Raw genomic sequence first — 72,089 nt, forward strand, 5'->3', positions numbered from 1 at the left:
GAATATGGGACCCTGGATGATCTAACTTGTCAAGAGCCAAACAAGTATCAGTGGTTGCACCCAGCACGTACAAATGTCATATGCTGCAGCTGTCGTGACCTTGTCTGCTTTGGCAACAGTACTCTCACCAGCTACATCTGACAGTGGGGCTTCAGGGCTGCTTGACCAAGCCTCCCCCCCCCCCCCCCCTCCTTCCCCATAGTTGGCAACTCTCCTCCTGCTACTTCCACCTCACCTACTTGAAAATCATGGACATCCCACACATCTGGGACATTGGTCCCCCACCTCCCAGCCAGACAAGTCATGTTCCTCTGGCTTGCCTAGCCATAAAGAGGTCCTTTGGGACACTTGCTTCCAGGGTTTCCACTGGTCTGCAAACACTAAGAAGAAGAAATATCAAAAGTCCTCAAACAAGGAATTTCTGGTAGCCCCCACACCACCAAATCCCACCTGCTCCATTCCTGTGACCAAGAAAGAGATTCTGGTGGCCCATGAAGCCCAGTTTGTACCATATAGTGGAACCCAGAACCTGTGTATATTGATGCTATAACCCCTCAAGCTATGGCAGCACGTGACCCTAAGGCATAAGCCACCTCCTTGGTCGCTTTACGGCCCCACAGTACTTCAACATTATTATTCTCCAGTGGATCTATAGCAGTTTTTTCCACCTCCAGGCTGAGCTATGACATCTTTCAAACACTTCCCCTGCCTTCCATATTGCCCTTCAGGAGACTGTCTCCACCAACGCAGACCATGGCCCTTCATTGATAGCAGGGGTATTATAAGACTCGTGCTACCTATGATAGGGTGTCAGGCAGAGTTTGCACATATATTCAGGACACTCTTTGTAGTGAACTTGCGCCTCTTAATACGCCTTTAGAGGTTGTGGCTGTTTGAGTAAGGGCATTTCAGAATATCACCTACTGCAGTGTTAACCTCCCCACCCCCAACGGTAAAGTGTGTCAGAATATACTGTAATCATTGGTTTCTCAGCTTCCCCCATCCTTTTGGGGATTTCAATGTCCGTAACTTCTCGGGGTGGAACTACAATCATTGGCCATGGCAAAGACCATGAAAGTGTACAGCCACAACCTGACCTTTGCCTACTCATTTCTGGTACCCCACAAACTTCAGCTTGGTGCATGCAACTTTCTTAGTTATTTACCTTCGTATCTATCTCCATCGATCCATCCATCCATCCATCCATCCATCCATCCATCCATCCATCCATCCATCCATCCATCCAGAGTCCACGATGACGTATGGTGACCACTTCCTGATGTCTTCCTCTGCCGAGATGGGCTCTCAACAGTGTTGACCAGGGTACTTTCACATCTCCTGTCACCCTTGGCTCTCTACTGCATGGAGATATTGATGAGGCAGCTGAGAATATGACTGCACTCAATCTTTTGACAGCTGAATTGGTGATCCCTGTCCTCTGACCTGCCCCAAAAGAAGACAGTACCTTGGCGCTCATTAAAAGCCAGAGGCTCTTAGAGTTTGTATGTTGGTTCTCCAATCCTCTAAGCAGCATTCATTAACAAAGCACCTTATCACCTGTAAGCAGCTTCATGTTCGGGCTTGCCACCTAATAAAACAATGGGAATAAGTATGCTGGAAATGGTATCTTTGAACCATCAGACCATGTACCTCTCCTTTCAGGTTTGGGCTAAGATCAGAGATCTCAATGGATACCAGACACCTACAGATGTGCCTTGTATTACCTTGAATGGCACAGTCTACACTGATCCAGATGACATTACTGAACATTCTGCTCTTCTTTATGCCCAGACATCTGCATCTGACAATTATCTACCTGCCATTTGTGTCCTAAAAGAGTGGATGGAGAAAAGCAATTATCTTTTACTACTCACCACTGGAGCCATGTAATGCTCCATTGAGCAAGTGGGAATTTGTCAGTGTCATAGTCCATTGCCCTCATACAGCCCTAACAAGAGGCCACATCCACATCCAAGTGATTAGACATCTATCAGTGTACTGTTGGCGTCATAGCTTTACAGTCTTCAACAGCATCAGGAGTGAGGGCAAGTTTGTATCACAATGGCAAGGAAGTATAATTGTCCCAGTACTGAAACTGGATAAGCACCTTCTAGAGATGGGCCATTATAGCCCAATTAGTATCACCAATGCTCTCTGTAATTTTCATGAATGCAGGGTGAGCCAGCAGCTGTGTTGGCTCTTTGGGATTCTGGATTTTCTTGCTCCATCCCAGTGTGGAAGCAAATTTTGTGTGGAGGTTGATGAATTCTTATGCCAGATAGGTACCACTGCAGCAAAATGAGGGAGATCAAGCAATGAAGTGGATCAAAAATCCAAGCAAAGACCAGTTGAGTATGAACAGCTCATGCGCCACCAAAGGATATAAGACAGGACCACGTATGACACGTGGAAGTAAGGAGGAGATGCAAATTTCCTGAGTACAATGAATTTATGTGGGTTTATTGTGAGAAGTATGTAGTCCCATTGTGCAGTAACAAAAATAAAGTGCTTTAAGGTATTCCATATGCAATAGGACGAAATTGTTAGTCCCAAAATGAGGTGAAAAATTTAGGATTAATTCTGTCTTGTATTTAAATACTTTATTATTCTAATAACCTCCTGAGACTTAAGTACCTTCTTTTATTTTTCCTCTTTTCGTATCAGTTAAGAAGAGTGAGTGAGTGAGTGAGTGAGTGAGTGAATAGACAATGTTCACTTTAGCTTTTGAGCTTAATTACCTAGAACCAACTGAGGCGAGATTGTCACTGTAGTGTGTCAGTTAAATGTGTTACGTAGCTCGTCAGCTACAGACCATTATCATTTAACTTTTAACTCACTGACTCAAATTTTGAAGAACTCGTTTATTATTTTCTTGCTTTTAAGACGACCATGGTAATTTTCAACAAAAATTTAAAAATCATACATTAATGGTTGAAATACAGAAACTGTCTTATTGTAGTTGGTACTTAACTTATATCGAGTACCGCGGCTTTATTCTTGTGAATGAAATGCAGTTAAGTATTGAGAATTGATGACGTATGAATCTACGTTATAAATATTCCTGAAACTACTCTGAAGTGTATTTCAGAGGGTATTTTGGAAGGCACCATGTGTTAGAATTTCTCCTCATTGCAATTGCGTGTGGACTAAGAGAATAACGAATGATTAACTGTCTTTATGTGTACAGTAAATAGCCGAATTTGGTCCTGAGAGTTTCTAAGGGAGCTACACATATGAGGCTGAAGAATATTTCTAGATTCTTCACTAAATACTGGCCCTGGTAATCTCATAAGGTGACTTCTGTGGAATAATATGTATGTTTTCTCAGGGTTATTGCTCCCATCAGCCAAGCAGACCTGTGACAATCTGAATGTATACAAAGAAGGATATCACAGTCAGTTTAACAAATGGTCTGATCCCTCACACTTTTAGCAATTATCTAAGTTTGGCCACACAGATGAACTGGAGTCATCCACCTGTTATCGACCCTGTAAAACTGTTCCATTTTGAATTCCTGAAATTATTGTTTTACTTTACTGTTCACAATTTTGAATCATTGATAACGTAGTAACAGTATGACTTTTTTTCATTTTGTGAAATCCAGAGTTTTACCTTTCTATACATCAAATCAAATACCAATCTTTGCCCCACTTTGAATTTTTTTTTCATATCTGATTGATTATTTCTGGAAATATTTTGTGTCAATAATTCATTATTGGTAAGTATCATTTGTGAAAAGTCTGAGATTGCTATTAGTACTGTTGGTCAGCTCATTAACATAAAATAAAAAAGACTAGAATTCCAGCACTGTCCTCTGGTCCAAGTCAGAAGCTATTCTTACTTGGGTTGATGAGTCTCCATCCAAAATTTCATACTTCATTTATCTAGTGCATCACTTTATCAAACGATTGAATGTTTATACAGTTTTTTCTTTTTTTAAACCCATGGTCCTGAGTTCAGCAGACATTATTGTGGAAGTGCCTCCCTTCCAACAGGCAGGTAATAAATTTCTTGATTCCCTTTTAGTGCTTGACCCAGGTTTGCTTGAACCAACAGTGCTGACCTATGGAATGCGGTGACCCACACTTCCTATTTCCACATCTGTCGAAGGGTGTTAACCATCTCTCCCAACCAGTGTGAATGGTGTTGACAAAATGGAAATGGGGTGAGAGGATAGAGGCAAGTGAAAGAAGAGACTTTGTATACTGTCCAAACACACTTTGGTTGCTCCAGCACTAGTAAAGGATGTACTTTTTACACATATGCCTATTGTTTGACACTTTATCTCCATTGTAAAACTTCTTTTCCCATAACCCTAACAAATAGTATAGTGAGAGGAGCCCTCTTCTATTCTTATTACAGTGGTTTGGAGAGTATATAAGGAGACATATTGCAGTCTTTGTGATAGTGATTTACACTCAAATTTTGTTGATTTACATTTATTTAAGTGCTGAACTTTCTTTTCTTTCAGGAAAGAAAATTTCAGAGTCACGTAGAAAGCGAAGACGAAGTGATAATGCAGGTAACCCGTTTACATGCTACTGCAATGTCTCTTATGAGAATTCTGTGAAATGTGATCTTCCATACTCATGTAATGGAGAATAAATTCCCATTTGCTAAGTGGCACTTGTCACCCACTTGGTAATTCATATTTCTGTCTCAGTAAAAGCAAACAAAAATGTTGTTCAAGGTTCACGTTGGGAATTTCTTTTAGAGCTGTCTGCATTCCTGACATCAGAGGTCACTAGAAGTGAAAATAAATTTCTGAATTTTCTAGAATGTAAGAATGCACTTTCATGTTTGGCATTTATTCATTACTTCATTCACCTCAAGCCACCTGTGTTAGACTATATATTTGCTGGTGGTTACTTGACACAATGCTGTTTGTGGATCTGCCCATCTAATAACATTATCTACGCTACATCTGCACTCTGCGAACAACTATACAGTTCATAACAGGGGGGTACACCTCACTGCCGGTTATTAGGGTTTCTTTCCCTGTTCCATTTATGTATGGGATAATCGTTTTAATGTCTCCACACAAGCTGTAATTAATCTAACTACCTCCTCAGAATTCCTGTGGAATTGGTATATACGGGGTTGTAATATGTTCCAAGTGGCGTAACTTGAATCCAGTTCCTAATACATTGTAAGCAGGCTTTCTTGGAATAATTCATGTCCATCTTCAAGAGTGTGCTCGTTCGGTGTTTTAGCGTCTCTGTGCTACTCTGCCATGCATAAAAAACCTGTGACCATTTGCGCTACCCTTCTCTGTATGTGTTCAGGATCACCTGTGGGGTCCTATTTGATATGGGTCCCATACACTTCAGCAGTATTTTAGAATGAGTGATTTACAAGCAATCTCCTTTGTAGACTGACTGAATTTCCCTAGTATACTACCAATAAATTGGAGTCTGCTGCGAGCTTTACCCATGACAGAATTTCAACAACTTTATGTGATAATATTGTATTACTAAGTTTTTCATTTTTTGAAGTGCACAGTTTCTAATTCCTCAACATCTAAAACAAGGTGCCATTCTTTGCCCAAGTTTTAAATCTTACCAGGCTGTAACTGAACATTGATGTCACTTGTGTCACACTGTACTTCTTTACTCTGAGGTGACGAAAGTTGTGTGGGAGCGATGAGCACACACAAAAATGGCAGTAGTATTGCATATGCAAGGCATAAAAGGCCAGTACATTGGTGGAGCTGTCATTTGTACTAAGGTCATTCGTGTGAAGTGGTATCAAGCATGATTCTGGCAACATGATGGGAATTGAAAGACTTTGAACACGGGAGGGTAGTTAGATGTATGGAGCACCCATTTCTGAAATTGTTAAGGAATTCGATATTAAAATACCAACAGTGTCCAGAGCATGCCAAAATAGCAAATTTCAGGCATCCTTTCTCACCACAGACAATGCAGTGGCCAGTGGGCTTCACTCACCAACAGAGCAGCAGTGTTTGTGTAGAGTCGTCAGTGCAAACAGACAAGCAACACTGCATGAAGTAACCACATAAATGTGTGGGATCTATGACAAATGCATCTGTTAGGACAGCGCATTGAAATTGAGCATTAATGGACTAAGCGAGCAGATGATTGAGAAGAGTGACTGTGCTAACACCAGGGCATTGCCTCCAGCACCTCTCCTGCACTTTTGACTATGTTACTTGGACAGAATATGACTGCAAAACCGTCCAGAATTCTTTTAGTAACCACGTGGTAGTATTAGTGTGTGGCATGGACCCGACAAAGCCATGAACCCAAGCTCTCAACAAGTCACTGTGTAACCTGTTGGTGGCTCCATGATAGTGTGGACGCTGTCAACATATAGCGGACTGGGTTCTGTGGTCCAACTGAACTGATCATAAACTGGAAATGGTTCTGTTTGGTTAGTTAGAGATTACTGGCAGCCATTCATGGACTTCATGTTTCCAAACAACGTAAGAATTTTTATGGATGACACTGTGCCATGTCAGATCATTCTGGGCAATTTCAATGAAGAATTTTTCCACCCACATTGCCTGATGTGAACACTAACATTTATGGGACATAATCGAGAGGTCAGTTTGTTCACAAAATCCTGCGGTGGCAACACTTCTGCAGTTATGGATGGCTGGAGAAGCAGCATGGTGCAGTGTTTCTGCAGGGGATTTCCGGTGACTTGTCGAATCCATGCCATGCTGAGTTGCTGTACTGTGCCACACAAAAGGTGGTCTGACGCAGCATTAGGAGGTATCCCGTGAGTTTTGTCACCTCTGTGTATAGCTAAATCAATCACCTGAAAAAAATGTTAGGTCAATAGTAGTAATGTTTGCAAGGTAATTCATACAAGATCTGAACAGCAACATCCGCAATTAACTTCCCTGTGGCACACCCAAAGTTACCTCGACATCTGTTGACGACTCTTACCATGTCCTTCCATCAAAAGCGTAGTCAATCCAATTTTTTTGCTTGATACTCCCTAACAATTGTACTTTTGATAACAAACGTAGATGTGGTATTAACTGATATTCATTTTGGAAATAAAAAATACTGCTGTTACTTCATTGCCTCCATAAAAAGCTTCCTGCGTGTCATGTGAAAAACGTGAGTTGTTGTTCAAATGAGGATTGCTATCAGAATACATGTGGCTGGCATGGAGATTATTCTGCTAGGGCTATCATTATGTCTGAGCTGAGAATATGTTTCAATGTTCTACAACAAGTCAGTGTCATCGATGTAGGATTGTAGTTCTGTGGATAATTCAATGCAGAATTTCATGCCCTGCAATTTCTAATTCGACTGTGTTTTCGATATGTGAGACATTTACAAGCTATAGTCACAAAACCGAAAAAATAGCCCTCTTTCTGGTACAGTTTTGCCCCCCCCCCCCCACCACCACCACCACCACCACCACCACCACCACCACCACCACCACCACCACTCCGCCTTAGGGTAAAATCTGGGATAGTCATATTGGGCCACAAATGAAGCTATTGTAACAATAAAACCTTTTGGAGGAGTTACTTTCTGTTTGTCTAATTTTTAGGTTTAACCCTACTGAACTAAATGTGGTTCTCTGTACTCTTCGCCAATCACAAACTTGAGGTATCAACTAACAAACATTTGCTGTGAGGCAACATTCTACTATATTTCTGTTGAGGTAATAGTGATACACTTGAGTTAACTATTGTCTTTTATGCTTTCCTAGACGCGAGAGAACCATCTGCCTCTAAACTTACTTGCATCTGCGTTGAACGATGACAAAGTGGATGGAGTTATCGGATAAAATGGGGGTTGTAACGAGGTTTGATCTAATGGCAAATAATTTAATGGTACATGTATTCTGGAGCGAGAGGAAGATGGTGAAATGATCTGCAGCAACATTTTTTTCCGTTGTTTCGTTGGGTTGCATCAGTTGTGGGGCATAACCTGTGTTCGACTCGTATACAACTGCGTGTTCTGTCTTTGGCTTAGACCACTATCTACTCGCGATTGTTAACAGCGGACCTCTGTCATCAACGGAGTTCCATCTCGTGTGTGGTGTTATGACGACGGCGAAACATGTCCATCTTGTTTCGGCACTTTCCTCTAGACGGATGAAGATATTTGTAAGGTACTTCACTAACCTGCCGTACCTTTGGCATAAAATCGAGTCTTCACTTTCATAACTACATTGATTCTATGTTAGTGACAGGTGTTTGTGAGGCACTGAATCCCCATGTATACATCTGCTTGACAGACGTTCTTTTTACAGATTTAGTGATGGCATGACTTGTAATTTCACATGTCAAAGGCCGCTGCTATGCGTTTGTCAGTTTCTTTGTGAGAGGTATTCTCCATTAATAACGATCATTTTGTATACGACTGATGAAGGCATAGTATAATTTCTAAACCGTGATCGGATATGAACAGTGGACGCCATACACCTCTGCAAAGCTATATTGTGCATGTATCAAAGGGAATCGTTTTTCATTTTACAGGTTTTCTTCTTACAGTTTTAGGGCGCAAAATTGCTACGGTCATTAGCGCCCGTTCTGTGGCTTAGGGAAAGGCAAAAAAACGAATGGGAAACCACCAGCAATGGGAGCTAAACCCAGAAAGAGGGGAAACTAAAAAACAGAAGGAAAGCTTAAAAAACCACTACAGAAGGGAGGGCTTTTTCCTCAAAATGAGCTTCAAATGAACGACGACATCTCTCTGACACTGATAAACTCGAGGACGCGATCGGCTGAGCGCGTGTCATCTGCTGAAATGGAAGATAAATCAGGCGACAGATGTAGACGGGTGCGTAGCGGAGTAAAATAGGGGCAATGAAGTAAAAGGTGTCTCACCGTCCACGTTGAGAGCAGTGAGGACAAAGCGGGGGACGATTGCCAGTTGAAAGATGTCAATAGCTAAAATGACAGTTCCAGAGTGTAGTTAAAATTAACTCCTCCCGAAGAGTTTGGGAGGGAGATGTCAGAGCACAGAAAAGAGGTTTCAGGTCCCATAATTTATTATCGGGACGTGTAGACCAATTTGTGTACAATAAAAGAGCAACACGACGACATGAAACACTCCATAGATGGGCGGAGGGAACCATGCGAACAGCGGGCTGAATAAGACAGACCGCAGCATTGGCTGCTATTTCGGCTGTCTCGTTTCCACAGATACCATTGTGTCCTGGGATCCAGCGGAATGCCACAGACGCCTCCAAGTGGTTCACCGGATTCAGGATTGCCTCCACTCGCTCCAGAGGGTGGGCAGGATAAAGAGCTTAGAGGCTTAGGAGAGAGCTGAGCGAATCTGAGCATTTAATATACTGCGACCGCTTATGGCAACGGATGTATTGGACACCCTGGAGAACAGCGTAAAGCTCTGCAGTAAAAACCAAACATTGGTCAGGAAGCCGAAACTGATTAGGGGTGTCGCCAACAATATAGGCAATCCCAACACCAAATGATCGTTTTTGAACCATCAGTGTAAATAAATATGGCATCCTCGATTTGTGCACATGTTGTTGCTGTTGGGGTCTTCAGTCCTGAGAGTGGTTTGATGCAGCTCTCCATGCTACTCTATCGAGTGCAAGCTTGATCTGCCAGTACCTACTGCAACCTACATCCTTCTGAATCCGATTAGTGTATTCATCTCTTTGTCTCCCTCTACGCTTTTTACCCTCCACGCTGCCTTCCAATGCTAAATTTGTGATCCCCTGATGCCTCAAAACATGTCCTACCAACCGAACCCCTTTTTCTGGTCGAGTTGTGCCACAGACTTCTCGTCTCCCCAATCCTAATCGATACGTCATTAGTTATGTGATCTACCCATCTAATCTTCAGCATTCTTCTGTCGCACCATATTTCGAAAGCTTCTATTCTCCTCTTGTCCAAACTATTTACCGTCCATGTTTCACTTCCATACATGGCTACACTCTATACAAATACTTTCAGAAATGACTTCCTGACACTTAAATCTATACTCTATGTTAACAAATTTCTCTTCAGAAACGCTTTCCTTGCCATTGCTAGTCTACATTTTATATCCTCTCTACTTCGACCATCATCAGTTATTTAGCTCCCCAAATAGCACAACTCTTACTACTTTAAGTGTCTCATTTCCTAATCTATTACCCTCAGCATCACCCGATTTAATTTAACTACAATCCATTATCCTCGTTTTGCTTTTGTTGATGTTCATCTTATACCCTCACTTCAAGACACCATCCATTCCGTTCCACTGCTCTTCCAAGTCCTTTGCCGTCTCTTACAGAATTACAATGTCATCGGCGAACCTCAAAGTTTTTATTTCTTCTCCATGGATTTTAATATCTACTCCGAATATTTCTTTTGTTTCCTTTACTGCTTGCTCAATATATAGATTGAAAAACAGCGGGGAGAGGCTACAACCCTGTCTTACGCCCTTCCCAACCACTGCTTCCCTTTCGTGCCGCTCGACTCATAACTGCCATCTGGTTTCTGTACAAATTGTAAATAGCTTTTCGCTCCCTGTATTTTGCCGCTGCCACTTTCAGAATTTGAAAGAGAGTATTCCAGTTAACATTGTCAAAAGCTTTCTCTAAGTCTACAAATGCTAGAAACGTAAGTTTGCCTTTTCTTAATCTTTCTTCTAAGATAAGTCGTAAGGTTAGTATTGCCTTACGCGTTCCGATATTTCTACGGAATCCAAACTTATCTTCCCCGAGGTCGGCTTCTACTAGCTTTTCCATTCGTCGGCAAAGAATTCGTGTTAGTATTTTGCATCTGTGGCTTATTAAACTGATTGTGCAGTAAGTTTCACATCTGTCAACACCTGCTTTCTTTGGGATTGGAATTATTATATTCTTCTTGAGGTCCGAGGGTATTTCGCCTGTTTCATACATCTTGGTCACCAGATGGTAGAGTTTAGTCAGGACTGGCTCTCCCAAGGCCGTCAGTAGTTCCAATGGAATGTTGTCTACTCCAGGGGCCTTGTTTCGACTCAGGTCTTTCAGTGCCCTGTCAAACTCTTCACGCAGTATCTTATCTCTCATTTCATCTTCATCTACATCCTCTTCCATTTCCATAATATTGTCCTCAAGTACATCGCCCTTGTATAGACCCTCTATATACTCCTTCCACCTATCTGCTTTGCTTAGAAATGGGTTTCCACATGAGCTCTTGATGTTCATACAAGTGGTTCTCTTTTCTCTAAAGGTCTGTTTAATTTTCCTGTAGGCAGTATCTATCTTAGCCCTAGTGAAATAAGCCTCTATATCCTTACATTTGTCCTCTAGCCATCCCTGCTTAGCCATTTTGCACTTCCTGTCGACCTCATTTTTGAGACGTTTGTATTCGTTTTTGCCCGCTTCATTTACTGCATTTTTATATTTTCTCCTTTCATCAATTAAATTCAATATTTCATCTGTTACCCAAGGATTTCTACTAGCCCTCGTCTTTTTACCTACTTGATCCTCTGCTGCCTTCAGTACTTCATCCCTCAAAGCTACCCATTCTTCTTCTACTGTATTTCTTTCCCCCATTCCTGTCAATTGTTCCCTTATGCTCTCCCTGAAACTCTCTACAATCTCTGGTTCTTTTAGTTTATCCAGGCCCCATCTCCTTAAATTCCCACCGTTATCCAGTGTCTTCAGTTTTAATCTACAGGTCATAACCAATAGATTGTGGTCAGAGTCCACATCTGCCCCTGGAAATGTCTTACAATTTAAAACCTGGTTCCTAAATCTCTGTCTTACCATTATATAATTTATCTGATACCTTTTAGTATACCCAGTATCTCCAAACCGATTTGTGCACATAGAGCAGCAAATGCCCGACGATAAACGAACAAAGGGGTTCCATCATTGGGAAGCTGGGAAAGGTCACATAGCAGGCAAGTCCAGGGGCGAAGACAATGTGGTACTGTACCCCCAGTTGTCAAAGTTTTGAGAAATTGGTTGGAAAGAGAAGACAGCAGTTGACAGAAGCAGACTCCCGTTGGTAGTAAGGAGGAAGGTAGGCCTGCATAGCCTGAATTCAAGGAGGCGACAAAAAAAAAAATAAATAAATAAATGTCATGGGCTGGACGAGCAGGCATGGAAGACATGGCTAGCGTAACGACTCAGAAGGACAGCTCGCCGATTGAACAGCAAAGGTTCAGCAGAGTCAGCATAAAGGCTTTCCACAGGGCTAGTGAAAGAAGCTCCAGACGCTAAACGCAATCCACGGTGGTGGACAGAGTCGAGACGTCGAAGAATAGACGGCCGAGCACAGGAGTAAACTATGCTTCCATAGTCCAATTTTGAGCGCACTAAGGCGCGATAGAGGCGGAGAAGGACCACTCGGTCCGCTCCCCAGGAGGTACCATTCAGGACACGGAGGGAGTTGAGGGATCGCAGAGAACGAGCCGAAAGATAGGAAACGTGGGAGGAGCAGCACAGTTTTGTGTCAGATGTAAGACCCAAGAATTTAGCGACGTCTGTGAACGGAAGGTTGACAATACGTAGATGTAAGGAAGGCGGAAGAAACTCCATACGACGCCAAAAATTGACGCAAACGGTCTTACTGGGAGAAAAGCGGAAGCTGGTTTCCATGCTGAAAGAGTGGAGGCGATCGAGACATCCTTGAAGACGTCATTTAAGAAGGCTGGTTCGTTGAGAGCTGTAGTAGATCGCAAAATCGTCCACAAACAGCGAGCCCGAGACATCGGGAAGGAGACGATCCATAATTGGATTAATGGCGATGGCAAACAGTCCAACACTTACCACGAAGCCCTGGGGTACCCTGTTTTCTTGGGAGAAAGTACGGGAGAGTGTAGTGTTCACCTGCACTTTAAATGTGCGCTCAGCCAACCTCGACAGCCCCAAGAGTAGTGTGTGCCTAGGATGCCTGCACTCCAACAGGTATCGTATGCTCTCTCCAGATCAAAAAATATTGCTACTGTTTGGCGTTTCCTGAGAAAATTGGTCATGATATAAGTGGAGAGAGCAACAAGATGGTCAACTGTAGAACGATGCTTTCGCAAACCGCACTGGGCAGGTGTTAAAAGACTTCGGGACTCCAGCCACCTGGCTAAACGTAAATTCGCCAAACGCTCCGAAACCTTACACTACTCGTGACAGGAAAGGGGCGATAGCTAGAGGGGAGATGTTTGTTCTTTCCAGGTTTAGGAACAGGAACGACGGTAGCTTCCCGCCATCTTCTGGGAAAGGTACTGTCGGTCCAAATTCGATTATAAAGGCGAAGGAGGTAACGCAGACCATGGTATGATAAATGCAGCAACATTTGGACGTGGACACCTTCCGGTCCTGGGGCGGAAGAGCGAGAAGGGAGTGCGTGTTGGAGTTCCCGCATCCGCTGCACGTTTCGTAGGGGGAAAGGCTGGTGTGTAATTTGAAGACCTCGAAATCTGTGCAAAGTGATGAGCCAATGAGTTAGAAATTGCGACGGGGTGCACTAATTTATCATGCGCAACAGTGACCCCAGAGATACGGGAGAAACTAGATGCGCCAGATAACCGTCGAATTCGAATCTAAACAACTGATAAGGGAATGAAGATTTTAAATGAGGTAGTAAATAAGTCCCAGCTTGACTTCTTGCTATATTGGATACAGTTGGCCTAAGTAGGATGGTGGCAGAAAACGCGAAAAGCCAGGGATCTTGGGGATGCCGGGGCATATCGGAGGTGTGAGGTATTGAACGTTCCGCGGCTGTAAGAATAACTTGTGTAATGTGACGTCATCGTCGACGCTAGGAAAGTGACTCATCGAATGTCGCCAGAGATTAAAGGTGTCCAATCGGCTTGGGCAAACTTCCAGCGTCTCGGGCGCATATATGGCTGTTCAGGCTGCAGTCTAAGGACACATGGAAAGTGGTCACTCGAGTGTGTATCATCAAGGGCGAACCATTCGAAGCGCCGAGCTAGCGGAACAGTACCGACCGAAAGGTCCAAATGAGAGAAATTTGTCGTGGAGGCAGACAAAAACGTAGGTTCCCAGTGTTGGGGCTAACAAGATCCGCAGGGTGGAAGACGTCCATCAATAGAGAGCCTCACGGACAAGGATGTGGAGATCCGCAAAGAGGGTGGTGGGCATTGAAGACCCCAACCAGCAAGTGGGGGGGGGGGGGGGGGTGAGGGAGGCGATAGCTGACCAGGGAGATTAAGATCAGCTCTTGCCATCGGTGTTGAATATGGAATGTATATGGTACATAGAGTGAAGATGTACCCAGTGAGTGAAAGACAGTCACCAACAGCTTGGAAGGAACTTTTAAGGGGAATGGGTGATGATAGAGAGCATCCTGGAGAAGAATATTAAGTGCCCCATGTGCTGGAGTGGCATCAACATAGGGGAGATCAAACCAGACTGACTGAAAATGGGGGAAAACAAAGCGGTCATGTGGACACAGCTTTGTTTCCTGAGGACAGAAGATCACCGGCGAGTAGGATCGTAGGAGGATCGACATTTCATCCCAATTGGCTCGAATGCCGCGTATATTCCAATTGATAATTGACGTAGCATGGACAGAAGAGGGAAGAATCTTACCACGGTTGCTGTCAACAACTGTTGAGAGCTGGCGGCTGACAGTGTGCAGTGGCATTCAGCCAAAGAAAGTAATCCTGATCCATAGCTTGTTTTGGGGGCAGCTCCTGCCACCAGTGATTGGCCAGTTGATCGGCCACTAGCAGTGCATCTTGGCGACACAGAAGACTGCCGAGGGTGGTTACTGCTGGATGGCGATGTAGATGAACCACGTCATGGCGGAGGAGGAGAGGCACTTTGTTTCTTATGAGCGATTTTGGAAATAGGACGGTAAGGTAAGTGAGGAATCTATTGTTGTGAAGTCAGGGTATGTAAAAATCTTCGTCAATAGGCTCTTTTTTGGAAGTCTCGGTGTCTGATATTGGGGCTCGTGATTTAGCAGGAGCCAATGAAAGGTGTGCCATAGAGTGAGCAGGTGATAGTGCTGGTCGATGCGACGACTGTGGCGCTGAAGGTGAGATTTGAAGTCTGCGTGTCTGCCTCCTTAGTACAACGAGCAGAGGCAAAGAAAGTGCTTCGTTTGCCTGCTGGAGGCACAGTGGGCTTTCGAGTGGGGAATAACTTACGAGCAGCATATGAAGACACCTTTTCCTTCACTCTGATTTCCTGAATAAGTCTTTGAGCTTTGGAAATGGGGCAATCTCTAGAGGAAGCAGCGTGGTCTGCTATACGGTTGATGCAACAAGGGGACGCAGGTGGACAAGCACCCTCTTGGGCATCTTTGCCACACGTAACGCATTACTCCAGATTGGAACAGGGCTGGCTGGTATGATTGAACCGCTGACACCAGTAGCAACGCGTAGGGTTTGGGATGTAAGGGCGAACTGAAATTATCTCATAACCCGCTTTAATGCTCAATGGAAGTTTAACTCTTCAAAATGTCAAGAAGATAATACAGGTTGGTCCCATGTCCTTGCCAACCCTTTTCATGACTATGTACAGCCATTATGCACTAGTCATACAGGTAGTTTTGAATGTTCTCGTTGGACAATACGTCGAGGGATCATGTATAAACCACCCTGCGTGATGAGTTTAAAGTGCTGTGTGCTTCTACCTGAACGGGGAAGGTGTGTAGCTGGGGAGTTCGCAGCAATGTTTGTGCCTGTAGGCCCCCACTGTTTCTAACAGCAAATTGCTATTTCGTAATAGGGAACAAGACTTTACAGGACCTGCAATAGCATCGACACTTTTCTGAATAATGAAAGGGTTAACTGGAGAACTCTTTACCTTCGTCTGACCGAGAAGTAACAATGAACTGTGCCACTTATGGAAGAATTGTCCATGGCTGAGTGTCATCTAACTTTCGCTTGTGAGCAGAAATTGTAGACAGAGGAAACCATTGCTAAAATATCCCCATGATTACCAACGTCTCCGATGGCGCGCTCCTTCCTTGTGGGGGGGGGGGGGGGGGCTCTCTGAAGGCACTCCTGCCTTAGGTGATTGTTCACACCTCAGGTCACACCTCCAGAGAAACTGATGGAGGAACCAATCGGCACGTTCAGAAGGTACCAGCTCAGGTGATCGTCCCTCCTTGGGCTTGGCCATTACCATGGGGTACGTACGTGTCCTACCTGTCTACCCATGGTAGGGAATTAAGCCTTACCCCGGCTATGCATGGGATTGCGTGGGTCGCACAGGGAGGAACGAAGAAAATGAAAGGAGAGGGGTCTCAAACGCAACAGTGGGAAAGAGAAAGAGAGACAATGAAAAGGGGACAGAGAGGACAAAGATGACAAAGATTTTCCAGCATAGACAGCAAAGAAAAGACTGTCTTACAGTTACAAGCAAATGTCTCCAGATGTATGCATGATACATACTCCCAAAGAGTTAGAAGGGGTAGGGATGTGTCTGGGGAGGGGGGGAGGGGGGGAGGGGGGGAGGGGGGGAGGATGGGGGATGGAGAAGGATGTGGAGAAGGAAGGTATGCAGCCTGGGAAGGAAAGAGCCTCACTAGCTCAGAGTCCCGTGCTCACCAACGCTAGAGTTGTGGACCCCCTGGGGGGATTTAACAGTTTGACACCATAGTTTGTGGTAGAGAAAACTGCAAGGTGAATATATGTCACGTGCTGGAAACACAGTATGTGATCAAAAGTATCCGGACAACCCCAAAAACCTACTTTTTCATATTAGATGCATTGTGCTGCCACCTACAGCCAGGTACACCGTATCAGCGACGTCAGTAGTCATTACACATCGTGAGAGAGCAGAATGGGTCGCTCCATGGAATACACAGACTTCGAACCTGGTCAGGTCATTGGTTGTCACTTGGGTCATACGTCTGTACATGAGAGTTTCACACTCCTAAACCTCCCTAGGTCCACTGGTTCCGACGTGATAGTTAAGTGGAAACGTGAAGGGACACGTACAGCACAAGAGGGTACAGGCTGGCCTCTTCTGTTTAACAGAGACCGCCGACACTTGAGGAGGGTCGTAACGTGTAATATGCTGACACTATCCACACCCTCACACAGGAACTCCAAACTGTATCAGGATACACTGCCATTACTGTGACAGGTGGGAGGTGAGAAAACTGATTTCATGGTCGAGCGGCTGCTCATAAACCACTCATCACGCCAGAAAACTCTAAACGACGCCTCGCTTGGTTAAAGAGTAAACATTGGACGATTGAAGAGAGGATAAACGTTGTGCTGAGTGACGAATCACGGTACACTATGTGGCGATCCGATGGAAGGGTGAGGGTATGGTGAATGCCCAGTGAACGTCATCTGCCAGCGTGTGCAGTGCCTGTAGTAAAATTCGGAGGTGGTAGTGGAATGGACTGGCCTGTAGAGTCCTGACCTGAATCCTATTGAACACCTTTGCGATGTTTTGGAATGCCGATTTCATGCCAGGCCTCACCGACCGACATCGATACCTCTTCTCAGTGCAGCACTCCGTGAAGAATGGGCTGTCATTCCCCAAGAAACCTTCCAGCACCTGATTCAACGTATGCCTGCGAGAGTGGAACCTGTCATCAAGGCTGAGGGTGGACCAACACCATGTTGCATTCCAGCTTTACCGCTGGAGGGCGCCAACTTTTAAGTCATTTCCAGCAAAGTGTCCGGATACTTTTGATTACAGTGTATATTTCTTACATTTAATTATTAATAGCGTTGCACCTCACCCGACCAATAGGTCGGAAAGAGCACCGCTCTAATATTATAGCATGTATGTGCAGAACTGTGTAACATTAGGAGTGCATGTGTTTATGTTCTCTTACCAAAACCTTCTTGGTACTGATCCTAGACACTAGAAAGATTTACAATTGCTAGCGCAGTTGATTTACATAAAATGACTCAAATTCTCTACGTCTGGAGTTTCATCACGCTAAAAACAAGTTTGTTGTTCTGATCTGTCTATTGCATCACAACGCTTTCAGATCTAGTACTATACACCAATAAGGGCGTGCTAACGTCCTCGACATGGGTGCATCTGGAGGAATCTTGTGCACTTTTATCAGTACCGTAAGAAAGATTGGTGTGGAACAATAGTTACGGGCTCGGGTCGCTCTATTCCTTCAAGAGACGCGGCATGTAGCAGTCTACTTCTGGTCACCTGCATATTAAATCCGTGACAGAGCTGCAGGGAGGGTCGGTCAAAGACAATGTCAGGTCTTTCAGTCTCTAACTTTATCCTAAGAATGTGGGAATGCCCCGTGACCTCCATCTGCTTAGGGGAAGATCGTAAATTACGCACTATGCGCGAAGTGCTAGAAATATGTAGATCGCTGTCTGGTATACTTTGGTGTAAATGTTCGAGAATTAACAACTAACAGGTTTACCTACATTTGGAATCAAGCGTATGGTCCTCGCAAAGTAGTAGAAGGGCAGTTTAGTGATGATACAGAAATTGTGAATCATGCTGCCGCGTCGTTGGTTAGTGTTGAAATTACGATAAAATTGCAACATCTCGACGACGTCTCTGACGCACATATTGAACAACCTTTATGCGCATGTTCTATTCCTAATCCGTTACGTACAGAAATAATTCCATACGTCTTTCTTGCATTCAAAGCCGCAAATTTGCACCTGGTGGCCAAACCTAGAACTAGTTTTTTCTAGCGTAAATCGGTTCCGTATTATTTCATTGCAATATGTTTACAATTTCGCTACCATACGATAATTACAGCCCTCTGACTACCTGTACATTAATTTGCGCCCAGTACTTCATTTCGCTATGGGACACAGTACACTAACTACGCAAAAAGACTACGTCAATTGTTGCGTGTTGTGAGTAATGTGTGGAGATTTATCCCAATATGTTAGACACAAATGAAAATGTACCTGAACTAAAGCAACAAAACGAACCTAGCAATTTCGTGGTTGGAAGTGAAATGTCAGGACGGTATTTTCATCTCTTGTTCCTCATCTTAAGAAATACATATCTGCCAAAATACATCAGATACACTTGTTAATTACGAGTATTTTTTTCCTCGTATCGTGATGAAACATAACATGTACCTCACAATCATGTCTTTGACGTTGCACATTTTCTGCATTTTATAAAACTGCAAAAGAACTAACTGGATTGTAGGCTTTTTTTGCCTTCTAATTCATATGTACCCCCTTGAGGAAATCTGTGGTGTCACCGCCAGACACCACACTTGCTAGGTGGTAGCTTTAAATCGTCCGCGGTTCATTAGTACACGTCGGACCCGCGTGTCGCCACTGTCAGTGATTGCAGACCGAGCGCCGCCACACGGCAGGTCTAGAGAGACGTCCTAGCACTCGCCCCAGTTGTACAGCAGACTTTGCTAGCGATGCTACACTGACAAATACGCTCTCATTTTCCGAGACGATAGTTAGCATAGCCTTCAGCTACGTCATTTGCTACGACCTAGCAGGGCGCCATTACCAGTTTATATTGAGATAGTTATTAATGTATCAACAAGAGCGATGTACACCAATTATGGATTAAAGTTAAGTATTTCAGCAGCAACGTACCTTATTGGCTATATTAATTACATTATCCTGTTCCAGACCTCACGCCAGTTTGCGTGAACTTAAACGCCTGCCTTTCGGTATCCTCGCCTAGTGACTTGGCTGTCTTGCCAAGTCACAACAAAATCTACAGTTCTTCCTGCAAGTTTTTTCTGATAAGTTTGTAATCTGTAAGTGGAATTATTGTCCATCACTAAAGCAACAAATTCGTTGCACTTTATGTACGGTCTCTAGCACAGATCACGAACTTTTCCAGCATGTGTAGAACTTCGGCTCGAAGCATGAGCGGAAGCCACTTTTCTTGAAATGTCCTAAGTGCTGTTATAGAATGAGCAGCACAGAAGGCTCTCGCGATTTTCCGGAACTTATTTTATTGGAAGCTGTTCAGAGACAAAAACAAAATCGTGCAACATGTCCGGCGAAATTTAGTATCAGTCATCCTCTCTTGTGCGTCTTTCATAGTATTTACTGCCGTCAGCTTAACGTCCGTGAGTTCTGTTATGAATAGAACGTTTTCACAAGAGCCCGACCTGTGCCTATGTAATGTGCTGTGTCAAATAATGCACCTTTTATACCGATCAGTCCACGTATATTAACCGTGGTAGACGTTCTTTATTAATAATTTACTTAATAACAGAAGGTCTTGTACGGTTTCGGACTGCAAGAAGCCTCTTCTTTGACATGCATACGTACAGTAGAAGTATTTGACGTAGCATCTGAAACGCAGACTTCTCGATAATTTGCAGCTAGATGAGTTAATACTTAGCCTATTTTTTTGGAACTGTCATCAGAAACACCTCTCACCTCTGAAAGGTGTCACAAAAGCGAAGTTTGTTGCAATGTGTCCTAAAGAGGTCTTATTTGCTACCTACATTCCTGGGATTTCTTACAACTGTGTATCTTTAAATGAATTGTTTCCGACTGGAAAAACAGTAACGTTGATCAGTTTACGCGTGACACACATCCTGTAGAATTTGTGGTTTAGTTTACACAAATATTTATTCCTTACTTCGCTTTTTGGACTATCCCGTTTCCTCTATGTTTACGCATTGGTTTCAGTTTTACTTGTTACTGCAAATACTTCCTCACTCTGCATGATTACAAATAAACCACGAATGAGAAGCCTGTGCTGGATGTAGTTGCGCAGAGATGAAGGCGCGTTTAACGTTTTTGGAGTGAAACGTTACATATGACTCTGCCATGGCCTCTACGCTCGGCCACTGTTGACTGGTGTGGGCAGGCTGTCCACATAGGCTGTGCTCAGCACACGTCGCATTTTGTGCTAGATTACTCCCTTATGCAGGACTAGCCCGCCCCCAACACCGTGACAGTCTACACGACGCACGTCGCGACCGACTACATGATTTCAGCGCCGCCCTGCTTCTACAGCTAGTTGTGACGTTCTGTTCTACGCGAAACCGTTTAGTATTCCACAGGAAAAGAATTGGGATTTGGTTTGGCTGTTCGAACTAATAAGGCTAGAAAAAGCCGTGATAAAGCTGTGGGTAAAGAAATGGCTATTGCAATGGACCAAATGCACCTACGCTTTGTTACTTACGGATCTGAGACCCGAAGATTATCGGAATTATTTACGAATGGATGGAAAATGCTTTTCTGAGCTCCTGAACGTCGTCAAACGATAGCCACATACGATTTCTAGCCACTGGCAGAATTTACGAGGACCTCGGATTCAGCGCAATTAATCTCCACAATTATTACCTAAAATGATTCTTGAAATCTGCAAGGTGATCCATAGTTGCTTGAGGAAATATTCGTGATAAAGCAGAAGCGAAATGAAAAATTCTGTTCATATAAACTTTATGAATTTATGTTCGTATGTGATAATATTCCCTGTAAGTTCAAGAAACTCATTTCAGATTAGAATGACGCCTGCAAATGGCTGCGGGGCATGTTATGTAATAAATTCAGCAGCATATTCATAAGACATGAAGCACTTAACAGTTGTTAGAACTTAAGAAAAATCCTTCACTTTGCTCTTCATAGCAGAAGGGGTGACGATAGGTTGGATTTTTGTAACACTTCTTATAGTGAACCAAGTGGATTTCATGGATAAAAGTCTGTGTACTGTCTATAATTCGGTTTTTAGTTCTCACCATCGATACGTATCGGAAACGAAATAACAATCCAATCTGTCTCTATTTAACGTTATCTAACTTCATTTCCGGTGAGTATTGGGAATAAAACCGAGAAACAGACAGACGACTAACGGTTATTCACAAAAGTGTGTGTTTTATTTTCTCTGTTTGCCATACCATACTACTACAGATTCGTTAAAAATGAAAGAAGCACTTCATTTCGTACCCCTCTATTGCTATACTGCTGGCACGGCATGTCCCACAGACATCTGGAGACTCGAAAACTTTCCAGAAACTCTGTCATAAAAATTTCGTCTTCCTCGCACACTGCCATGTTAGCCACATTCAGAGTACACTGAACCCCGCGCGTGGTGACTGAAGAGAAACTGCTGTCGGGCGGCTTGTACGACAGACTACACAACTTGTACGGCGAATGGGGTCGCGGGGAGGATTTACGTTATTTCCCTAAATAGCGTACTGAAAATGTCGGGATGGTTCCTGTGAAAGGGGACGGCCGACTTCCTAGTCCACCCTTCCATAGTCCAAGCTTGTGCTCCGTCTCTAAAGGCCTCGCTGTCGACAGCACGTTAAACTAACCTCCACCCCCCCAGCTACGAAATTGGAATTGATTGTTGTCCAGATCTATGGAACCACACTTTGTCCACGTAAATTGGTGTCACTAAGAACCTGTGCTCCATGCTTTGGGAACAATTGTCCACTTTTCATCCGGAAGTAATTAAAATTAGCGCCGGAACGAAAAGATTTATCCAGCTGCGCTGGCTATCAAGGACCAGGCAAAGGAAACGAAGGCATCTCAGCGTCGGGAAGCAGGAAATACGGATTTGTCATCGGTTTAGGATCTAAATGAACAATAGCTGCGTATACAAGGTTCCTACACACACACACACACACACACACACACACACACACACACACACACACACACACACACACCAAATTATCGGATGACAGAATGACCAAATTGTTCGCAGCCTACATACGTCCGAACCGACTGTACTCTGAAGACAAAAGAAACAGGATGGCACTATAATCGCAGTCATTTTCGTTTGTTTTACGAGATCCCGCCTGGTTTTTCACAGAAGTAATAACGGGGTTTGCATTGGCTGTTTTAAAGGTAAGAAGGGAAAAAGGAAAAGCAGAAAGAAAGGTGTGGGCAAAGAATTGGGCAAAGAAGTGGCCAATGCAAAGTAAGAAATTCACCCATGTCCAGGCTGGGAGCTTATAATTTTTCTGATTATTTAAGAAGGGGTGAATCGTGCATTTCGGAGCTGCTGGAAATCATAGACCCATTCTTAAGGGAAAAATAACACAGTCCTGAGGTGTGCTAAACTCCCAGGAGAGATTGTTAGCGGTATGACGATTTCTCGCCATTGGCGGCAGATCTAAGATTCAGTACTGTCATCCCGCTACAATTATTAACTAACATTGTTCCTGAAACGTGCAACATGATATATAGTTGACAGAGGTAATAAATCATGATAAAATAAATAAAACAAAAGACGTTCATGAAAACGTTATTAATGTACTTACGGATGAAGTACAAAGGATGACCTGCAAATTTCAGAATCTCATTTCATATTTGAACAAGAAGGACTACACGTGAGGGCGTCGCGCATCATCTAGTAAATACAACAGATACGTAAGAAATGAAACATTTAGCGACTGTTAGAATTGTTGGGTTGGGTTGTTTGGGGGAAGAGACCAAACAGCAAGCTCATCGGATTAGGGAAGGAAGTCGGCCGTGCCCTTTCAAAGGAACCATCCCGGAATTTGCCTGGAGCGATTTAGAGAAATCACGGAAAACCTAAATCAGGATAGCCGGACGCGGGATTGAACAGTCGTGCTCCCGAATGAGAGTCCAGTGTGCTAACCACTGCGTCAACTCGCTCGGCCTTAGAATTGTAATAAATAAATAAAAATTAAAGATCCCACACTTTGGTCTACAGGGAAATTAAAATCTAAAAACAGAAATGAAGAAGATCGACAGACTTAATCTCGTGTTTCACATAGAGAAACCATTATGGATTCGTTAAAAAATGAAATAAGTGCCTCATTTCTTGCATCTCTATTGTTATAATCCTAGCACGATGTGTCGCGAAAACATCTGCAGTCTTTGAATTTCTTTAAAAACTCTGTCCTTAAGGTTTCGTCCGCCTCGGACGTCGAAATGTATACAACAGTATTTAACTCCGAGAGCTGTGTCAGAATAGGAGTTTTACTCATGGGGTTGGCACGATCGCGCTTCACACGACAATTTCTTGGGTCGGTTGTCGACTTGTCGGAGGCGCCCGACATCCCGACAACGAAAGTTCGTCGGTCGGTCAGTCAAAACACCGACACACAGCCAATTTGTCAGACTGTCGGTTGGTGGGGCACCTCGAGAGGCGCTGCTTTCGAGTCTCGTGATCTGCCTGACGGCTGCAACGGATGATACGAACAGCTGAGGCTTATTCGTCTTACTTGATTTCCATACTGCACATCAAAGTATTGTGGCGTTGTTTTGTTGTCTGCACAGACTTTTGGAGGGGAGTAGTAGTAGTTGTTTGGAGGGGAGTTTTCGAGTGGCGAGAGGAGAAGGAGTAGTAGTAGTTGCTTTCGAGTGGCGAGAGGAGGAGGAGGAGGAGGAGGAGGAGGAGGAGGAGTAGGAGTAGTAGTAGTAGTAGTAGTTGCTTTCGAGTGGCGAGAGGAGTAGTAGTAGTAGTAGTAGTTGCTTTCCAGTGGCGAGAGGAGGAGTAGTAGTAGTAGTTGCTTTCGAGTGGCGAGAGGAGGAGTAGTAGTAGTTGCTTTCGAGTGGCGAGGAGTTTTGCATCAAGTTAACAGACATGGTATGTGAACTCTGGTATTTCTTGTAAATTGTACTTTGTAGGGATGTTATGTTGTAAGAAAATGACAGTGTTCCTATTTTAGTTGATTTTCTTGTAAACATGTTATTCATATAAAATGAAAATGGCCGATATTTAGATATTTCCCTCATTAAAAGTTATATCTAATACAACTTGTATAATAGCTTGCTCTTTGCAAATATTTTTTTTCACAGTAAACACTGGACATTTTATATTATTATTTTGCCTGTTTCGACTCGATAGATGTTTGTTTTTCTTTCGTCAGCCGTGGCTGTGCTGTTTATTTTTGCATTAGAGGTTTTCCTTCCGTCATCTGACTTCTGATTTCGTATCCATCCAACCCAAAAATCTCCGGGTGAAGAGTGTGAGAATGAAAGTTTGGAAACCCACCAAACGTCACATAATACTTTTTCAGAATTTTCACAAAGAGTACAGGGAATGCATATTAAATTCGTTGTCTGTGATAAGGAAATTTACGAGCAGGTCATTGCTTCCTGCAGTGGGAGAAGAAGTGTGTGTTATGTTTCCAGCAACTATTTCGACCAATAACGGACGATTCTTTCTATTAATTTAGAGTGTTTTCTCGTTGGTATTTGGCCGTCATTAGATAGTGGTTGGTAGGTGTCGTCGACATCTGTTTACCATTGTTGGTCATATTTTTGTACTATGTCTGGAGAGTTTTCGTTTGTTTTACTGTGGCCTTACTGTTAGATATTGTAAGTGAAGGTTTACGTAACGGGTTTTTACGATTTCAGTGTGTTTTTGTCATTATGGGCTTTCTTTTTTCTGCCATAATGACCAAGTGAAATATGCGCTATCAGTTTTCAGAGATGTGTGTGGGTATCTGGTATCGAGGGTTTCGTTCGAGCAATACTGGTCAAGCGAAGTTACAATGCCACTGGTTTTTGTTTTGCGTATTTGGGTTGTGCTTACTGTGCAGAATTTCGTGTGCTAGATTTTTGGGTTAATATTGGTCTGGAAAGGTGATTATTCTTACAGTCTTTTGTCCCCACCGATAATTTCTACTTCTCGTGGTTGGCCTGTTAATTTGAGCTTTTAGTAGTCATTATTGCGCATGTTACTCAGTTTGTTCGCGGATGCTGTGAGTGGCACTGAGGGACATATTCTTTATGCTTGAAACCCAGATTGCCGGTATTTTCATATCATGAGTCAAAGCAGACGGGTAGGACCGCAACCTTTCGGTAATCCCGTGAACAGTGCTATGCATTTTGCCATCTACTGAACTCACTCTGTGTTGTAACTCGATGAATTGCATCCATTCTGATTCCGTTGTAATGAACAGTAGAACTATACTGGTACATGACAGAATGTGTGTATATCCTGTTACTTTAATCACAAGGTTTGCAGTTGTAGTTCAGGGGTTATACGTTCTCGTGTTCTATAACTTGCAAGTAATAGGTTGGAGTGAATGCAACGGTTACTGCTCTACTAGATGGAAGGTATGTTCTAGACGTTCAAGAAAACGGAGGAGGGATGGAAGCGACTGCCGATTTACTTCGATACACAGCTATCAAGGGACTTGTTTGCAGAGTTCATAATGAGTAGAAAGATAGTGCACATCAATTATTTTCCTTTCATTGGAACTTTGAAGGAAGGATCTGTCTTAGGAAAAACGTGAACCTAAAAGGGGAAAAATAAACACCTCACGGTACACCAAATAAAATTCTTAGAATCTTAGCAATATTCCAGAATGCCTCACATGAAGTGAAAGAATCCCAGTATTTTGTTCTGAAGTTGCAAGAGTCAAAAGGGTTTTTCGGAAACTGAGAAAATATGGTCATTCGGTACTATTTAGGTGCTAACTTATACGATACGTTCCTAGTCTTCGAACCTGTAAAACTTTTGTCGCTTATTCTTCGTCGGCCTACATTAAGAAAAAACTATCAATCCTAATTTAGTTTTCTGTTGCATAATCACATGATGCAGCTGCACCTACCAGTGATTTTCATGGACGTATTCAAGCTGTTTTAAGCAAAGAAATCCCACAAGCTACCTACACACACTATCATCCTTTAAAGGATGTGGCTGTTGCCTGTTACGACCTTTCAAACTAACTCATACCCATCTTTTCCCAGTCCTAATATCTCCCATTCTGCTTGTAGTTCACAATCGAATGAAGAATTCTGTGACCTGGAATTCCCTTGAGTTGTATGCTCCCAATCTTCACGATATTTTTTTTTAACTTTTTCATTCATGCTGTGAATGTATCTGTTCTAATTCTTCGTTTTTAATCATATCTTCTTGTGCAGCCCTTGTCTTTCTTAGGAACCCCATCTCGTTTACCACAAAAAGGAAAAGAAAATTACAAATTTAGATTGTTTAGGATAACACCGGAACCGCCGTTACTTTATAGAATATCACGACTGTTTCTTTTTATGCTTTATAGGCCAGTATTCTGCTAGCGGCGCCACAGAGACCTTGAAATTTCTGTATTTTATTTTCAATATCAGTGTCCAAATCAAAACTTACAGCGCAGCCTAAATAAGAGTTGAGACACTTGTTCTAAAACTGAATTATCGGAAACAGTTTTTGACCTGACTGGCGATTTTCCTTAGAATGCCATTTTTGTTTTGTTACTAGTAATTCTGAAGATGTATTTCCTTTCAGCTGGTAAATTGATCTTTGTTAGCTGATACACTGGTCTTTGGAGGTCAGTCTGAAATACATTCAGATATTGCTCATTCGTTTCGTTAATTCCTTTGTTTACTTTACATTTGCATTTGCGATAATGTCACTGTAGTGTTAAAAAGGATAGGTGGCAGTCCACATTCTTATCTAACGCCTTGGTTAATAATTATTTCTTCTAATCGATTCCTGTATTTATTGCAATGTATGTGGTATTGTAAAGACTTTTCACTACCTCTGTTAGATGGTACGTATATCAATGTTTGGACATAATCTTCCATAGGCTATCACGGCTCACACGTCCAAAGGCCTTCTGAAGATCGATAACACGATATGGGTTTCTACATTAAATTGTGTGTGTTTTCCGATGTCTTATTACAACCGCAATGACTTTGCATAAACGACCTATAACCATTATGTTCTTCAGAAATAATAGTTTCTGAAACATTCTGCATGCGGTTATTTATCTATCTGTTTAATTTGTAGCCAGTGTTTGGAAGACTTACGCCGCGATAGTTCCTACAATCACTGTGTTTCCCTTTCCTGGAAAGAGATCACTTCTGCTTTGTACCAATGGTCTGGGGATCTTGCATTTCGACCAACATTCCATTAATTGTTATGTCTTATTTAGTGGTAACCCTCCATATTTAATTAGCTCTGCACGTATTCCATCTATGTTTTTTTCCTGCATGTCATGCCTTTCAAAACGTGTTGCTCGTCCGTAGTAAATGCATCTACTGATTCATTGTACATACTTTCTCGAGTGTTATTTACAGCCTTCAGTGTACAACACAGATCTGTATAATAGACCCGTTGATTATTGAGTACAATGTTCAGTGAGGCAGCGTCTTTTTCTCCCTTATTGAGGGCTTTCATGACCTCGTATGCACATTGCTGTCTGCCATATTCATCGTGTTCTAAGACTTATGAATGGGTCCCGTGACGGTTGGTGTGCTTTGCACAGCAATTGTTGGGCAGCATTCTGCTTTATTTCGTACGTCTGCAAACTTTCTGACGTTTTAATCTGTAGAAACTTCAGACATGCAATGTGTTTCTTTAATCGCTTCTTTAATTTCTGTGTTCCAAATTGAGTAGTTTCCCCATCTGTTTTCTTCTTTCTACCAAGTGCTTCTTGGGCTTCTTCAATGATCTGGTTTTGATAGTTCATTCTATATCGATGTGTTTATTGACTGGTAATAAAGCAAGCTTTCATTTTAGTCAGTACTGATTAAGTTTCCTAATACTGTATTCCGACAACTCGTGGTGTGGTTTCTTTAGGAGTTTGTCTCCTATTTTGGCAGTAGCCTTATCTTACTGAGTAGATGGAAGTGGTCACTACCCATGTCTCGTCCTCTATAAACATATGTATCTCACATCAGATTCTTCATTGTATCATTAATCAGAGTGCAGTCAATCACAGACAATCTTCGTGCACTTCATGTAAACTTGTTACTGTGTCTGTAAAATGTCATAGTAATTTTAAAATTGTTGGAGACAACCGTGCGTAGTTCATTTCCATTATCATCAATCGTCTTTTCTCCAAATAAGCCTGATATTACTGGTGCAGGTACATTTCCAACGCTTGCATTAAAATCACCAGCGATGGTCTCTTGTTGATTTTTGTTCACTTTGAGGATCATCTTTTCCTCCTCTGGGCTGTAGACAGCTTTTACTGTTAGGTGATCTCTTGGAATATGAAATCTGACTCATTTATGAGAAATTCACGAATCTGCCTTCTCCACTTATCGTTGACAAATTGCCACTCCAGCACTAGCTCGTTTTCTTTGTGGGACGCCACTGTAAGATATCGTGTAGTCCGTCAGATCTTTTGTTTCTCTTAGTTTCTGTTGTTGCAGTGTATACCTCCTTCCTGCGTACTTGGTTTAACTCGTTTTCTGTGTTGGTCAGTCCTCTAACATTCCACATTGCGAAAGACACACCATCTGCGCACGTTATGTCACGTGATGGGGCTTCCACCTCTTGCTTTATTTTCTGTCGGGGTTGTCTGGCTTAGGAAGCTGGGCGCTCAGCGCCTCTAGAGCCCTCCCTGCCCTATTTATGAACCATAACAGTCACGGTATGGTGAAATGTCGGCCACATATTTTGACACTGCAGTACTGTTTTTGCGAGTGATTCGGCAGCACATTTAATTTTTGATTCAAAAATGGGAATGAAGATTTCTGAAATAGAATTTAAGAAGCGACACTAAATATGTGTCAGTATGGTTCACGAATGGCTTTGAAGTAGACAATTTAACTCTGCTGAACATTCAGGCAGAAAATTCGGAACGAGCTGTAGAAGCATCAACGTTTAGTGCAGAAATTTTCATTTGTCTGTTCACAAGTTTTCTAGAAAAGTGTGCGTTACTACTAAATTCCCTTCAGCGACTCCACTGTTACATTGTTGCTATGTTATTTGGAGTAGTATATATTTTTAACCGAATGTGTGGATCAGACTCAGGTTTCACTTATGAATCGAAAGAAAATGGTGGGTAGATGTGGCAACAAAATAGGTGCTGATATTCCCACAGGTTCATGTTCTTTTGAATGGTTACGAAGTTGCCAAAACGTCTTGGGGAATATGTAGGTGAAATGGCGAATAAAAATGACCTTTCAAGATTTCTCTGTCAGTAGGGTGCGTGCATGGATACTAGATTGCACGGCAGGGATCACGAGGTGTGTCCACAGTAGCGAGCAGCACCGCCGGCGTCGAAGTGGACCCGGACAGCGCTCAGCAGTCCGGGATTGCCACTATGTTCTGTGTTGTAATTGCATTTTCGAGCGAAAGCGTAGTTCCTTGCGTCAATGTTAATTTTTATTAGCGACTGGTGACTGAATACAGAGTTACGGCGTAATTATCGGCGTGTTGAGGGATTTTTAGAGTTAGTTCTTAAGCGAAAAATAATCATTTGCTACGAGCCCTAGAAGCGGTGAGACAAAAAGTAAATAGACAAGTGCTTGAAACTTGCAGATTCGCTTCCAGTTCAAAATGCTCTTTGGGTTGCGATTACGGAAGAGATCCGAAAAGAACTGTTGACTACTCGTTCTAATTGCAGGTAGAGTGATGCTGTTCCAATTCTAAATCTATCCACTGCTGATTCAGGACGTAGTACTGATCCTAATGAGAGAAATATTCCGACACAAAAATGGAGCTACCACAAGGAATTTGAAAATATTTTACAGGAAAACGGAAGTAAATTAACGACTAACGAAGAAATTGCTACTAGACAAAACGTTAACCACGAAAACCCACTGCTGTGTGACAATGCGTGCCTACGCTAGTAATCAGAAATTATGAAAATAGAAACAGGCTCTACGGACAAAAGAATACAGGATACAGCACTGAGTTACGGAAATTAAATCATGTTCAAAAAGTGATTCAGGGCTCTTTCTGTATCAACTGTTTATGGAAGCACAGCGTACTAACTGGTCACTTGGAGGTATTGCGTAGGATGCGGATTTACGTTGCCTATCTTATATAACGTTAGCTTTTCTCTGATCTTTCCTGGAATGTTTCACAAGGGCACGCATTTTCTACAGAATTAGAGCTATCAACAAGAAAAAATGCAATGATAGTAAGTGAACTGAGAGAAGACAAAACTGAAAAATGAAAGGTTGTTATAACCTTCCACAATAGCGAAGAAGCTTAATACAGTTATGGTTTAAATGACAATATAGGGGTTTTCTCCGTACCACAGATTTAGGGTCTAAGGCTGTGTGAGCCTTTTTTTAAATCTTTATTCATCAAAAAGATTAGTGGGTCCTGTCTGCGGATTGTGCTCTTGCGGTAGCGTTCTCGCTTCCGCGCACAGCGTCCCGGGTTCGATTCCCAGCGGGGTCAGGGATATTGTCTGCCTCGAGAAGACTGGGTGTTGTGTGTTTTTCATCATAATTTCATCCTCATTCACTCGCAAGTCGCCGTAGTGGCGTTAAGGAACTTGCGGTGGCCGAACCGCCCCGCGAGGGGTCTCCCGGCCACCAGTGCCGTACGCTCATACTTGGGTCCTAATTACATACAATGTACTGATTACCAAGCAACATTTGCTATTCTTTTATCTACTAAATATTAACTACAGGATGGAAAGCTAGCTACTCACTGTTCAAGCCTACTGTTCAACCTACTATGCTAACTACTCTACCAAGCACCGTCCTGCAGCGTTAAAAATGTTCCAGCAAAATACAAACCTCTCTCTTGGCCGTGTCCACTGAGCTAATCCCAGTGGGCGTGCCATTTGCACTGGGCTGGCCTTATCTGGAAATCACTGCAGGTCTTTCAAAATTATCCATAAAAACTATTTTCTACGAATGAATCCTAACTACTAGGCTCAAACAGTGTGCGGTGTCGAATTTGGCTAAGTTCACACCCACTCCCTAATCCAGGACGTGGCGGATTCCAAAGGTCACGGCGATCGTCCAGTCCGCGCCCCGGCGAAGTGGGATGGCTGTGGGATGTCGATTCATTGCTCGCCACTCACTCTCTCCCTTCGGTATTCATGCAGGACCTTGGTAGATACCTCGCTGCGAATGAGGACGAAGTGCCGGACGTGTGTGTCTTGTTACGTTGTATCAGGATAATCCCTGGGCAGCGTTTGGTATTCAAAGGACGTTTACATGGCCCATATTTCACGACAGTGTATGCACAATTGTTGCAAGAGTTTCGTACCTAGAGTCATAATTTATCGTTGACCAGAGGTGTGCCAAACTTCTGTATGAATCGTCTGTAGCCAAGCCCCGATGGATGATCAGTAACCCAGTTGTAAACTGGTACAGTCATGTCTTAGTACTGGTACCGCCTGTCCTCGTACCAGCTGCTTTTACGACATATTCAAGTGTCTTAATTTGAAACTGCTTTTCTGTTCCTGAAGTACAATATTCGTGTTCCACAGTCTAATGTAAAAGGTGTCCTCTGTGACTTTTCTGAAAAATACAGTCCTCATTTAAAGGAGTGTTTATCAGCCATTAGTGGGTGCGTTTGAGAACTGGATAGAGATTGATAGGTGGGACTCAGCTGGTCGCTCTTTGGTTTCCAGACACACTGTGGTCAGGCTACTCTCGCATGTGTGCCACCCTTATACCTGCATTACACCATAAATTAGCCCAAGATCTTTTGTAAAGTTCATGTACGAAGCTGACACATGAAACCCTTTAAAGTCCAATAAAATTCCTTAACGTTGGATTTGGCATTTGGCGGGAGCTATCCATCGTTCAGGAATGACCAGTAGAGCAGTAGAAGTGTTAGGGGGTGTGAAAGTACATTGCACCATGATAGCACATTGCCTGATCCTTGCATGTCCCTGCAGCAAGTGTACGAATACAGCAGAAAGTATAAGAGGCGTAACTATTTTTTTTAATTTCTTGGCTTTCGGAACGCGCACATACAGCCAACCAAACACAGGAAACGTTATTACAGTTGGTTTCGACAGTTCATGGAAGACGTTATTTGAATTCGTGTCCTGGTACGATGTAACACAAGATTGGCAAGTATCGGATTCGACATGAAACAAGATTTACGATCAGTACACGAAAACGAGTGAACGGGACGAAAATCGAACACAACAGACACAGTGCTGGTATGCTATAAAAATTCTTCAGCTAACAGAAGAAATAACACGCCATTGGTACAAATTAGGGATATTGCCAGTCAGTCCACAATAATGACTAACAATGAAATGTTTTTTGTATGTTCTGACAATTGTTTCAAAAGCTTTGGAAAGACAATTGAATGTCTGTACAAGTCTAGAAGTTCTGTCTACACAGAACAGAACAGCACAGCAGAACAGTTAACAAGAACTAAAGTGTTATTACAGCCACACGCATTGATACACAAGTACACAGGCAAGTACACACAGAACGTACACAGTGACATGATTTGAGACTGAGCATTCCATATCCTGCAGAGTAGCAGATACAGTCAATTGAGCTTAGGCCTTCTGGCTTCTAAGTACATTAAGCATTAATTAGCTACTGGGAGCTATATTCTGATGCTGGCACTGTTGTCTAATTCGTACGGCAGGTTGTATGTTGCTACAGCGTTCGATGTTAACGGACTTCGGAGGCTGACTGGGAACACATGACAAACAGCCCGAAGATTACGTCTAAGGAGGTTAATGTGATACGTGCCCAGAGGACATCGTAGAAGTCAGTGGTTGGATGACACTTCTCGAGTCGATGCAAGTGTTTGTTGAACTTCCAATGTTTAATTTTCAGCCATACTGTAGTTGTGATACCCTGGAACACACTGAACTGTTGGATGAACTAACGTGTAGTGATCGCCATTTATTTTCGATGTCTGTGACCATTACTCTTACCAGTCCATAGACAATCGATTCGTGAGCATGGGTATCATATCTTTAAGAGGGAGCTAATCATATATATAGTAGCTCCATTAGCTGCATGCCTCGGTACTTGCTTTGCACGGCCGTCTACTTATTGAATTCCAGGTATGGAAGAGTGGCATTTCATCTACACCCTCACGATGTTGCTTCCAAAATGCTGGTAAGGAAGCTCCGGTGGGTTCTGTAAGTTTTTCGCCTACGGTAGAAAATCAAGGCACTACCTACAGCTACCCAGTAACTTTATCTACAGATGTTGGTAAGAAAGCTTTCTGCAGTTTCTTCCATACGTTTTTCGACTAGCGTAGAAAATAAAGGTGGTATGTACAGCAACGTATGAATTACTGGAGCTGTAGTAAATGACTTTGATGACCTTTTGCTAAGCTCTTCCATCCTATATGTACCTTGGTGCAGGGATTGGATGTGCTAACCTTGGATGAGTTGCCACACATTATTGAAGTACTTTGGTTGTTTGTGTAGTCTACAACTTACTGGAGTCCGGCAGTAATATCTTATCGTTGCACTACATAATGAATATTCTTCCTCCTGAGACATTACTTTTATTTATAGACATAACCGATACCATGTATAATCTCAAATTTCTCATAGGCTAAAACTGTATCAGCTGTCTCATTACAAGAATTCATTTTATTTTGTATATGTTGTATGTCAGGGTAACATGTATAAAAAAAGATTGTCACGATTGGTAGTAACAGTTAAAATGGCTTTTTTTGGAAATTATTTGAAATTACAAAATTTGTTGCATACTTAAAATTCGCATTTATTGCACAATCTAATACTAATTATTGATGTCTGGATTAATTAATGAAATGATATATTAGTGGTGATTCTTCTTTTGTTTTGCCAACTCTTCGTTTATGAAGTCTTTGGGATATTGTGGGTACCGCAGAGTATGTAAGGAGTGGTCGGCATGTCTGATGGAAACATGCATTTTGTTGACCTTGTAAGCGACAATGTATTTATTGGTTTAACATGGGAGTGTGTGTGATTTAGAAGAATGGTATCAAAAGGATGTTCATAGCAAAAGGAAACTGTTCAGTTATTTTCTTTTAACGAACCTAAGAAATCGAAATTTTCAGCTGCAAGAAAGTTTTAGACAGGACAGCTATCTAAAACAACGAGATAATCAAGGTAAGTAAAAAAATTGCTCTTCTGTAATCTCACTGTTTTCCAAAATTGTACAAAGAATGGAAGCTAATGGTGATGTGTGGGAGGGTGAGATTACAACTACCGGTCGTATCGTAATCTTTCACGCACGTGTTCTGCTTGGAGCTCACTTTACAAGGACATCGTGCTGTCAACGGACAGATGATATCCCTGATGGGTTACGGTAAAGTGATTTGTCTGCACAAGATTTTTCGTTGCTAGTTCAAGTATTAGTAACTAGATATCTTTCAGGCAGTTAGTTATTGGCTGCGTTTGGATCCAGCGAGCGGGCTTAGTTATAGATGAAGCTGATAAAGCATTTTTCTTTAGATTTTGTACTGACAAACTCAGATCATGTTCATGTCAAGTTGTGACTGGATATAAGAATGTAGATGTGGGGAGGTTCGGCGTGAGCCATTTATCCAGAGGGGAGTCTGAGTGGCTGTTTGAAGTTCTCACTCAGTTCCCCGACTTCTTGGTCAATAAATCGTCCGTCACCAATAGCATCCTTTACAAGAAACGGCTGACTAATTATGTTCCAGTTAGGCAATCCCCGTATCTGCTTTCACTGTGCAAGGCAGGCCTTACGACACATAGTGGACGAAGTGTTTGAGGAATGAGTAATTAGGCCATCTGCATCTCTTCCTGCCTCGTCCTCGTCAAAGTTTCTAGTCCTGAAAGAGTTGTCTGGGTACCGCCTGCTCGTTTATATGAAATTGAATGTGAAGGTTATTTTGCAACCTGTTCCGTTACCGACTTACGCCATTGTATCACCAGGTTTACGAAGACAAAGATTTTTACGGTCTTCAGTCTGAACCAGGCATTTTATCAGATTCTTCCCACTGTAACGGTTTAACAGAGTTCTATTGGGCCTGCACACAGGTGGAGCCGTCGTTTCCCGATTATTGGATAATATCTCGCGAGATCTGAAATTAAGTCTCTTTACGATTATCTGGACGATGGTGTCTACAGCGCTCTCTTCGAACACCAATATCTGGAGTAGGTCTTACTTCGTTTACGTGCTGGTCGCCTCATAATTAAGCTGTCTAAAGTAAGTCTACCACATAAGGCAGCTGAAAGGTTCAAATTCGATCAAGGACAGTCTAGATATTTGTGTGTGTTTTCTCCATCTCAGAACAAGAAGATAATTGCTCGGTTTTATAGGCATGCTCAATTTTTCTTAAGGAAGTTCGTGCCCCATTTTGCTCAATTAGCCATTCCCTTGAATGACCTACGTAAGACAGGTGCGGAGTATCGCAACTGTCTGCCTATGATGCTGTGAAGACCGCTTTGGCTAACCCCATTTCTTACAGTGTGCTTTCCAGAAATCTTTCATTGTGCAGACCAACGCATCTTATTCAGGTTGAATGCTGTGCTTCTACGAGAGGAGTTTGGATTGAGCGTAAATCTAAGAAAGACGAAGGTAATTACAAGTAATAGAAATGAGAACAGGGAGAAACTTAATATGAGGATCGATGGTCACGCAGTAGCTGAAGTTAAGGAATTATGCTACGTAGGCAGCACAGTAACGACTGACGGACTGAGCAAGGACATCAAAAGCAGACTAGCACTGGCAAAAAGGGCATTCATGGCCAAGATAAATCTACTAATATCAAATATCGGCGTTAATTTGAAGAAGAAATTTCTGAGAATGTACGTCTCGAGTACAGCATTGCATGGTAGTGAAACATGGACTGGGGGAAACCGGAACAGAAGAGAATCCAAGCATTTGAGATGAACTACAGACCAATGTTGAAAATTAGGTTGACTGACAAGGTAAGGAATGAGGTTCTGTGCAGAGTCGGAGAGGAAAGGAATATGTGGAAAACATTGGTAAGGAGAAGGGACAAGATGACAGGATATCTGGTAAGAGGGAATGACTTCCATGGTACTAGTGGTATTATAGAAAGCTGTAGAGGTCGAAAACTGTAGAGGAAGACAGAATGAAATACATCCAGCAAATAGAGGACATGGGTTGCAAGTGATACTCTAGATTAAATCGTGGCGGGCTGCGGCAACCCAGTCAGGACACTGATCAAACACCACAGCGAAAAAACAAAAAGCGACATCTGCTTGCCGTTTTCACGGAGTAGCGAGGAGTGTCTCCGAGCTGTGGGCAGGTAGGAACGGACAGCGGTTAGCAGCAGATGTGTCTTTCCTACTATACTACGAAGTCTGGACTGTCTTCGGTCCAAGTTGGCACTGTGTAACGAGGGCCGGAGTGGTGTTCCTGCAGGGCCGTGTATCGCCGCAGCTGAGCTCTGGACGTGCAGTGCGGCCTGGCCGCGCCTTCCCTGGACAGCGGCTACTGCGTTCTGCCGGACGGCGTTTTGTCACCTCGACAGTTGCTGAAGGCCTGTTCTTTCGCGAAGCGGTCGTTGGCGTGTGCAACATGTTTCCGATACAATGTCCCACGTTTTAATCTCTGAGTTTCGCTTCTCTAGTGTGAACTCGTCCCACACCTGGCTCGGTCTGATTTTGAAGATCATCCTACTTAATTTCTTTTTGCGTTTATTTTACTTTGAGAAAATTTTCCTGTTCTCATCCAGCAAGTGCCAAAAGCATACAAACTGACTACTGTAAAACATGAGATCATTTATCTACTGAGAGTAACTGACATTCCATATTTAAAATAATTGTGCCTAGTCAGACACCTACAGTCACGCAAAATAATGTTAAATCTTTTATACCACATAACAAATGGTTCAAATGGCTCTGAGCACTATGGGACTCAACTGCTGAGGTCATTAGTCCCCTAGAACTTAGAACTAGTTAAACCTAACTAACCTAAGGACATCACAAACATCCATGCCCGAGGCAGGATTCGAACCTGCGACCGTAGCGGTCTTGCGGTTCCAGACTGCAGCGCCTTTAACCGCATGGCCACTTCGGCCGGCATACCACATAACAATTAGGCCTAATTGCCCCTAGGACGGATAGAAATTGGAAGAAATTTGGCTTACATGTTTTCAAAATGTGTCCATAAGCTATAGGACAAAAGTGACCTGACGAATGACTGGGTTTGAAAATCTTTAACCCTAAAATGCGCAGGGTAATCGCTTTCCAGCTACGTCACTGTACTTTCAAAGACCCCGTAACAGACCACGAATATCCAAGTTACACATCACAATGCCCAACAACTTTGTGCAGTAACCACATCCCTCCGAGCTCGATACAGCAGCTAGAATGGGACACCAGCACAGAAGCTCGATATTCAGTTAATCAGAAGCTGCGAGATGTGCAGGCAGAACTGAAGTTAATGACCAACCCTGAACTGGACTTCAAACCGATTACCAGTAATTTTGATGGAATGCTCACTACATTGCAACAGCCTCATCGGCTGCTAAGAATGATACACCTTTATTATTTACTGAAAATGGTAACAGTTTCTTGCACTAAGGAAATTTCAGTTTGATCAATATTACAAACTTTGCACAAAACCTCATTTATCATTTACCTCGGGTAGCCTTCCACATATTTTAGGGATGATACACATCAGGGAAAGCAGAATTTGAAGGTTTGTACAGAATGATTTGAAAGCTAAATATGGACAATCACTGAAAGTAAGAAAATACTGGAAATCGCAAAACATCTGAGATGGGGTGCTCAGATGACGAACCCACAGCAGGAAGTGTAAGACCATTATTTGACGTGTGTTGATTACACACGATGGCACTGTGGTCCCGGTGTCAGATACACCCCATTGTAGGAAGTGGCTTTACAACCTCCTATAGCTACGAGAGGTTGCTGCTTAGCTACGTCAACAACATTTGTGCTCAACTACACAGCTGGAGTTTTTTTACTAGTGGTAAATGGGAGGATTATTTTAATCCAACTACTGACAGACTTTCCATTCAATATAAATATTACTACAGTCCGATGACCTGGTCGATTTTGCATTAAGAATCTAGCTGTTTCCAGGAGAAACAAATTTCAGTTGCATTACTTCACGTAATTGACTTAATATATACAATGCTATCATGATCTGCACATTACGATGCATAATATCGTGTTAGAAGTTTAACAACAAAACTAAGTTTTACGGTTACAAACTGTGTGACAGGCAGCGTAACTGACAGCACGGAAGTATCTTGACAACTCATCGAGTATGTGAGGATGGGAACACCCAGTGATTTTCTCGCTTATGAACATGAAGTTCGTTTGGAAAGTTTATGAAAGGTTTGAAACTAAATTTGACATACAATTATTATAACAGTAACTAATTTATAAAGTAATCAGACGACTGAAGCTGTTTTGTACATGAGAGTTCGAGTCTTTAAGGCTCAGAGGTTTACTGGTACATTTAGAACCCTTCCACGTTCAGGCACAGCATTTTCTCAAATAAATTAGAGATATATGGAAACATCACGTCGATATTTTGAATAGTCATGTTACTGCATTGGTAACAACGCATGCATAATATCAATTTACAATTAACTTATTTGTTGTGAACAGAATTTTATGGAAATCACGTAACATCAGTGACAACTTTCAGTACAGACAGGAAAAAATCCTTATTTTCTACTATCCGCCCAATGTGTTTCGGAGCTACAGCTCCATCTCAACGACTATGGATACAACGGGCGTTTCATCTGCTTGGGTTTTTTAGACTACCGACACATTTCTAGGTGAAGAACACCCTCTAATAGGATACTTACACTACACCACTTCTCTCCTCTTTCGACCATTCTAACTTATTACCTACGTCTGACGACACAACTTTCGTCTTCTACAATGGTGAGATACATTTGCACTTACGAATTTAATCTATTTGACGTGTTAATGACAGAACTATATTAGTCACATTTTCACATTTAGCCATATTACAGTCACGTGATGTAATGACTTGACTGATTTTCATTTACATAATTAACAAACTTAAGGAAATAATCTATTACTAGGAGATCCGACACGTAATTTCAGTTTACATATATATTCAACACGAAAATTTAATTGCTATTTTATGTAACTGATTTAGGTACAGAAGCAGTAAACAACAGTATGAAGTACGTAAGATAGGGGAGGGGAGTGATTTGGGGGAGGGGGGAGGGAGATGTCCCTAACTTCGGAGCCACTGGCCTTTAAACTATCACTGTCCCTCCAGAGCCAACTCTGGAATGTCTCGCTGAAAGGCTCGTAAGTCGTCGGGAACGGATTTCCCCTTCTGAGGTGCTGGCCAGCAACTTGCATCTTCCACTGTATATCTTATGAGCTGGGTGCTTTCAGGTCAGGCAGTAGCGATAGTGAAGTGGCTGGAAGGACTGCATTCAGCGGACGCCACCATCATCTTCGTCAAGTGAACGACAGCATGGGGAAGTTCTGGCTTTACCTCTTCTCTTATTCCTGCTGACTGATCTGCGGAACGATCTTCTTCAATGACAAATGATCACAACTCTTCCAGTTATAGCCACCAACATACAAATGATGAGAATCAGTGCAGACGTCCGTGAGGTCAGACACGGAACTTGGAATATGGTGCCATCTGGCGGGCTGTGTGCTGCAGACACTGTTTTGGGAGGAAGTACACCAGTATCTGATACAGCAATGCTCTACCACAGCGTTCTATCCCCGTCTTCACATTGTCTTCTCTTCGCAACTGGCAACCACAAAATTACTTTGCTTGTCAGCGGTCTACGGCATGGTACATAATATCACTGGAGTTTTGAAATATCAGTCTTCTCTGTCTCACTTTCATTTGTTCACTAGCCATCAAGGTCACTTCAGCGCTGTGGACCTATCCAGGATTGTCCCTGTAGCAACTCCAGGAACTTTTGATTGTGTGATTCCAATATGCTCCAATATTTCTACTGGTGATCACACCTCCAAGATCAGCAACAGTTAACATTTGACATGGTTTACATCCCGAGAAGCAACCTTCTTTATGTTTAAGGCTTCCTTTTCGATCCCATTTACTTCACTACTGATGCAGAGTAACTTCTCCATCTGTGATTCACATTTTATTCACGAACTAGGGATATTGTGAGTGATCATGCTGACACAACTGTTCTGTTTACACATCTAGTATGGCTTGTTCTGTCTCTTGCTTAGTCTTCACATCCAAATATTATTTTCAGGCGTTGGACTATGAACACTTACATGGATCGTTTACCAACTTTATCGCATAACACCCAGCTTGGAGGGCCAGGCTTTCTCTGATGGGATCGCTCCCAGGAACGTTGGCTTCCTCTCTAACCATGTCCTGAGGCCGCCGCCGCCCCCCCCCCCCTCTCCTTCCCCAATTGAAGGCAATAGTGAAAATGAAAGACACCCTCTGGCCTCGCAACCTAATACCATTGGGGTCGAAAAGAACAAGAGTTGACCAAGAGAGGCCGACAGAAAAGGAAACAGAAGATCGTGAAGTAAGTGGAAGTAAAGTCAGACTTCGTGAACAGTGACTAGCAAGACCATTTGCATGAAAGGAACGTTGATGTCCTAAGGTTGTCAATTATTTTAAAGTAATATTTCTAGTCTGACTGCGCTTCTGTAATACTGCTTATAAAGTAATGGTGATTAACAGAAGGTAACTTAAAAGATGCATCTGCACACTGTATATTGTAGAAGTTACTTATTTAGTAATGCTGCTGATCTATTTGACATTGAAAGTTTGTGATCGTTACACAACGAGAGCTAAATTGAGTTTACACCTTACCCAAAAATAATTTCTTGAGTTACAATTCTCTTAATCTCAGTTATAGTTGAAATGGCTATGCAAGTTGTTTGATCTGGTCATACAAAGTAAAATATTCGTAACAGTTCAACTGTAAACCAGCTTCTGTATCTACCATTTACCATTTCTAGTAAGTGGAGGATTTTTGTAACAGGCTTTATTACAGTGCTTGTGAGAAATAACACTAATTTAAAAATCTCAGCAACTTTTCACGTAATATTACAGTTTACTTTCAGAGACAGGAATTTCAATTGACTACTTGTAATACAAATTTCAGTTACGATGAACTCTTTGATTGCAAATATTTCAGAGAGTTCTCTGCACTGATAATATGAACACACAAAAATTCATAAAAAGACAATGATAACATAACAGGTATCATTAACTACAATTAAGAAAACCATGGATTCTGTAACTAGCAGTTCGTTCCTCAAGTAGAAGAGGTAGGCTGGGAAAGGTTAAAAAGGAAGAGGAAGTGAGAGACTGCAATGAGTAGGACCCTCATGTGGTATTGGTGAGGTTACATAAAGATCGAAGGTTAGAAAAAATTACTTTTATAGCTATCTCTAAGCAGTAACGTGTTTTATCTTCAAACACCGACATTTGCATATACTGGCGATCAGTACAAAATCAAGTATTGGCTTCGAAATGTCCGTTACAATGCTGTCTTCTAATCACTTATTACTAGTTTTATTCACTGATCACACTCACAGTAGTATACAAACACCATAAGTGAAAGAAACCCAATATAACAGTAGAAGGAATTTAAGATCCAATGGGATTACGTTGTCATCTTCACATACTTATCAAAAAATATTTATCACATCAGATATCCTACATTTCTACATATACGAAGAAAAACTGTTACAATAAAAATTTATATAAAAGTGATCATAAGTTTGCAGTTCTGAAGTTATACATTGTCAGGACAAATGGAGAGTATACATGTGCATAGCAATATGGAACTATTTCTGCCAAGTATTATGACTTAAGATCGTATTAATGTATAAAATTAAATTGATTACGTTCAATAAAGGGATTATGAAATTAATCTTCACTCCACTCCCAAAGTGAACTCTATGTTCGAAGTGCACATTCTTCATGAACATAGGAGCCATGCACAAACCCAGAGGTAAGTGAAGGGCACAAAAATAAAATGTAATGCGCTTGATCATTAAATTGAACATACTAAAACACAGTACAATGAAGTCATGTTAAAGAATATAGTAATATTTTATGTATCCAATATTTCTGATGTATCTACTATTGCCAAGACATTTCATTTCAGTAAATGAGTATAAAAAAACTTAAGAATCTTAAGCATATGTATGCCAACTAATTGCAAGACAACATGAGAGCTTCCAGATGTAGTCTCATACCTATGAGAGTAGTATTGCACTTTAGACAATAGGGGGGGCAGGGGAGGTCAATAGCAGTAGTCAACCAGCACGCATAGTAATGCTGCGATTGCTTGTGATTATTCCTTACGCACAATGACTAAACGAACCTATCCGCAACTGAACCTAAACAGAACGAAATACACTGAAGGCCAAAGAAACTGGTACACTTTCCAACTATCGAATAGGGCCCCTGCGAGCACGACAGAGTGCCGCAACAGGACGTGGCGTGGACTCCACTAATGCCTGAAGTCGTGCTGGAGGCGTGCTGGAGGAAAGTGACACCATGAATCCTGCAGGGCTGTCCATAAATCCGTGGTAGTACGAAAGGGCGGGGATCTCTTCTGAAAAGCACGTTGCAAGGCATCCCAGATATGCTCAATAAGGTTGATGTCTGGGAAGTCTTTTAGTCAGCGGCAGTATGAACTCTGAAGACCGTCCCTGGAGCCACTGTTACCATTCTGGACGTGTTGGTTGTTGTGTTATCCTGGTAGAATTGCTGAAGTCCGTCAGAATGCAGAAAGGACATGAATGGATGCAGGCGATTTATCAGGAAGGCTACAAATGTGCCACTTTTCAATCGTATGTAGACGTATCAGAGGTCCCATGTCACTATAGCTGCACATGCCCCATACCATCACAGAACCTCCACCAGCTGTAACAGTCCCCTGCTGTTGTGCAGGGTCCATGGATTCATGAGGTTGTCTCCACACGTCCATTCGCTCGATGCAATTTGAAACGAGACTCATCCAACCAGACAACGTGTTTCTCGTCAACCGTCCAGTGTCCCTTGTTGCGTTGAATTGTTCACACGCTGACACTATGGCCCAGCATTGGTATCTGCAGCAGTTTGCTGAAGGGTTGCATTTCTGTCACGTTGAACCATTTTCTTGCCATTGGCACCGTTCTTGTAAGATCTGTTTCCGGCCGCATGATGTCAAAGATTTGATGTTTTACCGGACTGCTGATATTCTAGGTACACTCTTGAAATGGTCATACGTGAAAATCCGGACTTCATCGCTACCTTAGAGATGCTGTGTCCCATCGCTCGTGTGGCGACTGTAACACCAAGTTCAAACTCAAATCTTGATAACCTGCCATTGTAGCAGCACTGACCGATCCAACAGCCGCGCCAGGAACTTTTTGTTATACAAGCGTTGCCGACCGGAGCGCCGTATTCTGCCTGTTTACATCTCTGTATTTGAATAGGTACCACTTTCTTTAGCGCTTCAGCGTATACAAAGCCAATAAATTTCTGATTAAAATTCTGGAACAGAGTGAGAAATGGGGGAGTTCAAATGCACATGACTAGTAACATGCTAATTTATCTACATATACAGTTCAGATTACACCTAGAACACAATTACCATTATTAATAGCAAACTGCTCATACTCTAATGCACTTAACTAAAAACAATTACCTACTTTGACAGTCCTGAGATGAGAGGATTGCTTAAAAACGCAAGATTTATACAGTACATAATAAAATCGACAGATAATGAAAGGGCATAAAAAAGTATGGTTATAGTAAATTTGTTGAGTTTGCCCTTATAAATTTTTCTATCCGTATGGTTATCACTGGAAGGTCAGCTATATGGTAGCAAGGAGTGCTGCCAATATCAATTTTATTGAGTCTGCACATTGCTGTATTGCTCACTGAAAATGTCACTGACTGAATGCAATGAGGCGTTCGTCATCAGACTTGTTTTAATTAAATCAATTACTCACGACATAAACATGAGTTACAGAACCAATATCGGCATACTATGAAAGCATTGCTAAGCTGAAGAGTACATGTGCCAGGAAACTGCATGCAACTAGTAGACATAGTTACAAGCACAACTGGACGTAATATTTACATGTTTTAATGGTAACAGACATAAAATTGCTGATCATTAGGTGAGGATACAAATGCTGCGCATGCAGAACTATAGTATGAAATCACGTACGACTTACAAAAAAGCATTAAACCAAGGGAAATACAACGCAATGTGCAAGTACAGTAATGTTTTTACAAATAAAATGTTAAAAATCAGCAAAACATAGCATTATTATTAATATTGCTGACTGTACAATGTTTGACGCCAGATGACGTTCACATGCAAGTATGACGCTACATAGCGACAGTTTTAATTGGTGGTTTGTACTAATGTAGCATGTAGAAAGCTGACAGTCACAACTAAAATAAGCTTGGTTCTGAACTTTAAGCGCAGAACTTAATTCGAGCAGTACATTTCCTTGCTGTTCGAAATTACACACTTTGTGCCGACGTAAGTACAATGAAACAGTCTACCAGTTCTAGACTACGAACTGCGTATTTAGCGTTGTAATAGCTACATGCATTGTACAGTATAAGTTGTTACAATGAATTAAATTTTTAGTTCTGACTTATTAGCATTAAAGGAAACGGTATAGTACATTGCCTGTTTAAAATGGAAAGTGGTAAATAACTTACTATTTGCGCCAAGCAGTGCATGAAGCTATTGCAGCACTGAACGAATGAATATGAACAGACGACGTATTGGTACAACTCACCAAACAGCACAGTTCTCTGCCTGTTAGAAGTGAAGCAGGGTACATAAGCGCTAAAGCAGCTAGATACACTGAATGGCGTAAGTAGTTACAAAAAGTACATATTTAGTAGCGCTGTCACATTAGCACAAAGAAACTAAATACAAACCTGTTTACGACTATCACTATAACCGTAATGAGCAAGTTTCGTTGCTCTATCCGGGATAGAGATGTGCACAATTACCGTATAGCGTTTTGTTTCACTTAAATTAATGTAGTTCTCATGGGAGAAGAAGTCTTACATCGAGCATATGTTGATAATATTATATGAGACCAAATATAGAACATGAAAAACCTCAGTCATCAGAAGCATTGATAGCAATTAGAAATCTAATAGTAAACCTCTGATTCCTTATGCAATCAAACTCCCATGTTTTGAACTCACTTGTAAAGCAATCTGAAGTTTAAGCTGTTCCAGTGCGTTAAATATCTGACATTAGGGGTGTAAGCAAAAAAATTGTAAAGCTTTTTCTTAATCAAGCTAAGCCCAACAAACATTGAATATCCTCACTACGTAACATTGAGTAAGTCTGACTAATTTGCGCGTCGTGAGCTATGCTTCCTGGAGAAACGTACATAGGTCGCAGGTTTCATACAGTGAAACAAGTATTGTAGACCAAATACTAAGATCCTCTTAATGAGCAGATTATGAGTCATTTGGTTTCCAAAATTATTATGTTTTTAAAATTGAGTCTTTACAATTTTGTTGCTCCTAGAAGACACAGGCAAATTGCACCTGGCGCTGGGTGTCATGAACCGAGTTAGTCTAGTAATATCTATGTACTTTCTGTGCTATATCCTTCAACATCTTTGATTTATGCCTATCTACCAGCAGTAGTGAATGGGGGCAGAGTGCAAATTTGCCTTTTCTGACAGATGTTCTGTTTTAATACTGGTGTCACCCGTCTACAGTCAGTAATAGCATTTTATAGAAAGTTATTAATTGGTATGCTGGTACCTCCCTTCCTGCGCGCCTAAGCAACTAATTTAACGCAATTTAGATCACGTCACAGAGCCAAAGAAATTCTCAGTGACAATAACGAGCACAATATTCCTGGGCTTTCACAGACTGAAAACTACACAGGGAACGTCCTAGTCTGAAAACAGATTTGGTTCAGCACCTCTCGTATTAGATACGAAACAGTCACAAAGGCTGACTTTTTGGCTTCTGGGTACTCACCGTCACACGGAATTATCCTCTGAGGGAGTTTCTCTCTTGCTCATTGCTTATTAGAATGATCGGGGTCATATGTAGATGCAGTCGAAGAATGTCCCGTTTCAAATTGAGAAAGCTGAGAATATTTACCGGCGGTTCTGTTAACCTTTTTTCTCTCATCTGTCGTCACGGTCACCATACCCTTTGGACGCGACTACTTCCGTGTGAGAAAAATATGACTTTTTTAACGTAATCGGTCCCTGCTGTAGAGAGACGTTAAGTATGCTGCTGTAGAATTTTACTAACTTCTTCCCATTAGCGTGTAAAATGCATGAATATTAAATCTGTTCAAATCAAATGCTCACCAGTTTCTCTTAAATGACTCATTCCATTCTTTTGAGCAACATTCGAGTAGACAGCTTACTGAAGGTAACCGTCAATTGTTAAACTGTTGAGCTATATCTTTCTTTAAATATTTCAGGGATCGATGTACCTTCACACCCGTAGGTGACAACCTATACTTGCCCTACAGATGCGTGGGTGCTGCTAAGAAAGCAACGGAACTGACTGCTAGAGAATCTTTTCAGATACATGAGAAGTAACCAACTTTGATTCCATAAGGAATCACTGTGCACAGCGACTGTAGATTAAGGGTAAGGACTCAGCACATCAGAAGCTCTTTCCAGGGTCAACCATCTGCAAAAGCGGGATCATATTAAAATATGTCAACTGAACATTGAGAGCATTACCAGAACCAAATGCCAAAGCTTACAGGAGGTGCTGTTTAAGCCCACCTTCTACATTTTAGTCCTAAATACTGGGATACGATATTGTCAGAGCAACGTTTCACAATGTCTACGGAGCAGTCACGTGTTCTGAGTAACACCGTGAATGCTCACTTGCTATCCGATTCCATGAACTATATTCGTCAAATCTGATTAGGAATTGGAGAAGTGACCATACGTAATATCTGCAAACCGCCACGATCTCCCTTGCTAATCCCTGTTCTTGAAACATACTGACGTCCTGCACAAGATGCAATCGACACACACACTGACGTAAAAGAAACCTAACACCAAAAACTACACTAATGAAGGTTCAGGAATACATTTGTCTAGGTGACGAATTTAAGTGACTAACATTGCGAATCACAGGTTAACGTTAGCGTGAAATAAGCCATTGCAAACGATAATGCTGTTACATTGAAAACCCCTGTAACTGCCAGGATGTTGAATCTAAGCATGCAAACGTGCATGCAGTGTGTTTCACACGTGACTAAAGCCAGTGTGTACGACATAGTACTACAAGTTGCACTTAGTTAATACAGGTAATGTTAACGCTGGTTGTGGATGACTCTCTGCCTTCGGATTTTTGTTTGTTTTGGTTTTAGGGCGCGAAACTGCTGTGGTAATTAGCGCCCGGTCCGTGACTTGGGAAACAATAGAAACCGAAAATGGAAAACAGCAGAAATGGGAACGAAACTCAAAAAATTGGAGAAACTAAAAGCAGAAAGAAGGCTTAAAAATCCACTACAGAAAGGGGTTGGTGGTCCCCAAAAAAAAAGCTTCAAATGACTGACGTCATTTCACTGTCACTAATAAACTAGAGAACGCGATCGGCCGAGCGCGTGTCATCTGCTAAAATTGACGATATATCAGGCGACAGCTGGAGACGGGTGCGTAACGGAGTAAAATAGGGGCACTCAAAAGGTGTCTTACCGTCCACAGCTGAGAGCAGTGGGGACAGAGTGGGGGAGGATCGCCGCTTAAAAGATGACGATGGCTAAAAAGACAGTGCCCTATCCGGAGTCTAGTTAAAATTACCTCCTCCCGACGACGCGTTCGGGAGGAAGAGGTCCAAGCACAAGGAAGAGCTTTCACGTACCGCAATTTATTATGGGGAAGTGTCGACCAATAAAAGAACAACTCGACGACATAAAACGCTCCGTAGATCGGTGAAGGGACTCGACTGAATAGCTGGCCGAAGAAGAGAGACTGCAGCCTTGGCCGCTATATCATTCCCACAGATACCAGCGTGTCCCGGGAGCCAGAGGAACGCCACCGAGACGCCCCCCAGGTGGAGCAAGCGCAGACAGTCCTGAATCCGGTGGACCAGAGGGTGCACAGGGTAAAAAGCTTGGAGACTGAGGAGAGAGCTGAGAGAATCAGCAGATTACGTACTGTATCCGCTGATGGCGGCGGATGTAGTGGACAGCCTGGAGAACAGCGTAAAGCTCCGCAGTATACACCGAACACTGGTCGGGTAGCCGAAAGTGATTTGGAGTGTGGCCAACAATATAGGCACTCCCTACACCTAACGATGTTCTCGAGCCGTCGGTGTAAATAAATGTGGCGTCCGTCATTTGTGCACATAGAGCAGCAAATGCCCGACGATAAACAAGTGAAGGGGTACCATCCTTGGGAAATCGACAAAGGTCACGGAGCAGGCAAATCCGGGGACGGAGCCAAGGGGGTGCTGTACCCCAAGTTGTCAAGAAGGTTTTAGGAAAGCGGAAGGAAAGAGAATGGAGCAGTTGACGGATGCAGACTCCCGGGGGTAGTAGGGAGGAGGAGCGGCTCGCATACCCGACATCAAAGGAGGCGTCGAAAAAAAGGTCATTGGCTGGATTAGCAGGCATAGAAGACAGATGGCTAGCATAACGACTCAGAAGGACTGCCCGCCGATTGGACAGCGGAGGTTCAGCAGTCTCAGCATAAAGGCTTTCCACACGGCTGGTGTAAAAAGCTCCAGACACTAAACGTGATCCACGGTGGTGGATAGAGTCGAGACGCCGAAGAATAGACGGCCGAGCGGAGGAGTAGACTATGCTTCCATAATCCAATTTCGAGCGCACTAAGGCGCGATAGAGGCGGAGAAGGACCACTCGGTCCGCTCCCCAGGAGGTACCATTCAGGACACGGAGAGTGTTAAGGGATCGCAGACAGCGTGCCAAAAGATAGGAAACGTGGGAGGACCAGCACAGCTTTGTCAAACATAAGAGCCAAGAATTTAGCGACGTTTGAAAACGGAAGGTTGACAGGACCTAGATGTAAGGAGGGCGGAAGAAACTCCTTAAGTCGCCAAAAATTAACACAAATGGTCTTACTGGGAGAAAAACGGAAGCCGGTTTCGATGCTCCAAGAGTGGAGGCGATCGAGAGAGCCTTGAAGACGTCGTTCAAGAAGGCTAGTCCGTTGAGAGCTGTAGTAGATCGCAAAATCGTCCACAAAGAGGGAGCCCGAGACATCAGGAAGGAGACAATCCATAATTGGATTGATGGCAATGGCAAACAGTACAATACTCACCACGGAACCCTGGGGTACCCCGTTTTCTTGGGAGAAAGTACGGGAGAGAGTAGTGTTCACCCGCACCCTAAATGTGCGCTCTGCCATAAATTCGCGAAGAAAAAGGGGTAGCCGACCTCGAAAGCCCCAAAAGAACAGTGTGCGGAGGATGCTTGTCCTCCAACAGGTATCGTATGCTCTCTCCAGATCAAAAATATTGCTACTGTTTGGCGTTTCCGGAGAAAATTTTTCATGATATAAGTGGAGACAGCAACAAGATGGTCAACTGCAGAACGATGCTTTCGGAATCCGCGTTGGGCTGGTGTTAAAAGACTGCGGGATTCCAGCCACCACGCTAAACGGTAATTCACCATACGCTCAAAAACCTTACAAACAGTACTCGTGAGAGAAATGGGGCGATAGCTAGAGGGGAGATGTTTGTCCTTTCCAGGTTTCGTAACAGGAACGACGATAGCTTCCCGCCATTCTCTGGGAAAAGTACTGTCTGTCCAAATTAGATTATAAAGGCGAAGGAGGTAACGCAGACTATGGGTTGATAAATGCAGCAACATTTGGACGTGGATACCAACCGGTCCTGGGGCGGAGGAGCGAGAAGAAGAAAGTGCACGTTGGAGTTCCCGCATGGAGAAAACAGTAATGTAGCTTTCGCGATTTTGAGAGGAGAAAGCAATAGGTCGCACTTCCGCTGCACGTTTCTTCGGGAGAAACGCTGGCGGGTAATTTGAACCGCTCGAAATCTCAGCAAAGTGCTGACCCAACGAGTTAGAAATTGCGACAGGGTCAATTATGTGTCATGCACGACAGTGAGCCCAGAGACCAGGGAGAAACTAGGCGCGCCTGAGAACCGTCGAAGCCGACTCCAAACTTCCGAGGAGGGAGTGAAGGTCTTAAATCAGCTAATAAAGAATTTCCAGCTTGCCTTCTTGCTATCGCGGATGACACGATGGCATCGCGCTCGGAACTGCTTATAGCGGATACAGTTGGCCAAAGTAGGATGGTGGCGGAAAACGCGGAGTGCACGTCGCCACTCACGTATTGCATCACGGCATGCCTCGTTCCACCAAGGAACTGGGGGGGCGCCGCGGCAATTCGAGGTGCGTGGTATTGAACGTTCCGCAGCTCTAAGAATAACGTCGGTAATGTGTGTGACCTCATCGTCGACGCTGGGAAAGTGACTGTCATTGAATGTTGCTAGAGACGAAAAAAGTGTCCAATCAGTTTGGGCAAACTTCCACTGTCGCGGGCGCATGTATGGCAGTTGAGGCTGCAGTTTAAGGACACATGGAAAGTTGTCACTCGAGTGTGTATGAACAAGGGCGAACCATTCGAAGCGCCGAGCTAGCGGAACAGTACCGACCGCAAGGTCCAAATGAGATAAATTTGTCGCGGAGGCAGACAAAAATGTAGGGACCGCAGTGTTGAGGCAAACTAGATCCGCTTGGTGGAACACGTCTAGCAATAGTGAGCCACGTGGACAAGGATGTGGAGATCCCCAAAGCGGGTGGTGGGCATTGAAGTCCCCAACCAGCAAATATGGGGGTGGAAGCTGACCAAGTAGATGAAGGAGATCAGCTCGTGCCATTGGTGTGGACGATGGAATGCATACAGTACAAAGAGAAAAGGTATATCCAGAAAGGGAAAGATGGACAGCAACAGCTTGGAAGGAAGTGTTTAAGGGGATTGCTGATAATGGAATCATGGAGATGAATCGCGAGTCCTCCTTGGGCTGCAGTGCCTTCAACAGAGGGGAGATCATATCGGACAGACTGAAAATGAGGGAGAACAAAGCGGTCATGGGGACGCAGCTTTGTTTCCTGAAGACAGATGATGACCGGCGAGTAGGATCTCGAGAGGATCGACAATTCATCCCGATTGGCTCGAATACCGCGGATATTCCAGTGGATAATGAACATAGGGTGAACAGAAATTGGAGGAATGTGACCAAGGTCGCTGTCAACTCAACGACTGCTCAGAGCTTGCGACCGACAACATGGAATGGCATTCAGCCGAAGGCAGAAGATCCTGATCCATAGGTTGGTCAGGAGCAGCTCCTGCCACCAGCGATCGGCCAGTTGACCAGCCACCAGCAGTGCGCCTCGGCGACACGGAAGACGGCCGAGGGCGACTTCCGCTAGGTAGTGCTGTAGATGGGACACTACCTGGCGGAGAATGAGAGGAACTGGGTTTCTTTGTAGCCTTCTTGGAAGTATGATGTTTAGATGGAGGAGGAACCGATGGTTGGGAAGTTGCCGTACGTAAAAACTCGCCACGAGTATGCTCTTTTTTCGAAGTCTTGGTGTCTGACTTTTGGGCTCGAGATTTAGCAGAACCCAACGAAGGGTGAGCCAGAGAGTGGGCAGGCGAAAGTGGTGAGGTTGAACGGGCGATCTTTGCGCTGGCCGATCTGACGACCGTGGTACTAAAGGTGAGGTCGCAAGTCTGCGTGGCCGCCTCCTTTGTTGGCCGAGGAGAAGCAAGGACAGTGCTGTATTTTCCTGTCTGAGGCACTGTGGGCTGTCGACTGGCGAATTATTTTCGAGCAGCAAAGGTCTACACCTTTTCCTTCACTCTAGTTTCCTGGATGAGCTTTTCATCCTTAAAAATGGGGCAATCTCGAGAGGAAGGAGCGTGGTCAGCTAAACTGTTGATGCAGCGAGGGGATGGAGGTGGACAAGCACCCTCATGGGCATCCTTGCCACACTTAACGCATTTGGCCGGATTGGAACAGGACTGGCTGGTGTGATTGAACCGCTGACACCTGTAGCAACGCGTAGGGTTTGGGACGTAAGGGCGAACGGAAATTATCGCATAGCCTGCTTTGATTTTCGATGGGAGTTTAACTTTGTCAAATGTCAAGAAGACAGTGCGGGTTGGAATGATGTTCGTGTCAACCCTTTTCATAACCCGATGAACAGCCGTTACGCCCAGGTCAGACAGGTAGTGCTGAATTTCTTCGTCAGACAATCCATTGAGGGAGCGTGTATATACGACTCCACGCGAGGAATTTAAAGTACGGTGCGGTTCCACCCGGACAGGGAAGGTATGTAGTAGTGAGGTACACAGCAATTTTTGTGCCTGGAGGGCACTGTTTCTAAGAACAGGGTGCCATTCCGTAATCTGGAACAAGACTTTACAGGACCTGCAATTGCGTCGACACCTTTCTGAATAATGAAAGGGTTGACCATGGAGAAGTCGTGACCTTCATCAAACCGAGGGACAATAAGGAACTGTGGCAACGATAGAAGAACTGTCTGTGGCCGAGACTCAGTGAACTTACGTTTGTGAGCCGACATAGTGGAAGGTGAGGAAACCATTGCGGAAGAATCCCCCATGATTACCAGCGTCTCCGATGGTGCGCTCCTCCCTTGTGGGGGCCCTCTCTGACGGCACTCCCGCCTTAGGTTATTGTTCACACCTCAGGTCACACCTCCCGACAAACGGACGGAGGGACCAATCGGCACTTTCGGAAGGTATCAGCTCGGATAATCACCCCTCCCTGGGCCTTGCCGTTACCAGGGGGTACGTACGTGTCCTACCTGTCTACCCAGGGCGGGGAATTACGCGTTACCTCGTCACCGGCTACACATGGAAGTGCGTGGGTCGGCCTTCAGACACGCACAGGGAGGAAGAAAGAGGAAGGGAAAAACAAAGAAGGAGAAAGGAAAGAGGAGAGGTCTCAAACGCCGCATCGGAGAAAAGGGTAAGGAATAGAGAAGGACAAAGGAAGGATGAAGACATACAAGCAGAGGAGGCGAAGAATGCGGTAGATTTACGAGCGTCCGTCTCCGGACGTAGGCACAAACCATACTCCCAGAGGGGGAGAAAGGGAAGGAAAGAGCCAGAGGTGAGGGGAGGAAGGGCGAAGATGGGGCAGAGGGAAGGATGCGGAAAAGGAAGGTATGCAGCCCGGAAAGGAAGGAGGGCCACATTAGCTCGGGGTCCCGTGCTCGCTACACACGTATCCACAAAAGAGTTGTGGACCCCCTGGGGGGCTCTGTCTTCGGATGATTTCCAGTATTTAATCAATAGATGATAGATCTGGTGATCGCCCAGGGCAAGGCAATGTATCTATACTATGTAGACTTTCAGATGTTGTAATGCTATGGGCGAGTTGTGGCGCCCTGAAAATATTCACAGTTCAGAGTTGGCATGGTCGCACGGGCCACTCGGCAAGAAAACTGTAAAAAGATGAAAAACGAAAATTGTAAGATGTACGACCTGTTTTAAACATCAGGTAACAGGTCTATAATTTGGCAATAAATAATATGTAGATTATGTTGGGTTACAACAGCGGCATGTGGCCGAGCATTGTTCTGTTTGTAATCTCCCTCTATAGTGCTGTTCGGGAATGGTAGTCAACAGGTAGAATCTTCAGACTGATGTACAAATCTGATGTCAGGCTACGTGGGGCAGTCGTACTGCTATCATACTAAGTTTAACCCTAAATGAAAACCTCAGGTTTTGGTCCAGTGTGTCTAGCACGCAGACAGGCTCGTCGCCGGCCCTCAACTGACCTCTCATCCACCATGGCACCAGGGTAGGAACATTTCTTCAGGGAACTTAACTACTGCCCACCCCAACCCCCCCCCCCCCCCCCATGAGCTCTCCCTTGACACCACTGAAGTTGCAGATGGCGATGGTTTGGCATGAGTGGAACACACGCTAAAGCTCTAAGTAATCAATTTGGGCCAGATCCTCGTGTCACTGGTGCCAACAGCTGCTCCAACTCCTGCTGCTCATGCACTACCATGCAGCAAAGCTGTACATCTTCTCGGTAGCGCTACATGGTGGTGCGAAGCATGGTCTTGTGACTATAGATGCCCATGACCACCTCTACCAGCAATAATGGACAGTGGTCGCATTCCTTTTAAGTTTTTCTGCAAATCACAAAAGGAATATCAGTTTTCTTGTAACCCTACTACATGTGTTCCCTCAAACTCAGTTCGTCTTCATCGCCTGAAAGGCATTCTCGACTAACGTCAGTGTATCACATCCAATCTCGAAAGTAAAGTTAACAACCGTTACAGCGTCTATTTGAAGCAAACCTGATTTGTATCCTTACAGTGGAGCCACTAGTGGCTGTTACGCGAATGGAGCGATATCTGAACAGGTATCTTTCAGATGTTGTAATGCTATGGGCGAGTTGTGGCGCCCTGAAAATATTCACAGTTCAGAGTTGGCATGGTCGCACGGGCCACTCGGCAAGCAGGGGCTCGTCAGCAGCTGCGTGGTGCCCAACACTAGCTATGGGAACAGGGGTAGCCACACTGCGTGGTCCAGGCCGACCGCGTGGGAATTCCATGTTGACGCAGTGTCAAGGAATGGACTTTGGCACTCCCAGCATACAAATCTCCTTAGACACAAAGATGGTGCACTTTGTGAAACCATAATGACAGCCATTTCACAGTTCATGTAGAAATTAATAGCCAGATGGATCAGGATACCTTAAAAAGAAGCATGTACATTACCATTATTAGCACGACGATTCTGATGGTGTAATCAGATTTTCAATATCTTTATTACATTAAGGTTTAGTATCTGACTGCAAATTATACAACAGCCAGCAACGAATTTCTAAAATCTAAACCGTTCGTCCGATTTTTTTCGATCGATGTGTGTTCAGAAAGCTATTGGTGTAAGCCTAAATTGGTATGAATTACAGGCATGTAACATGAATTATTGATGTCAAAATGGCCGATCACTATTAATCGCGTTACACGATGATTGGTTTGTGCGGCGCGCAACTGCGCAGTTATCAGGGCCCATACAAATTCCCAACCTTTGCTCAGTCTCATCTCGCCACTTTCATGAATGATGAAATGATGAGGACAACAAAAACACTCAGTCATCTCGAGGCAGGTGAAAATCCCTGACCCTGCCGGGAATCGAAACTAGGACCCTGTGCTCGAGAAATGAGGACGAGACCGCAAGGCCATGAGCTGCGGACACGGTTACACGAAAAAATGTATTTATCCATCTAGGCCTTTGTTTATATCCGATATATACCATTCACGAAGAAATTGATCAAATATTTACAGAGTTTTAGAATGCAGAGACATTAGGCTACTGGCCTACTTTTGTTTCCATTCGTTTCATGTGTGTGTGATTTGTTCATGTATTTAATAATGTGTGTTACAGTATGTTTATGGTCAAGCCACACGAATATTTATTTATTTTTAAGTCATTTAAATGTAAATCCAGTATTTTGTAAGTGTTTCAATGTGTTTGTGTGTTCGTTGGCTTGGAGACATTGCGGAAGCGCTCTAGTCAATCACAGCGCTCGTTTCTACGGTAGGCGACTACCGAGGTCAGTGGAGAGACTGTATGGAGGTGGGGCAGCAGCATCGCGTCGCACACGACACGGAGTGCTGGACAGGGACGTGCCGGAAATACTTAGAGTGTTTAGCATTTTGCGAATGGTCGCGGAAGATAATATTTCGTAGTGCCAACTTCTGAGATTTCCGTGGCTTCTGCAGTGAAGACGTAATATGCGTTTAATAGTAAATATCTTGCGAGCTATGTTCATAACTGATTACGTGAAGCAGGAATCAGTTGTTTCCCTGTTATTCAACTAAAATTTTAATTAATTGCTGGACCATCGACACAAAGTCGTTTTGCATGTATAAATTGCATTCTTCAAGGCACTTCTGCTATCGTACTCATCATTTAAAGTCTTGAAAATAGTACCTGCAGATTTTAATTGCCACCTTTCACTTTCTATGTTACATTCCAAATTCGCAACTGCCGAGTAATAGGAACCTTCGGCCATTCGATTCATGTGTATTCATATTGTATACGGTAGACTCAGCAGTAATTGGCCTGTAATGCGGCAACTAGGTATTACAGCTCCTACACAACGAAACAAGCCAAAACTTAGCTACGTACCGTCAGACTCAGAGTTGCAATATTAAGGTCGAATTTTGTTTATTTTGAAAGACCACAGTGTGGATACACGACTATAAGCTTTTGTTTATCTCTAACATCCCTTTCGTGTTGCTGTTGCATTTTTCCTTTAGTGTAGAATAACTCTTCAATAGGAGGAAATAGAAACATCCATTTTACTTTCAATTCTGAATATTCCGATTCCTTCAGTTCAGCAGCTTGGAAAAATGGTTTCTAGTCAGACTTACGTTATATCACTGCTGATGGAAAGCATAGCTTTGTCGCTGCAACTGAAAACATTGTCAGATTTCCCTCTTAATACTATCTTGCTTTAGAACAAATCAGCACAAGTATTTCATTTATTAGGTTGCTGTTTAAGTCTGTAGCATTTTTGTGTAACTTTAATAAACATAATTCGTAATATATTATCCTTTGCCAACGCAGGGTGTAACTTTTCGATTCCGCAGCTGTACGAATAACATGGTGTTAAGGAGACAGTCTCATGAAAGGAAATTTCTTGAAGGCAGTTTGATAGAGTGGAAAATCTCAACGATCTAAGAATGGAAGATAAAGTGAGTGTTCAATGACTTCGTAGCGCAATTCCTGTATAGAGTTTTTTTGTCTGTCTAACCATGTGGGCGGGCATTATGGAGTATAATCACTTCAGGCAGTCTGTTGTCGTCGTTGGCTTGCGTCTGCAACACGTCTCAGTTTTTGCGAAATATCAGTGATGGCGAGACCTCGGGGAAGCAATTCGTAGCACACCACATCGTCCCTGTTCTACCAGATGAATAAATTATCTTTTATGGAAGCGCGCATGCCCTTGTAAGCGGAGTGCTTCCTTGTTTGAACTCAACCATTCATCTTTTTCTCATGTTAGCATGAAGAGACCATTTCCCGTGACCACTGACGATACAGAGTAGGAATCTTCGGCGTCGTTCACGAGCAAAATTTATCATGAGCATACAGATGCACATATGACAACCGCCTGATTTTGGCTTAGAGCATGCAGTACCTATACAACCCACATTTAATCCTTCTCATTGCATGCTAATGTCTCACGATGGCGGAATGATCACAGTTCACCACGTTTACGATCCCTCCAGTACACTGACGTGAATCATGTGTGGATTAATGCGTGAAAGATTTTTAATCCCCCAAAGGTCTTCCTGTACCTGGAGACTGTCACTAATGACGGAACGGTTCTCCTTTTAACTAGGAAACCGTTTGTCGTGTTTTGTCCAGTGGCATCATCTCCACACACAGCGCTCAAGTTTCTGGCTGCCTCCGCTGCTGTCACTCCACTACTCAACTCAAACAGGAGGACATGACGAAATTGCAAGTTGTCCACATGGCACTGCATTTTCTAGCTCCACAGCTCCAATCCCTCCAATGACAAAATACCATTATGGAAACCCAAGTGAACTACAAATAAAAGTAATCCATCAATCCTTAGTAACCGAAATACCAACATGATAAACAGAAACGCCATTAGCTTGTGCACCAACCTAATAAACAGTAATTCCTCAGTCCAGACTGAACCAAAAATGCTGATTGGAACGTCTTCCTCGATAAGTACCTCGACTGGAATCTACCGCCTGCTGGTATCTGCAGGACTTTAGTACGAGCAGTTACCACATCGACGAATGAGCCCATGTCCTGAGAATATCGGGAAAGATATTCTAGGCTGGCACAAGAAATGTGAGGATCACCACAATGGTTTTCGAAATGGCGGTTACGATTATCTGATTAACTGAAGCACAACGTGGATACTGCAAGAAGGGATAAATTTATAATCTGAGTAGTCTCGAACCACTTCTAAGTATCCAGAAGTTTTAAGTATCCTGCTTCGAAAATTAGGAGCTGGAGCCAGCCATATGACTTGGCAACATTTTCTAACACTTCACAAAATTGCTTTGCACGTTGCCAAACCCCTGAAGAAGCGTATCACCGAGAGACTGTAACACTTATTAAACAGGAGCTCCAAGACAAAAGCAGCAGCCATATACGACACTGAATATTTTTGTGACATCACCTATGAAGAGAGTGCAGCGTCAATAATGGAGACAAACTTAGTCAAGCTTCTGGCTGTTGAGCTACTCCCAGAGTCATCTAGTCCGGGAAATGTATTCAGACATGGTTAGCAAATTTCGTGACCTCGTTACTGGAGACTAGAAACGTGCCCCGAAGAACTTAAACGAGCGAAGGTGGCTGCTCACCCAAATCCAACTGAAGCTTCAGATCTTGCACAAACCTTTCGTCACATTTCGCTGCTTATTGTGATGCAGCGACCTCTGGAACGGATACTGTTTAGCAGGACTGGTCGAACAAGGCAGCATTCGCCCCGAACGAAGCTGTGTTGTTTAAACCCTGGCCCTCGCAGTACGGATTGGAGTGGGCTTTCAGAATATGGAAACATCTTTGGCTTGCTCTGATTTACTTCCAGCCCACGATGTCTGGTGACAGGGCCTTCTCTATAGACTGATGAATGTAATCTGAGCCCAAAAGTTATAGCTTCAAAACGTGACTAAATATAGGGTACCATGTCATTACGGGACAATATCAGCAGCCAGAAATTTCTCCAGAATTGCTTCCGTCTAAGATCGATATTAGTCCCATTGCCCATTATCCTTACACTGGATGCCCCAACAACAGTTTTTAAAAAAATTTGGATTACCTTGGGCCATACGATAAACTCGCTTTTCGAAACTATGTAGGAGGTCCTGCTACGTGATTTGTCTTATGTTTTAGGGCGCAAAAACTAAGGTATTATGCTTCCTTGTCATAATCGTGGAACACTAACACGAAAAACAGCAAAAGTGACTATACGTTCAGTTGTGTTTCCGAGTACGTTTTGTTGTATAAATCATTTTTGATCACATGTTCAAGGAAAGTGTACGTATTTATCTTGAAACAATGGACATGTACCTCGAACTCCAGGAATGGTTGGACAGCAGGGAAGAACATAACAGTGGTACGACGGATCCATGTAGAACGACTGCGTGTTGGTGAGAACCTGTGTTGTTAACTAATAGTGCATTCGTCTAGCTCTGAGCTTTAACGCAGAGTGCGCGCCATTTACGATCTTGGTGACAGATTAAAAGATGTTGAAGTTTCTTAAATTCGTACCAGCCGAGGTGTCGGATGCAGCAAGTAGATACTTAGATGTTATTCTGAAAAGGGCTAAGGCAGGCATGGCTACTGATTTTATTAAACAGTGTAGAGTGCTCAACCTCTCAAAGTTTTGTTGATGGTTTCATAGGTAAATCCTGCCTTAAAATGACAGTCTTTAGAAAGAAGCTGCGTTACCAAATATTTAATGCTAAAATCTCCGATTTATATGCCAAGAAGGATTTTGAATGAAAAAGCATATATGTTGTATTTAGAAAGTTCGAAGTTTGATTCTGTTCGCTTTAACTTTCAAATAAATGCTTTTTGGTTTAGGGCAAATGAGTGGTTCGCTCTACAAATAAAAGAGTTTGCCAACAGACATGACAAAAAAGTTGCTAACTTAGTTACGAACGTGCTAACAAAATTACACTAATTTTACAGCTGAACCTAGAAAATTCTTGGACAGAAATTCAATTTTGTGTCTAAGAGGAGTCTCTCCTCTCCAAAGCATTAAAATTTAATTTCGAGCCTAGCACAGCAAATCCGAAAGTTCGAGAAGACAATAGTTGACTTGAAAATCTGTCTAGATTATGCCAAAATGCTTAACGAGAAACAAACACTATTGGCTTATGAGGCCTACAAAGTTATGAGTAAGGCCGCACACAGTGCATATAAAGAGGATAACACAAATAAGGTTTTAAGGAGTATTAACCGCAAACTAATACAAAAGGATGCTGTTGTCACTGAAGCCGATAAGGGAAACTTCGTAGTTACATCCACAAAGCAAGAATGTGTAGACAAGAGCGAAGGATTTTTCAATGACAGCGGGATAGTTATGCTTAACAAAGATCCACTATTACTCTCCAAAATGAAATTAGAACTGGGATCCAAAATACTAAAAATTTGACAGAGTTCCGAAAAAAGTGGTTGATAAACATGAATCACAAGCCCCTAAATTGAGAAGCCAGTTTAAAGTTCATAAGTTAAATCAACCACTTCGCCATATTGTTCACAGTACGGGAGTGGCTATCATAAGCTGGCGAAATACTTGCACAGTAGGATTAAAGAAAATTTCTTTAGTAAAAACTATTCCGTTAAAAATTCCATTCATTTAGCTACCAGCTTACGCGGGGTATCTTGTTCTGAAGATTCTAAACTAATACCATATGACGTAATAAGTTTATATACTAATGTACCGGTCGACCAAACACTACAAATACTAGAGTGCAATTTACGTCACCATAAACTTTTGGATAAAGAGGTCAATGAGTTGATGCTGCTACGGATCGTTTTAAAACAACTACTTTACATTTAATGGGAGACTTTACTTACAACCAGCAGATTTGTCTATGGGAAGCACCCTAGCTGGGATTTTATCAGAAATTTTTATGAACTACTTAGAGTTATTTTTTGCCAGTGATAGATTCTTAGGAGAATAAAATTTTACAAAAGATACGTTGACGACATTCTGTTAGTCACTGACGGTTCTCAAAATAATGTAGACCATACTATTTCGATTTTCAATGAGTTTCACCATAATACCAGTTTTACAATTGAGTGAGAATCCGATACTAGGCCCTTAAATTTTTTGGACCTCTAACTGTAGTTGACAACCGCACTGAATTTAATATTTTTCGGAAAAACGCGTTTTCCGATAATATTATACGTGCAGACTCGGCCCATCCGTACGCCCATAAGATCGCCTTTTTCATTCTAATATCCATCGAGTTACAGTTATCCCTCTTACACCAGATGCGGTAGAAACAGAACTGGCCACACTTGAGAACACTGCTATAAATAATGGCTATAGGCCTCAGTTGATAAGAGATGTATAACAAGAAAATAACAACAACAAGTCTTCCAACCTAGGGGATGCGATAGATGACAAACAGGTGGCAACGATATCTATCCCTTACATAGGCAATATAAGTTACAAATTGAGGCGTTTACTGAGAGCCCATAATTTCAGAGTCGCCTATTCTACTAATAATAGTTTACATAGGAATTTAATTCACTCCTTGCATAGTAAGAGCGACAAACTTTCCCAATCAGGAGTATATAAAATAACGTGCGTGGATTATCCAGAATGTTACATCGGGTAAACGGGGCGAGCTCTTGGTCTCAGGTATAAAGAGCATACTCCTACTGGAAGTGGTACGGTACTAAGGGCTCTACTTATGCCGAACACCTTGTGAAAACGATTCATGCGCCGAACGGCCCTGTTAATATCGAGTTACTTCATGCTGAAGTTAAGGGCTTAAAACTGGATGTTTTGGAAGACATACAGATCTTTAAGCATCTGCAACATGTTAAGGACAATATCCTCAATTACCAACTCCTACTAAGAAATAGAAAATATTTGAAGGTTTCGCGGCTTTACTTTGTTCCTCATAGATGTAAATCTGATGATCTGGGGATTATAACACGCGCGCGCCGGTTGGCGAGCGCGGTTGGTCAAGCTGTTCATCTTTCCTTTTATCCTCATTTTTCTTTTACGATGGTGATTTTGGCCCGTTGAACACCTCACACCCCCCCCCCCCCCCCCCCACGCTAACTACTGGCTTTAGGTAGAGTTTTTAAGAGTTCCTCCTGTTGTCATAGGTAGCTTCATATGTAAGTTTCTTTACTAGCATAAGAAACCGTGTGCTGTTATTTTTAGGTTTAATCTCCAATTTAGCTCGTCTCTTTTTCTATGCATTTCATTTTTTGATATACGTTGATCCGCGGTTGGGAATATATGGGCTATTTAGCCCCGACCCATGTATAAACTTTCTCGTATTCGTATGCGCATGCGCAGTTAAGTAACTTCCCTTGTCTTACGCATGTGCATACATAGCATGTCAGGCTTGTGAGCAACCGTTTGTAGCTGCAGTTTATGGCGGGTCATGGCCCATCAATCAAAGGCCGATGTGAGGTGGAGCGCACACCATTTAGTAGTTGGTTGGTTTTGGGGTTTGATGGAGGCTAAACATCGAGGTCATCAGTCCCCTGTTTGAAACAGACATACTTGTAAAAGGCCTATATAGTAAAAGCGTAACCTCTGCACCCAGAGGGGGAGAACACCAAGGGGTACAGAGCTAAAATGAACACCGCAATAACAAAAAATAGAGGACACTGAAAAGGAGCAGAGCAAATAGTTGACTCGAGTAAAACAGACTAAGTGGTTGATGCATCAGGTAGAAGGTCAACCACTCAACTACAAACGAAGAACCTCCAGCTGGAAAGCGTTGATAGAAGTACTAACACAACTTGTTAACATAAAAGGCACTATTTTGGTATCCATGTAACAATAAGAAGTCGCTGGAGTGGGTGTAGCCTGAGAAACCAAGCTAGAGCGCCCACACTAGAGCGAGTGATAAAACCCAGCTGCACAGATAAAACGTAAAACTGAGTCAGCTATAGTGGCATCGTCACCTAGAATTAAAGTGCAGCTGGTAAATTAAAGGACTGCTGCAAGGGGGCTAAATGGGGCAATCCCTCAGAAGATGGAGCACTGTCAGCCCTGCATCACAGCGACACTTTGGCGGGTTCACACGGCGAAGGGGAGACCTGTGGGTCAACCGCATATGTCCAATTCAGAGACGACAGAACTGAGTCCCTACGCGTGCCCCTCAAGGATGAGTTCCATACGGCCGTGGACGACTTGACCGTGGGGAGCTTATTTGGCGTGTTTAAGACAGACCATCCAGAGCTCCAGACATCGCGGACCTTGCGATGTAGGGCTGACCGGAGGTCTCTTTCCACCAGACCAAGCTCCAGAGGTGGCGAAGTGGTGGCCTGCTTGGCCAACCGATCGACACATTCGTTTCCTGGAACGCCGATGTGGCCCGGGGACCACACAAACTCGGCGAGAGCAAAAACACCATCTTGAATACCGCGCAGGAAAGGGTCCCGAGAAAAACGCTAGTTGAGTGCTTACAAAGCACTCTGAGTCACTGCATATGACAACTCCCCACGGCAGGAGAAAAGGTGAGCGAGTGCACGATAAAGAGCAACCAGCTCCACAGTGAAAACACTGCTCCCACAAGGCAGGGAATGCTGCTCAACGTACACGCCATGCATGAAAGCAAACCCAGTGCGTCCATCGACCACAGAACCATAGGTGAAGACTACATCTACATCGCGAAACGAAGCAAGAAGAGCCAGGAATTGTTGAAGACTGGCAGGTGGAACGGAGGACTGAGTGGCACGACAAATCCAAGCAAAGCTGCAAGCGAGGTAGGGACCAAGGAGGGGTAGAATAAGATGGCCGGTAGGATGGAAGAAGGGGAAAGGACTCGAGTGACGAGAGAAGGGAACGAACGCGGACCGCGATCGGGAGATCCGACCTAGGCCGCATTCGTGGGGAGGGGAGTGCAAAAGAAGGAAAAAGGAGCCTGCAGTTTGGGTGGTCGGGTGAGGCATGGATCCTGGCGACGTATGACGCAAGCAACTGTTGTCAGCTGAATCGTAGTGGAGGGATTCCAGCTTCTAGAAGGAGGCTAGTGACCGGACTAATGCGGAAGGCACCTGTCGCCAGTCTGACGCCACAATGGAGAATTGGGTGGACGACCTGCATAGTTGAAGGTGCTGCTTACACTACAGTTCCGTAGTCGAGACGGGACTGGACTGCAGCAAGGCCATATAGAGCTGTAGGTTGCTCGTGGGGCCCCCAAACTACTTGGTTTAGTCAGCGAATGATGTTGAGGTGCCGCCAGCACCGTTGTTTAAGCTCGCGAAGATAAGGTGTCCAAGTGAGCTGAGCATCAAACAGCATGCCAAAGAAGTGATGCCTCTCCTCAATACGAAGGAGTTCATTGGCAAGGTCGAGCTCTGGATTGAGGTGGACCATTCGACGACAGAAATGCATCACTCGGGTCTTAGAGGCTGAGAACTGAAAACCATGGTTGGATGCCCAAAAATGTTCCTTACAGATAGCTCCCTGCAGCCGCCGTTCAGCGACACTGATGCTTGGGGAACTTTAATAAAGACAGAAGTCATTGGCATATAGAGAGGAACAGACCGACGAGCCCACTGCAGCCGCAACACCATTAATTGCCCCCAAAAAAGAGAGGAACACTGAGAACTGAGCCCTGCGGGACACCGTTCTCCTGAATATGTGCAGAGCTAAAATAAGTACAAACTAGCTCGAAAGGAGCGATTGGAGAGAAAATTCCGTAGAAAAGTCTGTAGTCGACTAAGCCAAATTTGTGCAGCGTGCCAAGGATATGAAGGCGCCAGGTGGTATCGTACGCCTTCCGAAGATCAAAGAAAACAGCAACTAGACGTTCTCGCCGAGTAAAAGCTGTACGAATAGCCGACTCTAGCGAGACTAAATTGTCGATCGCTGAGCAGCCCTGACGGAAGCCCCCTTGTTGCTGGGTTAGGAGGCCCTAATCTTCGAGTATCCAGATGACATGCCGACTCACCATCCGTTCCAGGAGTTCGCACATAACGTTGGTAAGGCTGCTAGGGCGATAGCTATCAACCACCAGCGGGTCTGCAGCAGGATTCAGCACTGGGATGGCAACGCTATCCTGCCTAAGAGTGTGGAAAACGTCCTCCATCCAGAAGCGGTTAAACAGGGCTAGTAATTCACCCTGACAGTGCGCCGAGAGATGGAGAAGAAACTGGTTGTTAATTTGGTCTGGACCTCGAGAGGTATTGGGGAAGCTGTAAGGACACTTTGGAACTCCCGTTCATTAAACTGGGCGTTGTATCGTTTCCAACGGTGCGTGCGAAGTGACAACTGCGTACGCTCAGCCTGCTCTATAATGGCTCTGAATTCTGTGCTGTAGCCTGCTGTCGTGGAACTTCGATCGAAGTACTCTGCCAGATGTTCGGCGATGGCGATTGGGTCAGTACAAAGTGCACCTCAATGAGAAAGGCAAGGGACAGACGCATGAGGGCGAAAGCCAACAATCTGCTATACCCGCGACCACACCTGAGATGGGTAGGTGTGAGAACCTATGGTGGCAACATATCGTTCCCAGTAGGCCTGCTTGTTCCGCCAGATTAACCGCCGAGCCCAGGCCAGCAGCCGTTTAAAGGCAACCAGATTCTTTAGGGAAGGATGACGCCGGTGTTGTTGCAGGGCTCGCCGGCGGTCCCGGATAGCTCCTGCAATCTCTGGTGTCCACCAAGGGACTGACTTACGCCGTATGGTACTTTAAGAGCAGGGGACAGTGGCCTCAGCAGCAGAAACAATGGCCATAGTGACCTTGTCCACTGCCAACTCAATGTCACCAGCAATCAGAGTAATGACAATAGTAGCTGAGTTGCAGGCTGCCCAATCACCTCCATGAAGGGACCATCGTAACAGCTCATCAGCGGGTTGGGATTGAAGAAGAGAAACGAGGATAGGAAAGTATTCGCTACCACAGAGGTCATCGTGGACCCTCCAACTGTGGTATGGAAGAAGACCTGGGCTACTAAGAGAGGTCAATGGCCGAGCATGTGCCATGAGTCAAGCTAAAATGTGGGAGCACCAGTGTTAAGGAGGCAAATATCTGCTGTGCCAAGATAGCCTCAACGTTCCTACCCTGGCCCGAGATATGGGTCCCATCCCATAAAGGGTGGTGGGCATTAAAGTCCCCCAAGAGGAGGAGTGGCAGGGGGAGCGTGGCGAACAAGTCAGCTAGGGAGCCTTTAATCCTCCTTGGTGACGTCCAATGAACATAATTTCCCCAGTTGTGCTGACCAGGTAGAATACCTTACAAACGTTATCCTTACTGCCACAGAACATTCAATTCCATTCCTTACACGTCACCTTTACTGTGCCATGTCCTGGTCCCTTCATGGACTGAGATAGTACAATGCAATTCGTATCCAGAAATGTGCTCTCCACATTTTTAACTGTCATCCTACTATGGCGAACTCTATTTGCTGTAAATAGTTGTGACTGCAGTGCCATCACATTTTTAGAGATAGCAAAGGAGCTAGCTGGATTTTATTTATTATGTCCTTCAACAGTTCCACTCCCTCTTCCATCGTGTGGGCAAACCTCAGATAGCTCTCTGGGACCTAGGTCCACTCCTATTTCCAGCCAGACCATAGTAGATCATTGTGGACTCTCGCTGTCTCCAGTACCTGGGGCCGCTTTTTGCGGAGATCCCAAGCTACTCCCACTATCACCCTCCCTTCTTCTGTCAGAAAAAAGTGGAGTAGGCTCTGGTGAATCCCTTCTCTCAGAATCGTGACTGCTATAATGCTGCTTTTATGTAGGGAAAGGTAGATTATGCTCTCATCTCATCCTCGTTTTTCACATTGGGCCGGATTAAGTTCACATTCAGATGTTGCAGAACCTTTCTTTTGTGGTCAAGACTTTCTCCATCATATGTACAATCACATCTGGACAGATGGGACATTTACCAGACACTGGCGTGAAGCCACTGTCATACCCATATATAAGCCTGATAGGCTATCTCCGTTTCTCTCTCACTAGCTGTGTTCACAAGGTGATGGAAAGTTTGTACAGTGGTTAGTAGATTGTGAGACTAAAGCCACCACAGCAGAAAGGCATAAATCTAAGTGGATTTAAAGCATGCTGGTCTGCAGTTGACCATCTTGTGACTTCAGTGCATTATGTAAACGATTTTTGTGGAAATGAAAGACTATGGTGAGATTGGAGAAAACCAATGACTTTCTGGGGGCTGGTATCCTCTGTACTCACTACACGTCGAGCCGCCGAGGCCGATTGCCCCGTTTCCTTCAAGAATTTCTTAAATACAGAGTTTTGAAGTATGTGTGGGTTCTTCCCTGTCAGTCAGCTTAATCCAGGAAAACAGTGTGCCTCTGAGTTCCGTCCTGAGCGTCATCTTTGTTATCGCCGTTAACCCTACTATGGTTTGTCTCATGCTTTCCATCTCCAGCTCTTTTTGTACATGATTCTGCAACCTATTTCAGTTCTCCACAGACTTTTCTCCTTGATCAGCATCTTCAGCATTGTCTCAACTGTCTTCACTCATGGAGCATTGACATTGGCTTTTGCTTTTCCACTGATAAAACTATGAATATCTGGCAGCTCATTGGGTCTCCTCCACAAATAGTCTTCACCTCTTTGGCCTGCTGCTCTTCAGTTTGCTGAAACTACGAAATTACTGGGGCTCATGTTTGACAATACTTTCTTAATCTTCCCATGTGTCTTACCTGGCCACATGCAGTACTAGGTCACAATGTCCTGTGTGTGCTCTGCGATACTTTGTAAGAAGTGGATCACACCCACAGTGTAGTTTCAAACAGAGAAGGGATTGATACAAACAGATGAGAGTGGCGTTTCATTTATTCCTCTGCATGTCTCCATTTTATGCCACCTAAATACATTCCACCATCGTAGTACCTATTTCAACACTTGTGCATTCTACACTAGTCCAGTCTGTGTACAGAAGCGGTCAAACTACCCCCGTCATACTGATGTGATGCTCTCCTCAGCAGATGGACATGCCATTTGTCTGCAATGCCTGGACCCCATCCTGTGCCGCCTCCTTTAATGACTCCCTCGATTGCCAGTATGGAATGTGTCATTCATCTGTTACTTCCTGGAGTTCACTTTACAGTTTCAGTGTGTCACTACCTGCCACATTCCAAATGGGTGTGAACCCTTAACCACCTTGGCTTCGTGCAAGCAGCCCATGTTCACCTTTGACTTCATTCACTTCCTAAGGATACTACTTCAGATTCTATCTATCGCTGTAAATTTCTCGATCTTCACACCGAACTTAGCGACAGTAACTTTCTGTACACCGGTGTCTCTCAGACTGGTGCCAATGACGGAAGCATACCTAACACCATCATCAATGATTTTCGGTATTTTACACTGCGTAGTATTTACAGCACTGCTCTGACCTGTATCAGGCCTTGCAGTACATCTAGTGTGACAGGCTTTTTAATTGACTCATCGAATCGGTGCCTTTCCAAGCCTCCCTGTGCTACACACCATCCATCCTTTAGTGAAATGTGTCAGAAAGCTCCTCTTCCTCACTCTCGATTGAGCTACTATGACGCTTGTGTGTCCCTCATCACATTGGTCTGGTCTGAAACAATACTGTTGCCATTGTTGCAATCCTACCACAGCCTACTGTCTCCCATTGCTTCCAATCTCTGTGTTGCCATCTGTCAGCAGATTGCATCCCTTTGGCAACACCACTGATCTTCCTTTCATGGGAATTAAACCTCTCAGCTGTTTGGCCAACCTCCTCTCGACCCTTTCACCCTAGGTCGCATATTGGCCACTGTAATTTTAGCCATATCATATGTTAAGTGGTAATCCTTTACCATTTTGTGTTCATTGTCATCACCATTTCCTGACCAAACGCCCATTTTTAACCACCTAGTCCAATTTATGTTCGCTAAAATGGCCAGTAACTCACAGCAAACGACGTGCAGATCGTCAACTGCGTTTCTCTTATCCATCGTAGGAATATGGTGGAATCTTCAGTTCAGGACCTCCGTCCTCTCTGTGGAGTATTTTATGGACGTTTCTAAGTGGGGAAGTCAGTTTTAGCCGTCTTTGTGTGTCAATTTGGCTTAATGTGTGGTCATTTTTAACTCCTCCTCCGCCTTTCTGTTCGTAGGTTCTTACATGGGCATATATGACGTTATTAGATTTTGTGCCACAGAACAAAACAATTAGTATTAAGAATATCTTTTGGGGATTTGTCAAAAGCAATTCAAATTGAGTTTGAAGAACCTTACAGATGTACAGCTCTTCACGACTTTTACTGGACTGCCTTTATGGGTACTGACAAGAAATGGACTATTGGCAGGGATTCGCCATATATATAAGGAACTATTGAGCTGTAAGTGTCTGACGTAACATGAAAAATATTAAAATTGTGTGTGTAATCCAATATAGCAGAATCCTTTAATCACCTAAATTAAATTTTTTTCCATTTATAATCAAATGATGTAATTTAGTCACCAACTTTTGGTATGTATTTTTAGGACCTTGTCCGTTTGTGGCCATAATTTGTTGCTAAAAATCCTCTATTTATTGTAACCCATTTTTAGGGGCGAATAAAGGAAAAGTACATGACAAAATGTCTTATGACATTTTATATTAGAAAGCAATTGACAATTCCTATGAAGTATTGGTTGCATTGCATCGTGGAGTTAAAATTTGGTAAACTAGAATACATTTTGCAATAAATATTCATCATACCTTCCCCTTTTGACAACAGACTATATTGCTGAACCGACTATTTTCACAGCAATTCCTCTTGACACATGCACTAACAAAAATGTCATTACCCCCATGCGGGTCTGGGGGTTAGGTCTGAGGTATTCGTGCCTGTCGTACAAGGCGACTAAAAGGAGTTTCACACATTTTGGCCTTTATGTCATGGTCCCCTGTAGGGTTTGACCTCCATTCGTCAAAATTTTATCGAAGAGCAAGCCAAATGGGGAAGGGCACTTTACAAGGTGCATCGTGTCCATCGTGCATTGATATCTTTAGCCCACTTCCTCGTCGTTGCACTGCAGTCCTGCTCTTGGGCAAGGACACCTTCCTAGGCGCATTTTCCACCAGGAACTATTCAGTGTATTTTTGCGCTGACTATGACTGAACTACTTTGCACCTGACACACAGCGTGGTAGCCAACCCGTTCTGGTGGGGCCATGTACCCTGATGGTAGTAGCCCCCTGACCACACAGGACTTGCTCTGCTGATTCCTGCACCGTTTACTACCCATGAATTCCAAGGGTTAAATGCCCATCCCGCTGGAGCATTGGTACTCCCAGCAATGGCTATCCTGCCTGGTGGCCTTTGCTGCAGCTGGGTGGCGCCTGAAGGGAGGGCCCCTGTCAGGGTGGGCGGCAACAGGGCCGATTACATGTGATGAAGCGTAGTCATGACGATGAATCCCCTTTTTTTTAGCATTTAGAGGACAAGTTCAGGGAAGTGGAGGGCTTGTCCAAAATGAGATCTGCGTCAATCTTAATCAAAACAGCATCCTCTGCCCAGTCATGGGAGTTACTCGTTTCTGACAACCTGGGGCATCTTTCTGTAACACGCCCCATAAGAGCTTAAATATGGTCCAGGGTATCATTTCAGAGCTCTTCTTTTCCAGCCCGACGTGAGCTGCACGCCAATTTAGAGCGGCGAGTATATTTCATCCAAAGTGTCCACTGGGGACTGAGGGATAATCTGGTTGCCACTGGTGCCTTCATCTTTGCTTTTGAGCGCGATACATTGCCCTAGAATGACAATTTGATGGTTTGCCGGTGTAATGAAAAGCCCTATATCCCTCCCCTGATAGTGCTTTAAGTGGCTGAAATCAGCCGTATGTTTTCCTGCTGTACTTCCAGCGTCACATATCGAAATTGTGGACGGCCATCATCACATCCCAATACTCCACGTGCCCCGCCTCCCATCTGTGTCAACTACACAGAGCACCATTCGCCTTGCTTGCTTGACTGTAGGATTCTCCAGAAAGAAAGGAAAATTATGGAGTGAAAAACTCTGGGCAGACTGACCTACACTGAGACTAAGAAAATTTGAACACCTGCACCCTGCACGTATGACATCCTTACGCCGCCTCTACAGTTCTGGCACCATCAGCTCCGCCAACCCATGTCACCTTTCCGAGCCAGAAGACGACACATGCCCCTTTGATGGTGGGGGCTTCTAAGCCAGAAAAGCGTAGGTCATCCTCAGCTTCTCTCGCTAGGAAGGGGTCCCTTGGTCACTCCCTTCCCAGGTTTCTTCTAGTGGGAAAGATGGAACTCGCCAGTGGCTGAAGAGCCCAAAAGCAGCTGGTCGTAGGGCTTCACTCTCATCCTTGGAGACTGAGCCAAGGAAGCTTCCCAGCCAGGGAAACCCAATGGGAAGCGAGATAAAGCCAGAAAGAAAACCCTAAGACCAAGGAAATTGCGGTGGCACCCACAACACCGCTACCTTGAAGCTCTGTGGCTGAGGGTGGGGTGGAGATTCTAGTTTACCTGATCTCGCCAGATCCTCAGACACAATGGATATAGACTGCTCAGGCAATGAATCAGTGGCAGCAGGTGACAGGCGTGAACTGCCTCATAGATGTTCCATGCCTTCCCAATCTCATGTCATCCTCCAGTGGAAGTGCAGTGGTTTCTTCCATAACCTGGTAGAGCTAAGACAAATGTTATGCTTTACACCTGCTATCTGCTTTGCCCTCCAGGAAACCTGATTCCCAGAAACGCCGACCCCTGCCCTCCACAGCTGCAAGTGATATTACAGGACCCATATATACACTATAATCTAGTGTCAGGTGGAGTTTGCGTTTATGTCCTAAACTAGTCCTTAATGGACATGTGCTCCTTCCAACCCCTCTTTAAGCTGTGACTGTCAGTAAGTACAACGCAAGAATTATCTGTCCGCAATGTAAATCTTCCTCTAGATAGTGCAGTACCCCTGAATGTATTTGCTGCTCCGATTGATCAACTCCCTAAACCTTTCCTACTTCTGGGAGATTTTAATGCCCATAACCCCCTTGTGGGGTAGTACCAAACTTACTGACCAAGGCAT

This window comes from Schistocerca americana, chromosome 4, assembly GCF_021461395.2.
Source record: "Schistocerca americana isolate TAMUIC-IGC-003095 chromosome 4, iqSchAmer2.1, whole genome shotgun sequence".
Classification (NCBI taxonomy): Eukaryota; Metazoa; Arthropoda; class Insecta; order Orthoptera; family Acrididae; genus Schistocerca; species Schistocerca americana.